This window comes from Telmatherina bonti (assembly GCF_933228915.1).
Source record: "Telmatherina bonti genome assembly, chromosome: 2".
NCBI lineage: Eukaryota > Metazoa > Chordata > Actinopteri > Atheriniformes > Telmatherinidae > Telmatherina > Telmatherina bonti.
The window spans coordinates 19,182,781-19,254,869 of NC_136620.1; the positions used below are offsets into that span (position 1 = coordinate 19,182,781).

Sequence of the window (72,089 nt, forward strand, 5' to 3'; positions counted from 1 at the left end):
GATGAGAGGGTTTAATGTGCTCCACTTGCATGGCTCAGTGTGTATCAATAGAAACATAATGGAGCTTACTGTCAGCTTCAGGCTGCGCCTGTAAGCTCATACAGCGCCATTACCCAGATAGCAGCCGGAAGACTGGCTCATTTGGTCACACTTGCCTGGTTTGGGAGGAGTGTAAGCCTCACTTCAGCCCTTGAGAAACAGAAGCTTAATGTGGTGATAAAAGTGTGACAGTTTCTCCACTGGGGGAGAAGAAATGATAAGAATTAGAAGTTTTCTGAGGCCACTCATCCAAAGCCAATTACAAGCTTCTTTCCTCAGTTTTCAACAATAAACATGAATGTAAACAGTGGACGAGGTGATGTGTGGCAAAAACCTGTGGAGTGCATCGTGAAATGGATGGAGTGTTCTTTTACACTGGGTATAGAGGTTCAGATGTTCTCAGATGCACTAACCAAACCACACCCAGTGGACACCTGCGACACAAAACACAGCGACGAGGACAAAGAGCCAAAGCAGCAACCCAAAGAGGCAGAGGCATCATGTTACAAATGTTTGAACCTTTGTCACAAGAATATAATATAACGTCTAAAGTATTCATGGTTATAGTTAAGAACCAATATGTAGAAAATGTTATCGGAGAAGAAGCCATTTTCTTTATTTAGCCTTTTGATACTCTGATATTTGTGTTTTATTATGACTCTGACTTCAGATAATGGTGCTACAGCCCAGAATTCATCCAACAGCAAACCTGAATGATGATATGCAGGAAAAGCAAAGTGATCTTGGCTTGCCACGAAGAACAGGTTCTTCACTTCTCAGAGTTTGGCATCTTCAGACTGTTGGCAGGGAGAGGACATTGTAGTGTACAGCGTGTGTGCGGATGACTCCAGTGTTTTCTCCAAAGACTGAACCAGGAGGAAACAGGATGAGCAAGCAGCCACTGCCCTCCAGTGGCTGCTTGCTCAGGCCTTGTTACATTCTTGTTTTTGTCTTTGACTCCTGGTGCTTCATCGACCAGAAGTTGAAATCAATAATATGTGAAACAATTTGATCACCGAGCAGCAATCTGTCGTGTTTCTCTGTTTCTGAATTCACTCTTACTTTTCCATCCTGAGATTTACAGGTAAAGATGACAGATAGACCTTCCACTCTCTTGTTTGTTCTTTTCTAATTGTCATGTTCATATTTTTTGCTCCTGTGCTTTGTATGTGAGTGTATGATGGCAAAATAAAGCTGTGTAAGTATGTATGCGCAAGATTTCTACAATCTAGAGAAAGTTAAAAAGAAAAGGTTTCACAGCAGGGTTCTATTTACAGATCAGTATGAATTAGCATGCTAACATCGTAGCTATGAAGTTCTTCCTGTTTCTGCTCTAAATCTGGCATAAATTGCATAAACATTTAAAGAGGTCACGTGAAAATTTTGGTTTAACTTCTTAAAAGAGATAAGGAAGGAGTACTTTTATCCCTTTGTTCTCTTGTAAGGTTGTTTTTTTTGTTTTTTGTTTTTTATTAACCATCTTGGTTTTTGTAATTTAGTACAATATTTTTTATTTTATTTCGGTTCGTATAATGCTTCTAGTCATTTTAATCCTTGTGGAATTCAGTGTGTGAGATTTATTTCTTACTACACACATGAAAAATGCTTTGAAGTCTTGGGAATCTTAAGACGTCCTCACTCCATAACGCAGAAGCAGTTTTCTCTGCCCCATACAGGTTGGTTCCTATCACATTACCTAATAAATGATGAATGATGTTCGGCTGCTGATAGCTTACACCAGTGAACTCTGCATGAAACTGAGAACTTCATTCAGGTTGCTGACCCATGTTCTCATTGCGAAACCCAGAGCCCTTGTCGCCTCTTCCAATACCATCACAATAATGATTCACTGAGACATTTTACTACGATCGCACTACTTTGGCTCTGAAATGTCGATCAGAGCCAAGTCCCACGTAGACCTGCAGACGGCTGGGAAGTCCTCGCTAGACGACAGCTTGTACAAATCCTTCTCCATGAGCAGCAGCAGCATTAACAGAGGTGGCCGGTTTGGGAACGGAGTGACAGAAGAGATCAAAGTTCTCTCCAGACCGTCCAGGAGGCCCGTGAGGGCGGTCAGGCCAGTCAGCGCCGTCAGCTCCAGTGGCTCTTTCCTCCAGATTAATCACCTGCAAGGAGAACTGGTTAGAAAGAGAAAGGTAAGCGCATGAAGAGTTTGAGCAAAAGAAGAACAGAAGGATATATTACCCGTTAAGATGCTTAAAAAACATTTCTTTAAAGGTGGAGTATGTAAGAGTTTCAATATTTTCAAAATAAATTAACTAATAAAATAACTACAATCATAATTAGAAAGTTTTTTGAACATGTAGGTTCCAGTCTGTCCATATTTGATGCGTTATTAAATTACAAGTTTAATTATGACAAAAAGCACTTTTTTTTTTTTTTTTTTACTGGTAGGGAAACATTTAAGAAGGGTCTTTGTCATTAATTAAACTTTTAATTTAATAACACATCAAATATGGACAGACTGGAACCTACATGTTTTTTTTTGTTTTTTTTTAAACTATCTAATTATGATTGTAGTTATTTTTTTGTTAATTTATTTTGAAAATATTGAAAATCGTACATACTCCACCTTTAAGGATTTACTGCTGACTTCTCACCGATGGAGTAACGTAACTTACAGGACAGACAGGAATCATCTTGCTTTACTGTTGTTGTCGTCAACACACCCTGACAGGAAATACCTCATAAACTAGCTGTTTCAATCTCCATCCAAATCCCCTCCATCACAGAAAATGCCAGTGATAAGACGGTTTTAAATGATTATGTGCAGATAAGCTGCTTGCAAGCACTTCCTGTCCAACAACACATCATTCAGTGTTGCAGTGTCAAAACAGGTGAACCCACTCTTCAGCAGAACACTTCCAAGGAGGCATGAAAAAAACCCAAAACTTTATCATCTTTATAAGATACCTGAATTCGATCCATCATCACAGCTTTCTGGATGTGCGTGAGAAAAAGAGATTGAGAGTGATGGTGAGAATTTGCTGCCAGGAGAGTGCAGCAGAAAGTTAAGTGCTGACCGATGAATATCTAAATCTACAAACAAGTGATAAGTCCTTCAGAGGACGGAGTTTATCATTTTAGCTGTCGAGAACTGAAGCTGTGCAGCTTTTGTCCTTCATGGCACATTACTGATAATGTACACTTTTCTCAGGAATGTGAGGATCTGAGGAAGGAAAACAAGTATTTATCAAACGAGATCCACATGGAGCGGATCATGATGCGCACAGAGAATGAGCTGACCATGAGGAACCTCAGGAACCTGAACCAGGAGCTGCAGGCTCAAGTCAAAGAGGTACACTCAAATACTGGACATAGTTCCTGACAGCCAATCATTCAAGAGATTAAAACAATCTTTAAGTTAAAAATGAGAATCTTGATTAAAAACAGAAAAAAAAAAAAAAGGTTTCTGCCTGGTTTCCAGGAACTGACCTTGAATCTGTACATGGTGGTTTTTGCAGTGTCCCTGAGTGTCTGTGATGAAATTGAGGAAGAGTCTTAGTTCTCCCAAATGCTGTGAGTCTCCTCATCTGCATGTCCACATGACTCCTTGGAGAGCAAAGCAGGGTCACTGCTTTATATAGTTTGTCACTGCATGATGGACGGCCATCTTAGCCAGGAATAAAACTTTAAAATGCAACTTTTTCAAATCATTTCCACGCTCCAGATATTTTCCACATACTCACCACAGAACCAGGAAAAAAGTGTCTCTTACTGTCTATCAAATGTGTTTCTTTGTAAGTAAAGTTTGGAAATAAAAAAATATTTGTTCTGTGATGTAATTAATCATCAAACCAAAACAGTGCCGTTGTATGTTTCGGTTCTCGCCATGCTGACCTTAGAGGGATTTTCCAGTAATGAATTTTATCCGTCTTGCTGCTCCTTTTTCTTTTAGTATTCCACTTCTTGGTTGATTTCCACCATCTCTGACACACGTGTGACTCCTTTATTCAGTCAGTCTTTAATCAGTAAGGTCCACTTGAAATCACTGATCTCTTTTTCAAAGAAGTCTTGGCCAAGAAAAACCAGAAACACAATCTGCAATCAAGAGACAGTCACAGTCTGAAACATGTCTTTAACAAGGGGTTGAAGCTGGAGAGTCCAGGATGTCCTCTTTAGATTACAGCCGGGTCTGGTACAACGTTTGGAGATTGGAAACAGAATGTCCACCACAGAGGACAGAACTGATGGGCCGTGTTTAGAAACTTTAACCTTTTCTTGACAAGGTCTTTTTTTCTGCCTTTTGTCCAAAATGACAGAATAATAAGTTTATCTTGACAGCTACAAGGGCTTTATGTATTATATGGATCTCAAAAGACAGCTGTGACATGTGAGATTACTACACTGTCAGAAACCAGATATGTGTCACTGCATCAGAGGAAATTCACCTGGAGCACGGTAGAACATGGAAATGGATAGTAGCCAGTTTCATGTAGGTGTTAAAGTCTGATGAGGAACTGCAGTGGACGTTTAGGGCCTTGGCCTCTGACCTGCAGTCCTCAAAAATGGTACAAAATACTTTGTAAGGTTAATTACAGTAAATTCAATTTGGAGGATCTTATGTGGTTCCTTTCATTGTTCTGCTACATTTACAGTATTTATAAGAAGAAAAAAAAAAAAGACTTTTGGCAGTCATCGATGCAAAACCACTAACTCCAACCAAAAGTAAGAACGTAGTCATCGTCCATGTTTTATTCTCCTCGACAGTCATTTGGCAGATCCGTTTATCCAAAGCAACTGATGTAAGAGAAGTGATCACTTAACCATAGCATAACAAACCCTAACACACACATCTTGTGGGTGGGAGGAAGCCGGAGTGCCCGGAGATTCACACCAGCGACCTTCTAGCGGTGCTAACCACTACGCTGCCATAAAACTGAAGGTGCTCCATGTTTTGTCTTGGACCAACCTCTCTTCATGTCGGTATAAGGCAGACCCGCGTATTCTATCTCAATGTCCAGGGTCATGTTACATTTCGAGACAAAACCTCTAATGTTTCCTCTCCTCCACCAGCTGAAGCAGAAGCTGTATCAGAGCCAGCAGAGGGCGACATTGTGCTCACGAGCCGCAGACCAGGCTGAGGAGTCCAGAGGGGAGGCAGAGAAGAGCAGGGCCCTGGCTGAGGCCCGGGCCCTCGGCTGTCAGCGGGACAAGGAATCAGCTGAGGCTGACAGAGGACGCCTGAGTGAAGAACTGCAGCAGCTTAAAAAGGAGGTGAAGGATCTTAAAGCTGTCAGGTGATCTGATCTTTCAGCAGCAGAATGAGCACCTGTTAGGATGCTGTAATACACAACACAACCCATTTATTTTAAAAGGCACTGGCAGCAGTGTGTTTGTTACACTGTGCTTTAATCTGATGAATGTCTCCGTAGTAGCAACCAGTCCAGTCAGTACAGGCATTTGTCATAAAATCCCAACAAATCCCAGATAAAAAAAATAAAAAAAAAGCAGCAGATAGGAATCACTGGAGAAGCCTGAGCTGTGTCAGTCCTTACACAGAAACTGTTGGAGTGTGGCACAAAACACAGACATCTTCGTTTATAGTTGTTGTTTTTAGAACTTGTCTTGTCCTGCACCGTGACAAACAGAATGATGCTGACGGGATCTTACTGGACAGGATGGAAATGAAGCCCTGTGGATTTAAAGCCTCCCTTTACGCTTGAGTATTGTTCTGGATTTTAGACTTTTACTAAATTCCATGTGTTTGCTGGACCTGATGGAAAGACGAAGGAGACAACTGAACAAAACAGTCCATTACATGAGCCACATTCGACCGTTTTATAAGAACTATTTATGTCTTTTAAACCTTTGTTTAACCAGATTAAAATCACATTGATCTCATTTGCAAAGCTGACCTGACCAAGAGGAAAGCTGTGTGCATGTTTGCTAAAGTAAAAATAAATAATTGCCTACAGCTTCCCTTCGTTTCAATCCTCCACCCTGAGCTGCACAACGGGACAGGCGACCACCAAGAGAACCAGACTCAGAAGGGGTGGCCAGTTTGACGAGGTGCTCAGTGCATCATGGGACGTCCCCCTGGTTGCCTGAACCTATCCCAGCATGTCACCCAAACCCGCCCTAACTAAACTTTAGGAAAAACCTCAGCCGAATCTTAAAAGTAGAGAGGATGTTTGCATCCCCAGCCCATATCTTCGCCACATCTCATCTGACCTTTTCCTTCCCTTTCTGCAGCACACTGATCTGCTGCTCTCATTGGCACAAACAGAGAAGAACTACTTTGAGACCAAGCTGAAGCTAGACCGGGTGTCGGGCGAAAGACAAGCCCTGCTGCAGGAGAGCAAGAGCCTGGAGGGATACAGAGACGAGCTGCAACTCAAACTGAGACAAACCGCACAAGAAAATGTCAAACTTAAAGAGAGGTGGCTCGCTTTTACTGACTGGTCCCTAAGCTTGGTTTTTTTTTTTTTTTCTGTTTTTAATTTCAAGCTTCCACTAAGTATCTGAAGTCTCTACTGTCTAAGTTTTCATTCAGAGTTTAGCATTCTAGTCTTAATTAGGAGTTACCAGGAGATACACAAGTGCTGGTTGTAATTATGGAGCAAACTAAAGTCCTGAGCTGAACACACATAAAGATGCTTCAGGATGGAAAAGGAGCCACTGAAAGATTTTCTCATAGAATTTATGATAAGTCAAAATTAGATCTCAGCCAGCTTTAAGCCAGCTTGGAAAGTTGATAAGAGGCTATTTTTAATGCTGTATTTAAAAGCATAAACACACACACACACAAAAAAAGAATACTTGGCACCATTGTGCTTACTGGTTTTGATTTGGTGGCCCTGGAGGCTGTTGGAGTACAGTGAACTTATTATCATGTTGAAGAAAGAAGTTGGAGATAGTTTGAGCTTTGCAACATGGTGCATCATTCTTTTAACTCCAGAGATGATTGTGTGTGAAAATCCCAGCAGATCCGCAGTTTCTGAAATACACAGACTCGCTGCTCTGGTGACACGTTCAGTCACTTAAATCCTCTTTCTTAATCATTCTGATGCTCAGTTTGAACCCTCAGCAAGTCGTCTTCACCACGTCTGCATGATTAAACGCATTTAGTTGCTGCCAGGAGATTCACTGCTTATATCTGTGTGTTAAATGTCTGAAGCGGTGGGCTTAATAAAGTAAAAGTGGCCCGTCAGTGTATATTTTGGCTGTTGTCCTTCTGTGTTTTAACACATCATGTTGTCCTTTTAATTCTCAGGTGCGAGGAGATAAAGTGAGTCAGGGAATATATAAAGCATACAGTGGATCCTAAAAGACTTTTGTTTTTTGATCATCAAGAACCATTAAATCCCACTTTGTCAGCTTAATCTGGACATTAGCACAGATGTCCTCTGTGAAGTGTCCGCAAATTTGTGTGTTTTTTTTTTTTTTTTTTTTAAAGAATTATTGGAGTATTAACCTGATTCCAGATGTGCATAGTCAGCTCACACATATCCAAACGTATTGTACCTGAGTGGGCGACAGCTAAAAGATAGCCCTTTTAATAGCTTTTCTCCTACATGCTTTTCTTCTGCCTGAAGAAGACATGGCTACTTATTTTGCTGCGATGTGTCACGGTTTAACTCCAGCAGTCTGTTTGCAGTGAGCTGAACACGCGGCATAGAGCAATGGCATCAGAAGAGGAGAGCAAAAGGGCCAAACAGGCCCAGCAGGAGGCTGAGGATATGAGGCGTCTGGCAGAGAAGGAGAGGGATGGGAGGACGGCTGAGTGCCTCAGCTGGAGGGAGAAGCACCAGGAGCTGGCAGACATTGTCAGAGCTCAGGAGGAGCTGAAGGCTCAGAGGCAGAGCAAAGCAGTAAGGAAGTCTTCCATCTCAGCCACAGCTTTTTATTTCACAAAAGAAAACACTTACTAGCGTTATGTAAAAGACAGAAAGAAAATTGAATGTGTGTGTGTGTGTGTGTGTGTGTGTGTGTGTGTGTGTGTGTGTGTGTGTGTGCGTGTGTGCGTTTTCTACCTTGTTTAGCATAGACTCAAAAAGAGTTGCGGACAATAATCAGACAAAATAAAACATAAAAAGTTGGGATGTTGCTTGTAAAAGAAATTTAAACCCCACTAAGACCACACACAGAAAAAACATAGACATGTAAAAAATTTTACACAGAATTATAATATGCATAATTATTATATGTTACAAGGAAAGGATCAAATAATTAAAGCTTTCAAATTATAAAAAAAAAAACAAAACACCAACTTTGCAGTTAATTAGGTTGTTTTGCAACTTAAAGATGTAAATACACGGAGGAGTGAAACTGCAAACAATGTTGTAATTATAGAATTTACATTACATAGATTCCAGCACAATGCAATTATGTTCATAACCAAAACCCACCCGACTGGTTTTTAGCCAAAGCTTTCTGTATTTCACAAAGGCGATGTTGGACCACGTTCTGCATGTATGACAGCATAATGGATTCACAACAAAACTCTCCATGGACAGATGGCTTCCTTGTCATCTTGCTGATTACCTAAAAACATTTGGTACAAAATACAAGACACATGACATATCCTAGAAGGAAGGAATTTTCAATGCTGAAAATGGTAATATTTCATTTTTTGGTTTCCTCAGTTCTAACATAAGCTGCTGAAAGACACATCACACTGAAACATACAACTAAATAAAAAAATAACTGAATCTACGCAGATAAAATCCAGGATAACATTTTTCAAAACCTTCATATGGTCCATCATCTGCAGTACATATATCAAGAGTGTTCTGCGTGGAGGGAACACAGCCAGTACCTGTGTGGTAAAACTGCTATTAAAAAAAATTATAGCTGTCATGGCAAATGCTGCATCACACCAGATACACTTCCAGAAATCCTGGTGTGTGAATAAAATTCTCTGCAAAATCCACAAATGCAGGTTAAGCTTGCAAAGATGAAGCCACATGTAAGCAAGATCCAGAAACAGCCACCTTCTGTGACCTAAAAGCTCTTTAAAACAGTTTGATGCAAAGTGGTCAGATTAAATAAAATTAGTTGTTTGTTTTTTTTACCCACAGTTACCTCCAGAATGCAGAAGGCAGGGAGCTTTAGGATTGTTCTCAGTACTCAGTTTAAAATCCTGCATCTCTGATTACACGAGTGTTAATGAAACTGGAGGTTTGCACATCTGGAAAGGCACCATCCATCCTGGATGGTTTATGCAGGTTGTACTGCAGCATTTAAACCCCTTTAGACATGTCTCTCCAAAAGAAGGTCTTGCATATTTCAGCAAGACAATGCTAAACCATATAATGCATCCATGACAGTGTAGAAGAGTCCAGATATGCAGTCCAAATATTTCACAAAATGAAATTATTTCATGCACCTTAAATGGACAACAGGATAACACTTCTCTCCCAGAAGGTCTAATCTGATCTCCTGTCAGATGCTGAAGGACTGAAGGACAGAAGATGCTACATATTTGTCCTGAACCAAACTTTTTTAGGCATGTTGCTGAAAATTCCAGAAGAACTTGATAGTCAAACATCTTATTTTCAATACTTCATGTTTTTTATGTTCTACTTTGACTGTATCTTGGTTTATAATATTTGTACTTTGTTTTATATTTTACATAATGAACCAACTTTCCTGGAGCTCAGGTTGTAGTTTCAAATGTAGAAACTACAACTAAAACCAATTAAAACATGGTAAGAGTCCATTTTTTATGAGGTCTTTACTTGGCCCTTAAACAAAATATAACAAAAAACATTAGAAATTTTTGGGAGACATTAACCATTTATTACCATGTCAAGATTATTATAGTGATATAATTGTTATAGAAGACAAGTATCAGATTGTGTTCAATGGGATTTTGTACCAGAAAGTGATGCAAAATGTTTTAGAAACTATGTCTTCGAAACTTTGTGTGTCAAATATTATACGTTTGGCTTTATAGGGATAATTAGCATATTGTGTCGTATTTTACCATGTCCCAACTTTATTCAAAACATGAATTTACAGAACTGTATTTATGCCTGAAAAGTGTCATTTTCTGCTTGTGCTGAAAAGATCACACCTTCCTTTCTAATACAGTGTCAAGCCAACATCAAGAGCTACTTTCTGTGCATGACTGAAAGCGATCAGAGGGTTAAAATCCTTAAAAACCCAGATGGAAACCTGAGAAGTTTTACGGTGAGACTATACTTAATCACTTCCTGAAGCAGTTCTCGAGTCATGAATATGCAAATGAGAGTTCAATGTTTACTCTATGGCAGATCTTTTGTGTGGAGAAAGCAGCTATTAACACAGTAACACGGTGACATCACTTCCTGTCTCATGTTGTGTTAAAGGAAGGAGACCCTGTGTACATCTCCACTGCAGAGTCCAGCCCTTCAGAGCCTGAGAGGAGTTCATCTCGGTAAACAGATAACGGATCCCCTTTTCCTCAAAGCTTCCCCTCATCCCATCTGTAGTGAAAAGCTTTGAAATCAAATCCTGAAAATGTCTGTGAATGTCCTCACTCATCCATCCTGCGTTTATCTTCACTTCAAGTTTCTTCACTTCTGACGGAAATAGTGAAGCCTCTGGTGTTTTAGAGTCTGCAGCTACCATTGAGTCGTGAATACCAGGAATATGACGGACACAGGGAGAAAGGATGAGATGAAAAGGGAGAGGGAAGGCGCCGCTATCCCTTATATTGTTGGAACGTTTCAGAAACTCAGGATGATTTTTAACAAGCAGAATCCTTGACACAGAAGCCAAATGTTTTGAGTGAAAAATTGAAAGATGAGGTAAAGAAACCTCAACTTTACAGAGGAGACATCACCTCTCCTCCCCCCCATACAAGAGCATCCTCTCTTCTTAATAGAGCCTCAAATGAAACTATGGACAAAGTTGTAATGTCTAAACCCTTGGTGGTTTTACAGGCTACTTAAGTGAAATCTTCCACAATCTCCATGAGAGCTGAAGAAACTCTGTATAAGTGCATCTTTGAGGAGCTAAACCCAGTTGACTTAGCTCAGCCTAAGTTGGAACTCTGAACATGTTATATAATTTGACTTTTTGCTTTCATTTTGCTAGATATTTACAAAAAGATTGCAGTTTTAGGTACTGCAGCTTATGCAGTTTGCCTAAAGGAATACACAGTGCTCTGTTCAGTGACAGAGCTGCAGCAGTCTTCCTCCAGATCTGAAACATGGAGCCTCCTTTACACTGCCAGCACCATGAACTGATGCTTCTGGCTGCCAAGGAAAGAGGTGTTTGTTCGTCTGCCCAATGGACAACATGTGTTTGTGGACTCAGTGTGGGGGTGCCATCACAGGCTGTCAGTAACCCCCGCTGACAAAGACCCCCCCCCAGTATGGGAAAGAATAGAAATTTATGAATGATACGTAGAGTGACAAGAAAGAGCTGAGGTGGTGTGAATGACGGATGAAGAGGGTAGATGGAGAATGAAAAGATGGATGAAGGAGAGATGGTGTGATGAGTGGATATGTGAATAAAGGAGGGTGATGGGGGGAGGGGGGGGGGGGGGTGACAGAGAATAAAAGAAAGAACAAACAGAGCAGAGGATTAAAGGGTGGATGAGGCAGGAAAAGATGGATGGGTAAGAAAAGACAGGGAAATGGATGGATGGATTTGGTTCTTATCCCCTTTATTTTCCGGATATTTTAGACTTGGATTATACTTTAAAACAAGTTCCATCCAAACTATTTTTCTATGACTCACTTTACTGAAATAACTTGTTTTTATTTACTTACATGTCTAGCTGTCCACATATATTGCAGATTCCATATTTGTCCCATTTTTACTAGAAAGAGTAACTGGGAAAAATAACAGTGAAGTGGGAACCCTAAACTCAGGTCCTCGAGGGACATCATCCAGCAGATTTTTGTTGTTTCCCTGCTCCAACAGTCCTGATTCTGATCAAATTCATCCTACAGCTTCTTCACAATGACCTATTAATTCCAATCAGGTGTGTAGAAGCAAAATGTATAATAGAATAAAATATCTAGAATAAGTTTGGCCACTGACAGTTGTGTACATTCACAACTGGGCTTGGCGTTTGAAGTCACTGCTGTTCCCGTCTTTACCACTAGATGTCAGTAACTCTTACACTCTACCTTTAAGACTGAAGGCGGTTCTGGCAGATTTTGTAGCCGGTGGTCACCAAGCAGCACCACCAGAACATTTTAAACAGTGTGTGTATTTGAGAGAAAAAGACAGAGGAAGACGGGGATGTTCAGAACACAGAAGCAGACTTCTCCAAAGAATTTTCTGGCTTGTAGGAAAAATATCACTAACATATTTAATATCCTACTAAGTGAATTTCTCCTTTCAGGAACATGTTCAGGATCTCTGCCCCTCACACTGGGAGGGACATGGGGCCAAGTCATTTTGATGAACTGCCTGCCTTTGGAGGGGAGCGACCTGACTCTGCCCCCCCACGCAGAAGCAGGAAGGTGGTGGAATACTTCTGGATCCCCACAGACCAGGGGTGATGATCCATGTAATCCATAAAGCTCGCAGTGGCTGAGCAGAGGCACTTCCAGATCATCTCGGATGTCCCATGTTGTCCAAACCTCTCATGCAGAGAAAAGTGTAAATAAAAGTCAGATGGTACTGGTGCTCATGTACTGGACTTTATTGACATTAAAGCAACAGAGGTGCACAATAATAATGAATACCTTACAGCAAGTTCCAAATCCTTTGCCCTATACATACACATGGCTTGTGAGCATAATTCTTGGGTAAAATGTTGTTTTCTTACAATATAGGAAAGAATGAGCTACAAACTGTCTGACATTGACCAATTTCAGAAATTCCTTTTTTCTTTTTTTTTTTTTTAAACGATCAAGCCCCAAAATTAAAAACAGGTCACTTTATCACGGTTGTGCCAAACTCCAGGTGTGTGTGTGTGTGTGTGTGTGTGTGGGGGGGGGGGGGGGGGGGGGGGGGGTTGATAAGAAGATACCAAGAAGCTGAAGCTGAATTAATAAAAGCTTCTCTTCCACTATTAAATAATTACTACCTGTAAACAAGTGAAGCCTCCTTGGAAATGCTTCCAGAAACTGTGCAATTATGCCAGGTCCAAATCCAAATACCTACAACACTTGTTTGGGCTCGAGATTCTTCGTTTTCATTATCATCCCAGCACAAACACCAAAAAAAAAAAAGCCCATCTAACTAAGAGGTAGAAACACAGGCAACTTCGATACATTACGGCGGCACACCAATGATTACACTTCGTTTTAACGTATTGTAACATCTGGAGGATGAGTATTGCAACCACTCATGTAGATGACTTACAGGAAAGAAAACTTCCTGGTGAGGGGAAAAGTTGCTCACTTATTTTAAGCCTAAAAGGGGAGGGGGAAAAAAAAAGTGATGAAATATTTAGCCAGTTTATACTTCATTACCACTTCTGTGGGCGACCTAAAACAAATCACGTCACCGGGTCGGGATTTTCTCTGTCAATCGCCCTGCTGTTGCTTAATCTGGCATCTGGGTGTGATGACATGATGGACCGTTACAGCAGGTTACTGAGCACATTGACAAGTCCTCTGGTGAACGGTTTTATCTTTTAACTACCATTAGTGACTATAATCCATTTTATGTTGACCTTCCTGGGAAAATCAACAGATGTTTAAATAAAGCTGTTTACTAAGAAAATGAGGTTGAAATCAGTTAAAACTGAACCGTGAAAAAAAAAAAAAAAAAAAACATGCATCAGAATCGAGGGTAACAAACTTAACAAAACCAAAACCAGAAGGAAATATGGTCGAGTCACTCTAGACTTAAATTCATGGAGTCGATAATAACAGATTATAATAAAAAAAACAAAAACAAAAAAAAAAAAAAACATGAGGAAACAGACTAAACTGCGTTTTTCAGAACATTATGGTGCAGCTGGTTGTGTACGATGCCCCCCTCCCCCAAACCCTCCCACACACACAGGTAACAAGCTTTCGGTTTAGATTTGCTAGACAAAGCAGCAGAGTGCCACGTGGTAGTGGTTAAATTAAGCACGGTGTTTAAGAAAAAGGAAAGGCGAGTCTAACAAGATGAGAAATTTGATCTATGCCGTGAAGCTTCGGCTTCTTTCTCAATCTGCTTCGTCCTCGGACTCCTCCTCCTCGGCCGTCTCCAGCCAGGTGAGCCACTGGTTGACCTGACAGGGCAGAAAAATCTGTCAGTCTGACACCAAATTAAATACTCTGGCTTCACTGAACGAATCCTACATCGCTGTACATAACTCCTGTACCTGGAATAAAGCTTTTCCTTTTCCAGGGAATTCTTGGGTAATGTCTTCTTTCCATGCAAGGAAGGCTTCTTCTTCAATGATCTCCATGTCGTAGAAATGGACAAAGTAGCGCAGCAGCATGCCTATTTAGAAAATAATTAATCAATCATTATTATTTTAGGTTTAATACAAAAATCAGCCTGTTGTTAAATAAGCAGAGCATTAACCTGAAGCTACTGTACCTTTAGGGAACCCGCTGGCATTGCAGTGTACCTGCAGCGCGTAGAGGGCGCTGACCTGCAGCTCGGTGTGATCGTGCAGGAACTTCTGCATGACGGGTTTGAAGGCCAGCAGCAGCTGCTTCTCCTGCTCTAGCTGCTCTTTGGAGGGGGCCGCCAGCTGATCGTCGCCCTCTGTCATGCACAGCTCCTGGGAGATGTACTGCAGGAAGCTGGGAGAAGACCACACAGCACTGGATGCTTAAAATGGAACTATTATGCACATTTCAGGCTCATTTATTTTTATTTCTGAGCCCAGAAGGGCTGGGATTGATCGAGTTATTGTCATAAATCGCTTTATTTACTTCAGACCGACCCTCTCCGTAGACTGTCAGATCAGCCTGTGGGCAAAACGAGTGGATTGAGACTCTTCCGCATTAAGCCCCGCCTCCCGCCACTGCACTACATCGGGAGCGCGCACCGCAACTGCTTTCGCCGTCATTGTAACATCTCATAAACAGAATGATTAGACTAATATGAACTCAATAAAAAAACAAAATACAATGTCAACACATAGCATACAGCCCTACATGTTGGAACCTGAATCAGACCCTGAAAACGAAGTGGAAAACAGCAACCCACAGCAACAAATGCAGCAGGATGTCTCTCTTTGGTAAACTCACCAGCCATCGTTGGAAATAACTTTATCCGACGTTTTCCACCCACCTGATGTATTTGTACATGCCCTTGTTAACCAGTAGAAGGTAACCAATCACTGAACCTTATCCCCCGGGACGTCACAAGGATTTCCAAGTAGAAAAACTCTCTAAAACGACGCATTTTTATCGCCATGGAAACCGAACGGAGAGAGTGCTGGAACTCAAACTCAAACTCAAACATGCGTTTAGGTGATAAAAAACAGTGCCGTTCACATGTCTGATGAGGATTCAACACTGTAACACTGTAGAAAGCTCAGAAAACTCAAAATAACATAATAGCACCCCTTTAAACACCAGCTCTTCTGACTCAATTGAAGTCACGTGATATTGTTCTCTTTATGTATGCAAGCAAATCTACCAAAAAACACCGCTATGTTTGTGATTAATTTAACGCTTACACACACTCAGAAACCACATTTGCACAGAATGTTTTAGAACTGGGATATAACTTGTGACTGCCACAAAAAAAAAACAAACAAAAAAAAAAAGAAAAAAAAAAGTGCCAATGGTTTTAACAGTTATTGTTTTGCACTCTAGCTTCCAGCTGAGTTTCACTGCAGTGACGAGACGGTCTTTCATACAACACCTTGTGTGTCTGGTTTGCAAGTGGAGAAACTAACATTAACTGTAAAGTGCACAGAAGCTGTTATGTTTCTGTTACATGCTCGTATGACTGCCTGAGGTTTGTTTAGATGGTGACGCATTCAAGTATCATTTAGCCGACTCTCCTTGGCGTACGCTACGTTCAGATTGGTTCCTGATGTGTGAAAAAAATCACTTGTGCTGTCCACATCTTACAAAGGAAGAAGTTACCTTTAAGAGGAAACAAAACAAATACTCACCTCGTCATGAGGATGTTGACAAAGCCCTTGTCAGTGTGAAGCTTGGGCGAAATATTGTCTTTAATCCACTTGTAGATGGACTGTGGAGATGGGTCTGCCTTTATCTGCTTCAGCAGCTCCTTCTCCAGCTTCAGCAGCGGGAACAGGAAGCTCAGACCTTTGCCCTCCAGAATCTCCAGCATGCGGTCCTTGTTTTGATCGATCTCTGTGATGATGACAAAGTGAGAGGAAGGTGGTCATACGGGTTGCGTATCTCTCCCTTATGGGCTTATCTGTTGCACACCCAGAAGCTGGAGATAAAAGCCAGTGGAGCTCATACCTGGCAGCATCTTCTGCATGTTGACCTTGCTCTGCGTGAAGAAGTCCGTGAGCCACTCGCGGTCCTTCAGCTTGGCAGTCTGCTGCAGGCAGAGCAGGAAGAGGGGGAAGTGGGTGCCGTTCTCCAGCGGGTGAGCCAGCTCTGCTACGCTCACCAGTTCTGCAATGATAGCCCGAGCTGCAAACTGGGCCAGGTAGGACTTCACCAGGGGAACGTCCAACTCGATTTTGGGGCACTGGTCCAGGACGCTCAGGAAAGCCTGAAGTTGAGGGAGGAATGGAAAAAAAAAAGAAAAAAAAAAAGAGGGAGGTCAACGCTGCTTAAATTCCCTGCCTTCATACCCAACATACTTTGGCTTTATCTTCATTTACCAGCATGAAGTTCTCTCCGGTGATGAGACCCTCAGTGCGGAGTGTGTGGATCAGAGTGCTGGCATGCTCCTTGTCCTCATCAGGGTGATCCAGAGAACACACGATGATCTTACTGAGCATCTCGGGCAGGAAATGCTTTGGTGCCTTCATCTCTCGCACGCCATTTACAGCCTCAGTCAGGTTCTTAGTGTTCAAGTACTCCGTCATAATGGCCTCCTGATGCAAGGAGACGAGAACACAGACATGAGCTGATGCTTGTTTCCCAAGCAGGACACATCTTGTTTGTACGCCTACTCTGCATGTACAAGCCAAGCAGGTTCATGTTTCAAGTCCCACTTGTCTTGTGTCAGACAGGATTCGACTCAGGGCATTAAAGCACTTAAGGTTCGACCAAACGCAGCTACAGATTATAAACAGCTCCATGCTGATATAAACATCCCTTAATTGATTTTTCCTACTGCTTTGCATACCGTGGTTTTCAGCAGTTCCTCCTTGGCAGGAGGCGGTTTCTTGCTTGTCTTCTGAGGTTTCTCTTGAATGGGAGGGGGGTTGGTCTTCAGGCCAAGCTGTGGAGGCTGAGGCCAAAGGTTACATTATGTCAATACGGTGCTTAAACAAATCCAATCTTTTCCCAAAACTTTAAACTATAACCAATTTGTATCTGTTCCCAGACTGACAACTGCCTTACCTGACCCAGAGGAGGGGTTTGAGTTCGTGGGGGCTGGGCACTGGGAGGCATCATGGTCGGTATCTGAGGCTGGAGCTTGGGCACCTGGTTCTTGTTGAGGAGGAATGACTGCGCTGGCCTGAGGCTGATCTGGGGACCACAAGGCAGCAAAGAGAGCAGCCTTAATATTATTTTCCACAGGACTGAAAACCTGCATTTTAAGTGATACGAAATGCCCTCATATCTCATAATCGCAGTCAGCGGACCTGCTGCCAGTTTGAGGAAAAGGAGAGGTGGAGGAGGAGACGGGAAAGACGGAGATTAAAGACAGAGCAAACAGAGAAGAAGAGACTGACAGCAGGTTGTGTTCCTCAGAATAACGCGTCTTTTTATAATCACTGGGCAAAAAAGCAGCTCCAGATGCAGCCATTACTGCTGCGGAGTCAGCGTCCGGCTGGGTGCATCATGGAGCCTCATGTAGAATGAAAGCAGAGCACAAATCTAACTTAACCAGACATCTAACCAACCGTGGCTAGTTTCCTTTACCTCATCTGCATTTAGCTGTCCTTTCTTGCTGAAACGTGGAGGCATGTCCTTAGATTGAACCTGCTGCTGGGCCATGTGGTTCTGGTTCTGGTTGAGGAAATGCTGGTTCTGAACCTGTTCATTAATGACATGGAGAAATTTGTATTTATTTTCTTTCAAGCTGTGGGTAAATCTGTCACACCAATATTCATGTCTACTTTCAGCAGGATTACCTGGTTGGACTTAACAAAAGACTTGGGCCCCATGTCAAACTGTGACTGTGGAGGAGGGGCGATGTGGCCACTGTGGCCATTGAAGAGTGGGTTGGTGCGATGGCGTCCCATAGTGGGCGAGTACCTGTCCTGAATAACCCCTGGGCCAGTTCCAATCCCACTGCCTGAGGAACAAAAGGTTCAGAATCAGCAAAGTACTCCAGAGTATGTAGCCACCAAAAGAAAGACCTTTGGGTTAAATAAAAAGAAATAACTGTTTTAACTTGGAAAAAACAAACAAACATGAAAACAAGGCATACCTGGCATCTGTCCAAACATGTCAGCCAATCCCCCGAGAGTCTCCCTGTCCAGTTTCATTCTGTTGGGCATGAAAGGGCTTTCCAGGAAGAAGTCCATCCTCATCCCCTGAGACATGTGCGCTGGGATGAAAACACCCAAATCCTAACAAACAACCAGAGTTTCAACAACCATGACATCCAATGACATACATTCAACATTTAAGCAACTTTATCCCTGATGGGAGATGTGGGTCTGTAGTCTCTCAGAGGAAAAATCAAACCAACAATAAAACTGCTCTCACTTTCACTGCATCCTGACGGATCTGATTAATCGTCTTTGGTCCGTTGTCAATGAAGGCCTTGCGGGGGATCCAGTTGTTTTCACGCAGTTCCACTGTATCTTGCAGCAGGAAGCGGATCCTGGCAGGCAACTCCTTGTTGTTCATTAAGGATCGCATACGGCCAAAGTACTGATCCATTAAAGACTGGTGCAAGGACAGAAAGAGTGAAACTGCACTTAGACAGTTTTAAAAGCAGGGCTAGGGACGACAGTTGTGAGCCAAGTGGGGCATTAGGTGAAGCCAGATGGTGAGCTAAGCCACAACTCAAAGTGACAAGATTGACCTGGACAAGAGCTCAAAGACAGGGAGAATGGAGGTGGGGATTGTAGCAATCAAGTTCAAAATGCCCCCCCTCCCCAGATAATATACAGGAGATTTACGTTTCCAGTAACAGACTGACCCATTGATGTTATGCAGATATTTTATCTGCATTAAAACCACATACAGCTGCCAAAGATGCCCTTACCTTTGCTTTCTCATGGTCGAGTCTCGGCCCCACTGTTCTCATTATCTGACAGAGGCATTCCAGATCCTCCCCCATATCCTTGAGCTGGACTCTCTTCTTCTTTTCCAGAAGCTTCACAAAAAGTCATTACAGGAGATGTGCATTAGTTTGGTTCAATGAAGCTGTGCAGTCTTCAAGTGCACAAGACAAATGGTGGACGTACTGTTTTGATGCACTTATGAAGGATAGATTCATGGATGAGGTCAAGTTTGCCAAGTTCCCCGATGAATTTAATGTTGCCAAGCATCTTGATCTTGGCAATGGCACGTTGCTCCTCCTCCTCAGAAGTAAGAGGGTTATCATGTTTGTCATAGACTGAGTTGAGACAAGAAACATCTGGTTAGCAGTGGCTGGGAGGTGGAAACAAGAGGATTCCTCACGACAGAGACTTACTTTCAACATTTCTGGTGCGGTTTTCAAATTCATCTTGAAGCTTGGAAATCAGCAGTCTTCTGAAGGTCTACAATCACAAGGGGAAAAAAAAACTGTTGAACTGATAACATATAAAAGTACATTGATATTCCCCATTGCTCACTTACTGTGCTCTGCTTTTGGGATGTTTGGATCTCAGATGAAGGGCCATCAAAGTTTGGTGCGTCCTCTGCCAAGCGCAGACATAGCTGAGCATAGAGCGAGCTATACTTCGGCTCTTCTAGGGCTTTGTCTACAATCTGAGCACCGAGCCAGGGGGGGGGGGGGGGGGGGGGACAAACCAGAGCAGGATCACAGAGTCGTTAAAGTGGGTATGAGTCACTGAGAGCAGCCTGCCAAGAATGGATGAATACACTTCCATTTAGCAGAGCAATGGAGGATAAAAGTGTTCGCTTACCAGCAAGATGATTCCTTTAAGGACGAGTTTTGAATCTACGCCCACATTCAGGAGCTCAAGGCATAGCTTGTCAAACTTCTCAGGCGTGAGTTTGTTGAGTATGCTAGTGAAGAAAGCAAAGGCAGGATATGAGTGAAATTGGGAAAGAAAAGTAAATGGCAGAAACATCTACACACACACACACACAAAATAAATAAATAAATAAAATATACACACATTTATGCACCTAAAGCTATCCCAATTCAGTTTCTGCTCACTTCAAGTGTGCAGACCACATAGGACACTCTGCAGGCTACTTAGTAATTTTTTTAAATATTTCTTTTCATTTATTGGTGCATCTAAATAAAAACGTGGAAGAGACATCCCAGACAAGCTTTCCTCGAACTGAGAATACATCCTGTCAAGCTCACATTTATGCCTGAGAAAAAAGTGCTGTTGAGACCCGAAGTACAATTAAATTCACTTGTTGTCACCACAAGCCACTGCTGCTGCCGTCCGGCTTTTCTGTCCATGATGGCGGATCCAACGGAACTTCATTTGATTATTAAAAACCTCATTTACCTCAAAGTAATGACTAAAGTTTGGTGATAAAAATGGATGTTGCGCTCTTACTGCTTTCAGGATGCTTGCAGAATGATAAAGCTAGCTAAAAATTCCTCAGAGTTAACTTTATATTTACTTAAAATGTTTTTTTTACAGATATATTTATATTTGTGTGTATTTGCACATTTACTTCTCAGCAGTTAACTGCTACTCTTTCCCTGCTGTCCTGTGCAAAATGAATTCTGGGAGGAAAAAAAAAAAGTGGCCACGAAGGACACCGTTTGTAGCCTTTGTTACAAGCTAAACTGGTGCTAAACGAAGTGCAGATTTGTGGGTTGGATAGGGAGGAGCCTTTGAATTGGGACAGTACTTGGAATGCCACTATGACGTATGTCGCCAACGAATTCCCACTTCGAAGTGTGTAGCCCCTGAACTGGGACACAACATGTGTTTACAGAATTGCTCTCTGCAAAAGCTGCTTACTCTTTCCTGTGATAAGCTACATTCAGAGCAAACTGTCATGTCTTGAACTTTATCTTCTCACAAATATCACCTGATTCAGAAGAAAACAGGATTTAAGTGCCTTTAGCAAAGCGCATGTCATCTTAGTGACGGCCGTTCAGTGAACACATGAGCAGCAGAAACACACTGAACTTTGTAACCCTTCAGCCTGGTTTTAAGCAGCTTCAGCATGAAAACATTGAAATGTTCGAAAGAGTCCTGTTGTCTTTGACGGAGATTGTTGTTTGATATGAAAACTGCTCAAACATTGACCGGGGGATGACTTACCCCCTCACTTTCCTGAAGATTGCATCGTGTCGCTCTTTTTCGTTGCTGGAGTTGACATCTCGTCTAGTGCTTCGTGAAGGAACCCATCTCTGAACGCTTTGCCCTGGGGTTTTCCCCAGGAACTCGCTGCAGACAGAGATGGAGACACAATCTGAGAAGACTGGAGCTGCTACAGACGAGTACGCCAAAGCTCCTGCAAATAGCCACTGTTCAAGAACAAAACCTCAACACAGACGTTCTGCTCACGTCTAACATTTACATCAAGGGGGGGGGGGGGGGGGGGGTTGGTAAATAAAACTAACCTGTTGCCGACAGTCTTGGGATAGTGCTGAGGTGCACCCCTACCACCTCCTCCCCCCGAAGAAGCACTACAGAGACAAACATGAGCAGGACTGTCAGTTTCATACAGCAGCCTGTTAGTAACCCGTAGGAAGCATCGATGCTTCTGCTTGTCAGTGCACTTACACGGGCTGAGGCAATAATATAGCATTAATACAAGTTTTTAGATCATAAATAGTCTACAGTTAGAAACTAGGGGTGGGAAGTCGAAACAAAAAAATTGAATATCGGGATTTTTTGCTTCACAATTTTAAAATCGATTTCTTTGTTACATTTTTTTTCTTTTTTTCAAATAAATACAAATAATCTATTACAAAATTTGTCATTTTTATGGTTTTAATTGATCTTTTTTAACTTGTCTTCTTGGGTATTATAGCAGGTGAATAATGATGTGGCTACTGCGTTGGTTTTTCCGAATTGAATTATGAAAAATGAGGAGCAAAAAATAGTTTTGTACATTTTTGTTTTGTTTTCAGTCTACAAAAATCAGCAAAACTGAAGAATCATGAGAATCGCAATTTCAACTGAATCGGCACCCAAAAAGAAATCAGAATCAATTATATATAAAAAAAAAGCATATTTTCACAGCCCTAATAGAAAGCTGAAGAGAAAATGATCTAAACATTGCACATATATGGCAGCGCGCAGTAAGGCTCAAACAAAGGAGGATTTTTTAAGAAAAAAGCCAAAGCAATGAATTAAAAAAATAAAAAAACAAGCTAAACTTCATCTGTGTTCTTCTGAATGAATACTACTTGTGTTTTCAAGGGAATTTCAAGTAAATGTCACAAACATTCATTCAAGATCGAGACATACAAGTTGAAAAATGATTCTTCTGTTTATAAAGCTAATACAGTGCATGTGAGGAGGATGTGTGAGAAATAAAGCAGCATTCAGCAAACTGAGGAACAAAACGGAGACAGTTCTCCATGAAGCCTGCATCTGAACAAATCTTGTTTGCAGAGATAAAACAATGACTTTGCTGGTTGTGCCGTTCCACAAAGTTCATATGTTATCCTGCCTGCGGATCTACACTGAGCTCTTTGGGAAACGCTGGTAATATGACTCCAGCTTTTTGTTTGCTTTGGTTTCAGTTGACAATATACACCTTAAACCAAAACCACTGAATCTGCTGACCGTATGTCCTTCACACATCCACAAGTTGAATGAAAACATTTCTGCATTTCAGGAGTGTTTTACATTTTCCTGGTTTTACAACAAAAAAGCAGTAAACTCTGCTTTTAACCACTTTCCTGTTCTAACAGGTCAAAGGCTCGGGAGGAACGACAAGAGCATGTGCAGTGCTGTTGATCTGATTTTAGTCTAGTGTTAAGTGTATCCGTGTTGGACTGATTCAGCCTCTACCTGCATTTTCTGGGTGTTTGGTCAGGCGTTGAGGTGCTTGATTTCATAAAAATGTTAACACGTATTCTAAAAGCCTAGTTTTGGTTTGACACAGTCAGTCTGGCTTCTTTTTGTGTCATCTTAAGTCCAAACTTACTGGAGCAGACTTCTAACAAATGTCACAACCATAGATTTATATATGTTGGGTTTCTTTTGTAAATCATGTGCTTACTTTAACACACTTTTAATGGAATATTTTAGAAAGATTTACAAATGGATGCAAAAACCAGCCCAATGTAAAATTGTTTAATTCAGGAATCTAGTGAATCAGAATACAATAAAAGAACAGTCATTTCTAATGTTCGATTAAATCTTTAAGGAATTCACAGTTCAGATTTTAATGGCAGGGGTTGTTTTTTTTTTGTTGTTTGTTTTTTACAGACTCACAAACACAGCATGAGTTCTGACTGCTAATGGCACACATGAACTTCAACAAGCAATGCAACCAATTCATTTTTTTTTTTTCACTTCCACTGTATACTGCTGTATGTTTAGGAATTTAAAAATTGCCCTATTTAAAATTAAAATGCTTTTTGGTTTTTAACAAATGGCTTTGAATACACTACGCTTATAGGGATAGGAACTGGGGGTGACAAACTCCAGGAGGGATGGCACATGCTTTACCAGGCCCTTTTGCAGGGTTGCATGTTTTCAAACCTCTTCAACCCACTGCTTCTCTTGGTAACATTTTTCTTTTAAATCAGCCAGAAGGTTGACATTTCTATATATTCGTTACTACAAGCTACATCAGGGTGAAAATGTTTTTTAAATTACATGAAATGTCAAACTTATGTAATTTTATTCTCTGCTTTTTAATATCCTAAACTTGGGGTAGGCAAGTTTGGTTCGACAAAGCTGCAGTCCTGCAGGTTTTCTTTGTTTCCCCATTTTAACACACCTGCAGCTCTCTCGGACTGAACTCGCCTACCCCCGTTCTAAACGTTTTAGTTTAGCATCAGTTTTACTGGTGGGATAGATTATTGATTTTCAAGCTGCTTCTTGAGTGGACCATTTCAAAATCAAACATGTTTGCTTCCTGTCATACTTAGGCATCCAGATCAGAGGCTCACAGCAGTTTTACAATGTTCTCCCATTTGAATATCTTGTAGATGTTACATGACTTTTTGACCTTAGAACTATGTGTCCTGGAGTTGTTTGATGGCACAGTGATAACTATCATGCATGTTTCTGGAGCTGTTGCGACCTAGCAGCATGTCAAGGCTGAGAAACTGCAGTACACAACTTTCTAATCTGAGATGCATGTAAAGTTGCAGCCGAGTTTTGCATCACATGCTAGCAAATGAATATAAACACACCGGCTGTTTTGAACATGCTCCATGACTGGTTTAGCAAAGAAATGCAAGAAAACATATTCATAGGATCAAAGTAAAAGAAAGCCTCACGACAGTCAAGATAAGCCTGTCTTTTGCTAGCTGGAGATGGAAGATGGATGCCGAATTAGCCAACGATAGGGAGCGGGTTGCTGGGAAAATCGCAAAAGTTCTGTTTTTTTAACATGCTGCATATGCAAAGGAAGCATACAGCTGGAGCATTTCCTTAACCAAACAACAAGAAATGCTCCTGTTTTATATGATTATCCAAAGCATTTGCTTGGGCATAGTTAAGATTGTAGGTTTCCTGATCACCATAAATGTGTAAAATGATTCAAAATTGGATTAAATTAAAAAAAAAAAACCTTTTGGCCATAGACTGTTGTGCAGATTGAACACAGACTGATTAAAATAGATGACAAGTAGAATCTAAACTCAATTTTCTTCCCCTTCAATACTCACAATTCTTGTCCCCCTCTGCAAGACCCTAAAATCCAAAAAGGTGCTAAGGTGACGAGCAGGATAAAAAATGTCTTTCAAAGACTGCTCTGCTGCCGCCGCCATTTAATCATTACTGATGAGCACGCTACCATCAGCTCATTCTGATCAAATTAAACTGATTATCTTATATGTTTACAATATTATTTTAATATTTCCACCAGCATGACGTGTGTGTTATGTAGCCTAATACCTGCATCATAAAACTGCTGCCAAAAAGCATCTTCGTGTACTTCTGCTTTCAACATACAGCAGCTCATTTTAGACATTTGTGGACATTTTATGTATACAATGTACAGGACATAGACCCCTCCAAAGCCCCCCCTCCCTTTTTTTTTAACAAAAGAGAAGGGTCTGACTGCCATTTTGAGCGTACCCATATCCTGCATAGTTGTAAAGGCCGGAAGTTCCAGCCCAAAATGATGGCAGAGGACCAACCAACCCTGAAATAAATAAAAGTGATTTCCATGTTAGTACTTCCTCTCAAACTTCTGGTTTATTACCTGAAACGAGAAGCACCCCCTTCTGCAATCACACTCTCCACTTTGGCGGCTTGACAATGAAGAATACTCAAAAGAATAAGAATAATAGGAGGGGATGGGGAAAACGGTGCTGTGGAGAAGGGAGGGAAAAAAAGGAATGCAATTAGTATATCCGTGGGGGTTGGGAAAAAACAAGACATAGGCTGCTGGATAAGCTACGATGTTATCAAAGAAGGGCACCGAATTATATAAATGTTAGACATGGATAAAGTCTTTTTTTTCCCGATTTTTGCCAAATATCCCTGATCAACTATTTATTTAGCAGTCATGTTTTTGTCACACGTCTAACAACTCGTGAAAAAAAAATCCCACATCAAACCGACCTCATATTTAAATACGCTGCTAGCACGTTAGCTCGGCTATCAAATGCTGCTAGTTGAGTACCGATTGTCCCAGTTTGCACAATGACGTGATGTCAATGACATGATATCTGCGAGTGTTTTCTCTTCTGCTACAACAAAGCAAAGATGTGTCAGCTAACTAATGAGTTGGCTCGTCTCGCTGCTAAACGTCGAAATTAGCTACGTCACTAGTTCAGACAAATGTTTTCCATTTGTCTGAACACAAAAACACCAAATGGATTGCAATGGTTGTGACATTAGTACAAAAACCTTGCAATCACTGCATTAATGCTGAGATGCTTTACAGTGATTTGGTACCATGGATCGAAAACATGGCTATTCTGGTAAGCTGACGGTAACGTGACTGTGCTGCAGTGGCATGGGGCAGGGCAGCATGGTTGGCCGCTAACCTTCCAGTCGACGGTCCTTACAGCCATCCTTTCGCTAGGATCTGAATAAACCTATGTGTCCAAGGCCAGATTTGAAGAAACTCTGGGCAAAATTCGTACGACGGAATATTTTTCTGTTTAGTCGTGAAATAAGGATACCAGTACAATGCACACACACGGGCGCATCTATTTATTTGCAAATAATCTAAATATAAAAAATACAGTAGCTAGGCGACGACGCCATTTTCTGCAAGAATATAAATCAAATGAAGCATCAGTAAGCTAGGCTATCTGCCGGCTCCAGAGCTAATAGGCTATAGTTAGCTTAAGCAATCTGATGTTAGGCTTGCTAGCAGAAGCCATTTTGGGTGAACCGGTGTGGTTTTGTAAGGGAGAAAAATCTGCCTTACCTTTACTAAAGCAACTTCAGTTTTGTTTTGTTGTGTGTCAACCAAAGAAGAAATATGGCTGTAGTAAAGAGGAGGGAAGAATTGCAACGGGTATTACAAAAGATAAAAAGCAAAAAGATGTCCGCACAATTACACACATCAACCATGTACTTGCAGCCTGGTTTGTTTGCATTCACTGGCTAGTGAAAAGACCCAAAGCTCGCAGCCTTATGGGGGCAGAGAAGTCACCGAATTGTATTGGTCAGTCACTTTGTTGCCATGTCAAATACAGCCAATCACAGTAAGGGAATGATTTAGAGACGGTTTTTTTTCCAGCACAATTTATCCAATCGCGTGGATCTTCACAAAAAGAATCCGCCTCTTTGGTTGATAGACACTCAAATTAACGTATAGCAAGCAAGTAAAAGTTTACGCCTTAAATTTAAGATGCACAATGTTATGTTTCCTTTTAAAAAACTGAAAAATTTAAGAAAAAAACTTTCTATCTATCTATCTATCTATCTATCTATCTATCTATCTATCTATCTATCTATCTATCTACATTGTACGAACATCATTGCAACTACTGTCTATTTTCTATTACATAACGGTTGCAAACTGTGTTTATTCTTACCTCATCCACAATTTGAAGCAGTGTAGACATAGGCCAAGGACAAAATGCTGCAAAGTCTTGTTCTTATGAAAGGGCCACGGGTCATAACTACCTCCCATCCTTGCAGCCAGGAAAATAATTGGGGACCTTCATCACCCCTGACACCACCAAACTCCCCCTGGTGTCTCCAGGTAATCAATTGTCCACCTCTTCACCTTTTGCAGAATTTTAACCTGGAAAACATCCATCTAATAGAGGACAAGAACCAAGAAGGGGAAAAGAAAGGTTTATATGGAATCACTTCAATGCAATAGTTTTTATTTAACTCATACAATTAAATAAATGAACACTTTATCAGGCAAGGTAGGTGTCATGTTTAGTCAATTCATTGGACGTAGAAAATGCCTCCAGATGAAATCACAGAAACCCATGAATTTCTCCCAACCAGTAACCAAAAATAAAGCTTTATGAACTGTCCCAGATATCCATAAAATTGTCTTTCAATATAAAAATGAAAAGATACCGTTAGTGCTGACCAACTTGTGCTATTTTAAAAAAAAAAAAAAAAAAACCCACAACAATATTATAAACTCTTGTAAAATCCTCCAATAATACCTCGCTTGAATGGGGTTGAATTGGTAATTTTTTTTTTTATTCAGTTATGGTTTCAAAGGATTCAAACTGCACACTGATAACTAAAAATTGTTAGCCTAAAGCAAGATTGCCAAGTCATATTTTGTCCAAATTGTGATGTCTGCCTAACTCTGCCCTCCCAACATGGCTGAATCGTGTGCATCATTAATTATGAAAACCTTAAAATATGACTTGGACAACTATGTTATTGTCTATGTATTTGACATGAAGATGCAACTGACATTAATGAGAAATTAAAAAAAAAAAAAAAAAAAAAAGATATCCTATACAATGATAGCTTTTCACCTTTTTTTTCTTTAAATTCTCTCTGTTTAACATTCATTAGTTTAAAATGATTCATCAACTCTTGTGCCTTCCTCAGATTTTACTGTGAATGTTTGTGCATGTGTGTCTGCAAATGCATCAAATAACTGATGATTATTTCATTGAAAAAGGAGTTATATTAATAAATTATTTCACACACACTCAAAACAATGAAGAGTAAATCTCAGGGCCCGTTTATCATACAACATAACTGTCAAAAACAACAAAATTTCCTGTATGTATCGACAATAACATTTCTAGTAAATATAGCAAATACAACTTTTTCCATTTCAAATAAATTACTGACATTAAATAATGTCAGGTTTCAAACTGTAATGACACTGAAATAATGTGTTTTGGAAATGTCAAAGGTCTTCAAATTATTAAGTGATGGCTAGTCTTGAACTGGTCTGAAGTTGTTAAAGTGATTTATGAAAATTAGGAGAAAAATACTGCGGTATATCGATTTTAGCACATATTTTGGCCAAGAAAAGTCTTTCGGGAGTATCTGATATTACAGTATCTGACATTGAAAATACAAAGGCAATCAAATCAGTTTGGCTTGTTATTTGTGACACATCAAAGATTAATCATCACCAAAACTCCATCTTCCTACAATTATGGAGAATAAGTCTGTGCTTGTGTCTTTTAATGTTTTGTTATAAATTATGCAACAATTTAAAAAAAAAATCAAATTGGCATTTAAAGAATTAAAACACTAAAGTGAATAAATATTTGGTGGTTTTTTAGCAGGTCGAAATCTAAGTGATTTGGCAAGGCAAGGCAAGTTTATTTGTACAGCATCTCTTACATACAAGACAATTTAAAGTGCTCTACATAAAACATTGAAAGCATTACAGATGGTTAAAAGAAGCATAGAAGACAATTAAAAATAGCAAACATCATAATAAAATCATAAATTAAAATAAAATAATTAAAAGCAACATAAAAAAAAAAAAATAAACAAAAGAAGTAAAATGTGTTTCTGTCCCGACTTTATTCCTAACTCAACAGGTCACAGATCTGCTGCTTTCTACGAAAACTTAGAAAGAAAGTAACATTGAAAGCTCCGCTCTCTCTTTACCCCGTCCAGCAGCTTGTGGAAGAAACTCACAGAGAAGTTCAGATGGAGACATGTTTATGCCAGTCAATCAGAAACAATCACTTTAAGATTGCACATGGTTACATTGGTCAAATTATTCAAAGCTCTCTGGATTAAATCAAGAATTTATTCTCAAGGACTGGAATCAGTCAGGTCTGAGATGTTACCAGGAAGCCTTTTTTCTTAGCTTGGACTGTACACAGTCTTCATGGAAAGTATTATGACTCCCAGGAAAGAGGAGGTCCAGTTCAGGATGCTAAAGCAGCCTGGACAGCATCAGCAGTGTCAAATGGGTTATTTTGCAATATGTTCAATGTTTATATATCTAATTTATTTGACTTATTTGTGCAGTATTAAAAACATTTAGTGTAAAAAAACAACAAAGAAGAAAATAGAGTAGAAGAAAACTCCTAAAGGGTTATAAGATATGCCACCTAAACATTCAAAAGAGCAAAAAATACAAAGATTTAACATTGCTTGGGAAATAAAAATAACTGAAATACAGTATAATACCAAACAGATATAGAAAACAACTCCAACATAATATAAGCCATCAAGGCTTTTTTAATGCTGCGTGCAAGTGTGTGTTTCTGTGTGTGTGTGTGTGTGTGTGTGTGTGTGTGTGTGTGTGTGTGTGAGAACACATATACTGACCACTTTATCAGGTGAGTTCAAACATCAAGATGGGAAATAGATGGGATTTAGGTGACTTTAAATGCAGTATAATATAAGTTTGTGCCGGTGACACTGATTTGAGTATTTCAGAAACTGATCTACACACATTTTCACACAGCAACCATCTCTACAGTTTACAAGGAAATGTATGAAAAACAGAAAATATCCAGTGAGATGTTGCAACTAAGATGTCTTGTTGATGTCAGAGGAGAATGAGCAGACTGAAGATGTAATGAAAGCAAATGCATCTCTGAACATACATGTTGTCCAACCTTGAATCGGCTACATGGGCAGAAGACCACACCAGGTTGCACTCCTGTGAGCTAAAAGCAGGAAACTGTGGCCATGATTCACACAGACTCAGTAAAACTGGACAATAGACGATGGAAAAGTCATGTTTTCTGCTTCTGGCAGCAGTGGGTTGTGTGCCTGTTGTGGGCGTGCCTTCTTCGCAGGGGGGGATGTCTGTTCCAGGAGCTCGCTGTCACAACTGTGGAGGATTTCCTTGTTACCTGCACATCTTTTAAGCTCATGCTGGATCACACACCTCTGCCGGATCGTCATTTGTGATTGTGTGTAAAGTGGTTTTGCTCCTGAAATTCTCCAGTCGATTCTTCCCTGTTGTTTTTGTGCAAAACTAACCTTGTTAAAACTCTTCGGAAGTTGCCTGTCTGACAGTCCGCCTGCAAAACTGTCCGGACACTAGAACAACGCATTTATATTGTCAATAAATATTTTGATCTTGCAACTTTCATCTGCTATTGGGTCCTCTCAGCTTCATCCATGACAGGAAAGATATCATTTTTGGTCTGATAAGTCTCCATTTCAGCTCCACATTCAGATCGTTTGATGGAAAAAGCATTAAAGCATGGATCCATCCTGCCTTGTCTCAATGATTCAGTCATGCTCGTGGTGTCGTAGTCTGGGGCATATTTTCTTGCCACAGTTTGGGCATCTAGTTCTAACCGAACATGTTTTAAGGACCACCACCAACCTAAGTATTGTTGCTGACCATGTGCACCCCATAATGACCAAAGTGTAGCATCTTCTGATGGCTACGTCCAGCAGGATAATGCACCATGCCACAAAGCTCCTGCCATTTCCACAAAGTTTTTCCAACCTGACAGTCACTTCACTGTACACCGACAGCCTCCACAGTCACCAGACCTCAATCCAACAGAGCAGCTTTTGGATGTGGTGCAACAGGAGATTCATGGATGTGCAGCCAAAATATCTGCAGCAACTCTGTGGTCCATTCAAGTCAAAATGGAACTAAATCTCTGTTGATGAATCTGTGCCACCAAGAGTTAAAGCACTTCTGAGGAAAAATGGGGGGGCAACCTCGTAAAGTGTAACTCATTTCATGGCTGGGGAGTGAATATGCATGTATTTTGTATTTTCTGCCACCCTCCCTGCTCACATTCCAGACTCCTGTTTCATGTCACCCATAGACCACTGGGAGAGTGCTCCCCATATGAAAGTCAAATCTACCTTAAATCAGACCCCACCTTACAGCAGAAGTCTGATCTTTCAGAGAGGAATTTGCAATTTGGAGTAAGAGAACATTAGACCCAGAGCAGACTTTCTTGATCACCAGAGTCCAGTGTCAGTCCAATCAGAAACATCTGTGGCACATAGCTGCACAACAGATGCAATAAATCAGTAGTATTATATCAAAAACAGATATAACTGTATAGCAGATGAAGTGGTTTTGTCAGTGTGATGTTGACTGAAACATCCTGCACTAAAACATTACTAAAGTAATTAAATCACAGCTTAAAAAATGCTTGAGGGAATGAAAAAAAGCATCTAAACGGAGTACATTTACTTTCATATAAGAAACACTGGTTGTATCATGTGTGAGACCGGCATGATCAGTGCACCCAGCTGTCCACTAGATGGCAGTAAAAGCCCACCATTTTGAGATAAAAGGCATGGGAAAAAAAGACTCTCTTCAGCTGCTCTGGTATTCCATTGCTCCAAAAAGATGAACTCTCAGTTCAGATCTCTTCTAAACTCCGTTTTCTGCCTTTATAACCACCGACTTCAATCTTTGCAGAGAAAAGACAAACAGTCAACTCTTGACAACACTATCATGTTGTTCTCTACTTTCTTCAGTCTCTCTCTTTGTTATTATGGCTTCCTATGGGAAAACTTTCATCATTCAGGTGTGGAAGAACCCTTCTCTCCATTGAAGATCTCTGAACCAATTTCTCTTTACTACATAACAGCCCACAGGACCTCATTTAGAGCACCAGCCGACCTCGGGCGAAGCTGCATCCCCTGCTTGTGTGGGACAGTATTTACACATTTCATTGGCTCAGAACAACATGTCCATGCTGAAATTGTTGAAGAGGTTTTGTAAATCTTTAAGGCCACAGACATGCACTTATGAAGATATGTGATGGTACAGATAATACTGGGAAGCCATATATCATAAAACACGGACCCCCATACTGTCGTTTTGGAAAAAGAATGGTAATATCAGCATCCAGTCTCTCATGCTTCATTCTATTTTTAAACAATCTGCTGCCATTATATGAAGATTTTGCAGTCATAAAAAAGAGCTCGCTATGTGAAGAAAGGATATGTTAAGAGCAAAAGCAAAAAAAAAAAAAAAAAAAATCAAATCAATAAATAAATAAAAAAAGAAGGAAAAAAAGTTGTCCTCAGTCTGAATGTCAAAGAAAATCTTTCTACTATAAACATCAAAATTAGCTTTTATTTGTTTTATTTTAACAGGATTTTCTTTTCAAAAAGAGGATTTGAATGAATAGGTACCATCAAAGGTCTGTGATGAAGGCTGGTTCTTAAAAAAAAAAAAAGAAAAAAAAGAAAAAAGGAAAAACAACAAACGTGACCTTTTCCAAAGATGCACTTATCACTCAGTGACAGCCAACACATGTCACTTTTTATTTTTCTTGCTTATGTTAACTTGAGAGAACAGGTCTATTTCTGTAGTAAAGTCAAAGAACAAATAAAGATAAATAAAAGAGAGTTCACTTAAAACTTATTTCATGGTTACATAAAAGCTCAAACTAGTCAGGAATCTCTGGTGGTCTGGTTCAGTGGTCTGCTCTTGGTTAGAGTTTTTAGGATTTTATCTGAATGAATATTGTATTTATAATTTCCTTTGAAATCTGAGAAAGGACACGAAGGCTGGGCTTTATTATAGGCTCATGTATAGCTGGTGATAGAAGTGATGGTCAAACAAACTACAGTGATTAACGTTTATTGAGATGCAAGATCCAAGAAGGATTTCAGCTTTGAATTGAAGAAATAAACTTTTGTTTAGTTTGCTGATATCTCAAATGTATTGCGTCATAAGTCTGTGAATCCAGTTAACCTGCCATGCTGTTTCTCTTCCCTATTCCCTCCTATTGTCGTGATTTTTATTGTCTTTCACTGATGTGGGCATGGTGGTCTCTCCGCTGCTTCCTCAGGTAGGCTACAGCTGTTCTTCATCAGTTCATCAGCCCTGCAGCACACCTACCTCAGTCCTACCTTCACCACCATGTCATTCTGTTTCTCATCTGAGAGTGCGCTGTCTAACTAGATGTCTTTTTGTCCTGTAAAAATCCTGTTGAAGCTGTTCCTGCACTTCAGAATCCAGAGGTAACGGCGTTATAAAAGCTGCCTTGGGCTACTAACCATCTAGCCATACTCAAACTCACAACACGACATACCCAGAACCTTCTTCTGTGGACTTTTGAACCCTCAGTCTTGGAGTGCCATTCTCCCACCTGCCTGTGTTGTTCAGCTGCTGTCTTTATTAACAGCTTTATCTCAGTCTTGTTAATTATAATAATAATATTTACTTTTATAACCAAGGGGCAGAAATGATGAGATTGTGGAGTTGTCTCAGCTAATTTACCAGAAGAATTGCTTAAAAAAAATGTATGATTGGTATAAAGCTCACAAATGTCCCTGGTCAAAGGAGGTTCTGGAAATATTCTCCTCATGAATCATTCACAAGATAAAATAACTCGGCTCAGTCAGACTCTGTTTGACTCTTACAAAGAGAAATAAAATGGCCTTGTTAAATAGACCCAAATTAGGAAGTTTTATTCAATTTAAAAATGATTTTTCTGCAGAGCCCTATGGAGAAGATAATGTAAGAAGGAAACAGAGATGTCCCAGCTAAGAGCAGGTGTAGTGCCTCTGCAGGTGGAGGTGGGTGCTATAAAAGAGTCCCAGAAGAGCTCATATGTTTTGGGTGCAGTTTTTGTTCTTTATATCACAATGTCAGAACTGTGATGTTTGGAACAATTCAATGTAAGAAGACCCATTTGTTTTGGCTGTCTGATGGGGAGATGTTGAGCTGGTTATTTCAAAATCTAATGTATAATTTAACTTGAGTTTTGTAAAAAAGCATGGAAACGTAGACAAAGGACCTGAAAATAAAATGATCTTTCTTAGTGTAATTGCTGTTTAGATGAGTTTATATCTTATTTGTTGGTCATCATCTTGTGTTGAATGTCTGTCGTGTCATGTAAGCATCTGGGCTGGACGCACAAGTAGAACTAACATTTCTGACTGGTGTACAGTCCAGGACGTACCCTGCCTGTCACCTAGTAGCTGCTGGGACAGGCTCCAGTCCCCTTGCGATCTTGCATTTAAATGAGCAGGTATAGAAAATGGCTGGATGGATGTTCTGTCTGCTACGGGTCCAGATTCCTGCCTTGTGATCATTTGGTGAGATAAACTCATAAAGCTTGGAAACCTGTGACTTAGAATAAGCGTGGGTAAAAAGAGTTGCGATTAAGACCCTTCATGATAAATCCTGCATCATTTCAGCTATAAATCCACACTTTGGTGTCTTTCTTTACAGTGCAGTTGCCTGTTTTGATGTAAACATAAAGCTATGGCTCGCTCTCCCTAAAGTAACCAGACATAATGGAAACAGCATTTCCAAGCAATCAAGGACATGTTTTCCTCAAATGCTCTGGTTTAAACTCAAGTTGACCACCAGTTCATGTTAAAACCAACCAATGATGTGTGTGTGAGGTTACATGACTAAAAGCAGCAGTGCAGTTAACATTGCTCTAGCATGATTATTAGTGGGGGACTTTCAAGGTCATGTTTTGCATCTGCTGTTTATACCAACTTCACCTTTCATCTACTCCATGCGTTTTTGCAAGACCTTCAGAAAAATTCAAATGCAAATAAAACACTGCTGTCTTCCCCCCTTGAGATACAATTTTTCCTCAAAATTATTCATACCCTTCATTAAACAAAAGACACGATTTACAAGTCACTCAAACAACTGGAGACAGAAAAAAGTATGAATAATAAATCCAAATTTGTTGAATTGTAATTTAGTGAAATAAGATGTTGCCTTTTAATTAAATTGAAAAGAATAATAAAAAAATAAATAAAACTGTCCAGCACAAATTAGACTAAAATACCTGCCAACAGCTGCAGACATATGACAAGGAGTTACATGAATCGCCTCGAGGGATTGTTCAACAGAATAATATTTACGAGTAATGTAAGCCATATTATTTTATAATGTTTATTTGCTTGTTTTTTTAAATATTTAAATTAAACCACAACTCAAAGCAATGTCATCATTTTTATCATTTTTCTTATTCATTGCTTTTGTCTATTTCAACTCATTTCAGTGAAAGCTGCTTTTTGTCCTTCTTTAATGGACAAAATCAAGAATACATTTGAGAACGACTGTATATATGATTTTGTTTAACACTCATTTTTGCAGCCTCTTTGTATCCAAGAAAGCTTTTCCCAACAGACCGTGTTACTTTGGCTCTGCATGCTCATCCTGACCCGCATTGCTACGCAGGAGGTGCCCAGTGTTGACATAGTCCCTGCTGTTGGTCAGAGATGACGAGTAAAACAGAAAAATCTGACTGAAAATAAATATTTGTTTACATGTTTTGCAGTCAAGTTGTCTAATTTTCTATGTTTCATTGATTTTAGTTCACAGTTTCCTTCCAGCAGCTAAATGCAATGCAGTAACTGAAAATATTTGGATGAATTGCAGGTTTTTGTCCATACATTCTTTTTGCCTGTTTAGCCCAAAAGCAGGAACCCATTACAGTGGAGTAGTTGCAGGCACTAATTTACAGCAATAGCAAGAAGCAGCAATGTCCTACAAACAGCGAAAATGTGCTCTGACTGATGGGTATGACTCTTGTTTGTTGTTTACAGGCAAAACTCTGCTATCTCCCTCTGCCCACACAACTTCACACCACATATCTAAGGACTGTTGAAGGGTATTTTAGGAAGGCTGACTGAAGCAGAGAGAAGAGTTGGCAATGCATGAGGTGGCTCATCCAAAGCAAGTCCGAGAAAACATTAAATGATCCTGCTTGATGGTGCATAGAGTGGAAGATTTCATTGAGCATGTGTGTGTGTGATTGGTGCTCCTTGTTTGGTTAAACACTTCTGTCAAATCATGAAACAAGTCAACAACCTCTAGTTGTGTGTTATGGGTTACCTGAGAGATAAGATCCTTTCCTGTCAGGCTGCTGGTTATGCAAAATAATGTGTATAAGTTTTGAGTTGCCTCTTATCTCCTAATATTTTGCTTCTAAGAAGCCAAACTGTCCAGTAATCTTTTCAAGTTCAAGTCTTTTGTTTTTGTTCTAAAGACGCACAATTAGTTGTGATGTCTAATTAAATCTGATCCAACACATGTCAAAGACAACACAGTTTAACTGAGTCTAAATGGTATTTTTGTAAATCATAACAGATATAAAGGCTGAAAATTCAGCATATTTTAGCAGTATGGCCCGACAAAATCAGAATATTGGAAAAAGGAAAAAAAAAAAAAAAAAAAAAAAAGCCATGAATACATAAAGGACCAGAAAACATTTTTGAAAAATTGTCAATATTCAAATGTTGAATCTAGACCAGTCAAGCCAATACTAAGGTGTAAAAATGGACAGATTTCTGTAGTGCGGTTACAAAAGAAAGATCACTGACAGAATAGCAGAATGAATAAACTATTAAAATACAATAATAGATAAATTTCATAGATCTAGTTCACATTAGAGCCACAGTAAAGCTACAGTGATGAGTACCGCATTTGGTTTTCTTGAACCTACTTTAGTCAAAGAAAAATTAAACCTAACAACATATTTTAAAACACTTATATTAATTGTGGCAACAGTAGTTTTTTATAGGGTAAATAAGGCTGAAATAATTAAATTTTTTAAACTTTAAAAGAAATATCTGAACTTTCAGATGACAATTGTAATAAAAGTCACTGACTCAAATATATTCGTCATTTAAATAGAAATGTTTATTTACTTTTACTGAAGTTAAAAAGCTTAATGTGGTACTTTATGAGTTTACTTTTGTCTATTTATCTATAGTTTTTCTTAAGTATGATGTTTAAGTTCCTCCCCCACTGTCAATAACTTAAACAGTCCTGGTTTCCTACTGATTTAATACAAAAAAAAAAAAAAAAAAGTGGATCCAGACTTGCTATGAAATACAATTTTTGATCTTTTCCTTTTAACAAACAACAGCATGCAGTCTCAGCATGACCTTCCTGACATTATCATGTTAGCATGTTATTACGATCAAGCTATTAACATTTTCCTCAAAGCACCCTTGTGATTAAACGCAACCTTTAAAGCGCTCCCTGCAGTGCTATAGGCTCTTTTTTTCTTCCTTCCTTTCTCTCTTTCTTTGACTGTCTTGTTGACTGACATTTTAATTGTCTGACTTGGTATTCACATTAGCAATCTTTCCCTCACAAGTCATCTGATGCACATTTGAGGCCACCATCACCTCTATCTTCTCGCTTGTACCGTAATTTAAACTGAGAAGTGTCTGATGTATTGTACAAGACTTCCTCTTTTCAATCAGGGTCAGTAAATGTGGTTATGAGAATGGCCGCAACGTGAAAGCCTGAAAACAATTGACCATGTGCAACCTTTAAATTGTTCCCTCTTGGTCCCGGAGGATTTAAGTAAAAAGTCTCTCCCTCCCAGGCTGCCTGTAGAACCAGTGATAAACTGTGGTACATGTGACCCCTCTCCTCACATGGGAATCAATAACGCACTGTGATATCTCCTTTTTAATCTCCACACTCAATTACATTGTACCTGTCAGGCTAATATAAGGGAATGCATTTCGGTTCGAGTGGCCTTTGGCAAGTGGTATTACTCTTGGTGGGTTTTTGCCTGCCTGTATAAATTAGAGAACTGAAAGCAAAATGACTTCTAATCAAATTTGAGAGATACGGCTGAAATAATTAACTCTTCATATGAAAATCAATACGAGTCTGTGTTTGCAAAGCTCCAGTCAATTTTGGCTTCATCACGAGAGAGTGATATGTTGGAATGACTTTTCCACAAAGTGGAACAATTGTTCGCTAGTCAGCTACATGTCAGAGTCAAGACATGCTAAGACAGAAATGGAGCACATACCCGGGATGGAGGGCAGGAATAACGCCACCATATGTAACCCTTTCCATCACACATCTCTAACTAAGCTTTATGTGTAGCTCTAAAAATTCTTCCACTTTTTTACCCGAGACTTCTGGTTGAGAGGTTTGGCAAATTTCTTCACTTTCTTTTTCATCTACTTCTCCTCAACATTGTTTGAGACAAAGCCCTAACTTTAATTTCCACTCACTAAATCGACCAAGTGTAGTTTACTTGTACAATGTCTTCTATAAAACATGTAATCCGTCAACACAGAAGAAGCTAGCTTAACACTGGGAGCTATCACCATGCTGCTTGAACCACACTGTGTTGGTAACCTTGTTTTAACTCACTGGACAGTGAAGGACCATAGTCAGTGTGCCTTGTTTGGAGCTGGTTTCAGATGACTTAAGCCTTGGGTAAAGAAAGACGTTTAAATTCAGTTCAAAGATTCAAATCTTTGAATCCTCAGTTTCAATTCAAAGCATTTATTGTCATTTGCACATTAAGGAAACATGTTTCTCTGTTTAATTAAATTTTCACTTTGCCATCCACATTGAATGCCATAAATATTTAAAGTGTAAAGAATAAACTAATTTAAGAAGAAGAGCATGCAAAACAGTAAACATAAAATTTAAACTATAAGTAAAGTGATCTATGTGCATAAATGTTCAGTTTGCTAGCTACATAAACTGTTGTGCAACATTCAGCAGTGAAAAACTGTGCATGACTGTAAGATGCATTTGCAATACTAAATGCATAACACAATAAACAGTATTACAGGTAGTGCTGACAAGTAAACAGTCATTGTGTGCAAATATGCTATCTGTTTCAGACTCCTGTCCACTGTGAGCATTTAAGGAGTCTGAAACACTGGACAGAAGAAAAGAAAGTTCTGAGTCTGCTAGTCCTGCTCAAGGCAAAAGTTACTGACCAGCAGGGTCTTAGCAGACTCAAAACATCTGCATCCTGAGCCTACCATAATGAAACTGAAAACAGCTCTTCCACCAATATTCTTTTAGGATCTGCTGTGTGATGTGTTCAAGGAGATGCTTGGTTGTTCTCTGCTTGCATCAAGGATTTTATCTTAGGGAGGAACACTGATGATGGAAACTTGAATTTCAAGGCAAGTCCATCAGTGTCTTGGAGGACTACAGTCATGAAGTTGTCAACCAGCCCTGTAAAGTACACAAAGGTAATGGCTGAATTTTTATCTGAGAACTGAAACCTGCTCTGCTTCATTCAGTGAGGCTACGTCTGACTCTGCCCAACTGAGACAGAAAATGGATCAGATCTGTAGATAAAGCAAACTATTACATCAGCAGTCTTCCCTGGTCAACTGAACCTTCAGAAAGAATTATTGTGTTTAGTCACTATGCAGATGCCAGACATGAGACAACTCTGGCTACAGCCTCTATTCACTTTCTCTGGAGTGCCAATGTGACATTTGGTGCTTGTGATCTGTATTTGTTATAGTTATGTCCACCAGCCACATCTTAGAATAAATTACATTTGTTTTTTTTTTTTGTTTTGTTTTTTTTTGTTTTTTTTATTCCTGCAAGCAATCAGCCACTTGGATTTTAGTTTACTAATATGGCCGGCTGTCATGCTGGGTGTGAAGTAAATGTTTGTTGTTCAGATAATGTCCCTTCAGGGGATAGTGTTTCCATGCTTCATCTCAGGCCAAGGCCAAGGGACTTTTAATCCTCATTAGTCACAATATCTCTTTTGAGTCTCATGAACTGATGAGTTTGGTAGATTTTCTGTCTGGGAAAATGTTTAACACACTGGTTGTATTTGTAAATGTATATGGTCCTAAGTCAGACAATCTAGGGTTTTTCAAAAGGTTATTCTTACTATTGCTAGGCCTTGACGTGTATGTTTTAATACTTTGATGTGATTGTAACCAAGGGTGATTGGAAGTCGGTACTGTGTACCAAAAGATTCAGTGGCGGTATGCAATCACGACCACGCTCTGGGTCAAAAAAGATCAGCTACTTTGTTAAAAAATTCATTTGAACTGATTCTAATTTGTTTGTGGACAGTCAGTGCTGTTTTAGTCTTTGCTGGATAGAGCCTTGGCGGAGTATCTCCCTCTTTTCCTCAAGCTCTTGCCCCTCTTTTGGAGAGAACCCAGTTGTCTCCCAGCCCAGCCTTACAGATGTGTACCATACTTTTAATGTTTATGTTTGTTGCAGCATGCCCCAATTAAAACCAGTAGGAGAGTAAGCAGCTGTGTTTGCTATTTTTTTATGTATATAATTTCAACAACACAGAACAGCTTTGAAAAGAAATTGTTTTTGTGCTAATAACCCAGAATTTCACTGCTGCGCATGCATGTCTTCATCCGAAACAACCGTTGTTATGGGGTTCAGTGCTATTGATTTAAACCTTTATTGGGCAAATGACCATATTTGACCACTTCATTGGACATATGTAAAATGCCTCTGCATACTGGTGCTTGAAATCATAAAACCAGACTATTTTCTCCACACCAGTCATCGAAGATCAGGTTCCACCCCAGATGCTTCATTGAGATCGTCTTTGGTATAAAATCTGGAAAAAAAAAAAAAGTTACTATGGATCACTTGTCACTATATTGTCAAGATACGTTGGATGTGTGGAACCAAGTCCAGGCTCAAGTGGCAGACAGTATGCAGAGCAAAAAATGTTTAATAAAAACTCAACATAATGTGGCTTGGCAGGACAAAAAAAGAACATAAGAAATAAAAAAAAGCAACACTAGAGGAACACAAACATAACTAGAAGAATGAAATGGCAATGGAAAACAGAAAACAAGTGGTATATAAACACAAAACACAACAAGACACAGGTGGAATGGATAAGCTAAATGAAACCAAGTGAACTTACGAACAGGAAATGAAGCTAGACAGGAAACAAAAGGAAAACTACAAAATAAAACAGAAAATCAGAACTAAAGACACAAAAACTACAAACTATGACATATTTAAATTTTGATATTTTGGAACAAAAAGTATTGAGGTTTTTAATTCTTCCAATAATATAACACTCTGCGATGGTTGAAATGTTAAATTTCCAAGCATTTAAATGACTGCCCGATAAGGGGTTAATGCACTGGGATGTTTTCCACAACTGGGTCCACAGACATCAAGAGATGAGGGTTAGTTCCAGGATGACTTTTTGTTTGTGACATCATGATCTGTTCTTAGACGCTTGAATTCAAGATGTTTGTGAATGTTTCAATTAAAATAAATAAATATGGTGCCAAATGTTTTTAAATCTTGCCTACTCCACAGGCCTTCAGGAGTCCACTGTAAAATCCTGACATTTTTTTATTTTCCTGGGTTTTGAATTTGCTATTTTAAAATGCATGAAGTGCGAGAGTGAGAGTGAGAGAGAGCGAGAAAGACGAATGTTTTGGCAATAGTACCGGCAAGACTTTAAAACTACTTTCACCCCTGATTTTAACTGTTGGCTAAACCCTATCTATGGCCTCATTCATCACAGTTTTATTTTTTTAAAAACAAGGAAACATCATAGTGAATATAATTTTTTATCATTATTATTTGGCAGACTTTAAGGCTGTTTGAGAAAAAAATCATGTTTTACTTGATCAGTCAATAAAAACCTTGCTGATTGGTTGTAGTGCCATGTGACAGTGACAAAAAATTATCATCATGGATTTAATTATTATACCATTACTGCATCAATTAGCACTTCTGACTAAGCAGTCAGAAGCACTTGGTTTGCACAGAGAAACTTGCTAGGGATGCCCTTCAAACCCCATTCTTTTTTATCAGGCTGTTGAGCCATTTGTTGCAGCCTTCAGTAGCTTAACAAACACATTAAAGGAAGTCTTACTCCATGCTGATGACCTTTTGGACTTTGTTTCAAACCCTAACTTCAGCTCTGTTGCTCTTTATACAAAGTTGCAAGGTTATACATTGATCCAGAGCAAAAGCAATCTTTTCCCATCAATAGCAGAGCATGTGGATTGGACTATGCAAACAAATTCTGGTATCTGGGAATATCAGTCACAAGAAAACATAAGAGCTCATTGAAATCAAACATTATTACTTGATTAAACCAGAGCATTCCACGTCTGTAGAGCCAGCTTCTGCAGCCGGGGACTGGACTGCCAGGGTCCCAGCCTCTTGCTGCTGCCCAGCTCAGGAGTCAGGGTCAGGTCCTGCCTCAAGTGGAGGAGTTTAAATTTCTTGAGGTCTTGTTCACGAGTGAGGGAAGGATGGAGTGTGAGATCGACAGACGGATCTGTGCGGTGTCTGCAGTAATGCAGACTCTGTGCCGCTCTGTCGTGGTGAAGAAGGAGCTGAGCCAGAAGGCAAAGCTCTCGATTTACCAGTCGATCTACGTTCCTATGGTCATGAGCTGTTGGGCTGTGACCGAAAGAACGAGATCTCGTACACAGGCGGCTGAAATGAGTTTCCTCCGCAGGGTGGCCGGGCTCTCGCTTAGAGATAGGGTGAGGAGCTCGGTCATTCGGGAGCAGGGGTGAACTCACCATTAGGCAAAACTAGGCAGTTGTCTAGGGCCCCCAGTTCTTTAGGGCCCCATAAAACTTGTCATACACTTGTGATTATTTATTATTCTTATTACGAACAAAAATTATGTTTTTGATTAAAATGCATTTGCTATATGCCCTTCACGTATATAGGGCAGCACACTAATACCTAATGTAATCTGTGTGTGTGTGTGTGATGCGGTAAGTGAGTTGATCTGTAACTTAAAGAATGACTTGTCACAATAAATGATCAGTTCACACCATCAGGTGAAGCAACCCTTTCCATGCCTTGCCTATTTATATGCCCATTACTTTCTTTACCTAATTAAAAATTTTGTAGGGAAGGCATCCCCATCTTACTAAAAGACTAAGTCCACTGGTGGCTCTTTTCCTCCCAAATTTCTGTCCCTGTCACTGGGCTGTAAATGTGCATTGATTGGCATTCTGGTCTTTCTGTGGTGACCCATTTCACTGTCCTGATTGGGACCAATCATACTGGCTGACGCGTTGAGAACAAGCAGCAAGATGTCTCTAGTCAAGTCTGTGAGAACAAAATAATGTCATTTTGTTCTTGTGGCCTTAAGAAACAAGAAAAAAAGTTCTCGCTTCTCCTGAAATATGTAACAGGCTATCACACTGAACATCTTTTTAAACCATTTCTTAAAACTCTGTGCTTCAGCTCTGTTTAATGATGCAATTTCTAGAGCTGTCATTGCCCAGTGGCATCCTCAGGTTGAAAAACTACAGTATATAATTTTTTTCTTTCCAGGATGCTGCATGATATTGCAGCTAAGTTACTGGCGAGAGAGAACTCACAGTACAGGATGCAAGTTGGATGCTGAAATAGCTATTTATAGAATTAATCAGAAAATTGCAAAGCTTTTGTGGGGCTTCTTTAAAAGTTAGACTACAACCAAACCCTATGACCACTCTGCTTGGTGTCCCTGAGAAAGGGATGCCCCTACCTCCACTATGATGTAATTCTCTGTCTTTTGCTTCAGTCATGGCAAGATGCAAAATTTTGCTTAAATAGAGGGACACTGTCCCACTCACTCAAAAACAGGGGCCGGCAGACATTATGCACTGTTTAAAACATGAGGAGATCAGATATCCACCCTACAGAACAATAGGAAGTTGAAATGTGTGTGCCTCTATGTGTGCCTCTTTGTAAATGCATTCAAAAAGATACAGGTGAAGGGTTAGTATGGCATCTTCAGCATGTCTCAAGCATGAGACAGTAATAGCCTATGGACTTTTCATGTTCTTCCAATGTGTTTGTACATCCCCACAGATTGACAGCAGTGACAAGGAATGGAGAGGTTTATTTTTGTTTTTGCTGTCATTTTAATTTGTTATTGTCCTTATTGTTCTCATGGTCTGTGCCCTTGGATGTGTTTGTGCATGTGCATACATATGAGCCTTTTTTCATCGTATTTTAAAGAGAATCTAAATAAAAAGATTCTAATTTAAAAACTTTTTTCACTCCTACAAGACAGACTTGTTTGTTTGTATATCTCTCTGTCTTGGGAATGCAAGATTAAAATATTAGTGCTTCCTATTCAAACTTCTCTCTATTTCAAAACAAAATCCATATGAGCCCCATTAAGTAAAAATGTTCAAAGAAACCTGGTCCCATGGGTGGGTTCCTCACTTTGAGCATTCCAGTTTATTTCAGTTGGAGTGTGTCTTCCCCTTTGATACATCCAAATATTGCCCGTGGTATGAATTTTTACACAACACCCCCCCTCCACCCCAACCTTTCCTTTTTCTTTTTTTCCAGTGGTGTGTTTATATAAAGTAGAAAAAAATGTTAAGTATTCATGATGTATATGGTTGTGTATCAAAACAGTTCAAACAGTACAAATAGGCTGAAGTGGTTTGGTCCTTTGATGCAGGCTGTTCAACAAACAAAACTATGTTTTTGTCTCAGAAAAAAAATAACCACTGAAAAGGGTCAGGAAAAGCTCCTGGGTTAAGTTAACCCATATTGATGGTGTATTTTTAATTTCTGTTGAGGACCACAGTGCATGTAGCCACCATTAAAACACATAGCAATGTTTATAAGTGAGTTGCTTCTTTACTTTTTCTAAATTAAGCTGTAAACTAAATAATGGGGTCCATGTACAGTTGTGCGCAACCCTCTCATTAAAGAAAAGGCTAAGATTTCCCAATAGTCACTCAAATAACAAGAAATGGAAAAAAGTATTAATAAATAAAACTTTTCTCAATTATAATTCAGTAAAAAGAGACTATTTAAAAAAAATGTGGTTGAAAAGATATTTAAAAAAAACACAAAACTATAAAAAAAACAAAACAAAACACAAACTGCTCCAGACAATTCAGAGCACTTCGGTGATGCGCAGTGGGCCACAATACCTGCCAGCTGGTGCAGAAGTCTGATCGAGAGTTACAGAAAACATCTGATTTCTATGATTGCACCAAAGGGTTATTTTCAAGTCCCATCATGATGTTTTTGTGTTACCAGGAAATCAAACAAGTTGGCTTAATGTAGTGGCTGATGTGTGTGATCATGGGAAATAATCAACAGGAAGTATGAGGTCTTTCAAGCTGTATCAGTGAAGTGGTTACTGTCTACTCTTTATGAAACTCCATATAATGAAAACATAACATACTTCTTTAATTCCTTTATCACTACAAATCTGCACTCAAACACCTCCTTGATGATTTTACACCATGTCAACTGCTATGCCCCACATCATTTGTGCTGCTAAGTCCTTATGGGCAACCTATCATAAGAAAGACATCCGAAGCATCCATAAATAATTCTTGCTGTGAAAACTGAGGAGACTATGGAGTGAGAAAGTGCCATTGCGGCTAATTAAAGTACCACTGCTTGGACCGGTTGTCTCCCTCATTAAAAGCCCTCCCTGATTCCAGGAAACGCAGTGTTCCTTTACTGACTGGGCATCAAGACGAGTAGCAGTCAGAGGTTATGACTAAGAAACAGCGAGGCGAAGGATGACATCCAAACCCAAATTAAGTTAATTTGAGGTTCTGCGGCGAGCCTGTCAAGTCTTCACAACGTCAGCGCTCCAGCAGACATACGGCTAATAGGCAGGACAGCTCTGTGGGTGAAACACTGCAAGCTGCAGAGTTAGTGTCATCCTGTATTTGTGCTTCAGTCTTTTTCTTGCTCTATAATTTGTGGCATATCTGGGGAAAAAAAGAGGAGTTTGTGAGTGTGAGGTGCAATATGTTTGCATTTTTAGAGATTTCTGCAAAAGTTTTGCTTGACAAAAATAATGCAGCTGGACGTTGCATGGCATTTTCTCTGTGACCATATATTGTCATTAGGAAAGTAAATTCACTTGTTAAAATTTAGTTGGATGACCGCCACAGTACAGTAGCTAATGTGTAAGAGCCAGACACCAAAATTCCTTCTTTGATTTATATCCGAATTAGCCTTACAAAAAAAAAAAAAAAAAGAATTTAATGTCCATTTATTTCTTTTTCCTTTTTTCATGTTAATATTCCACTCATGAACTGTAATCTTAGTAATGTACATTAACAGTGAAGCAAAACTGACATTAACAATGACTCCATCTTGTGTCTAAGTCTGCCTCTCATTTTTGGTGTTTTCCTAAATGAATGAATCCCATGGCTACCTGTGATAAATATTTGTCAGGAATAAACTTTAAAGCATCTTAAACACAAGATAGATGAGTATAATAAATGAGTATACAGAGCATTTTTTCTGATATTATGAATGCAATTAAGCAATCCACAAAAAAACAAAACAAAAAAAAACTGGACAAATGTAATAGATTGTGAAAGTCACACAGAGTAGGAAGCAAAGTTTAAAATGTTAACTACCGTGATAGATATTGTTGATGGTATTATGTTAGATATCTGTCCTTCTAGAGTCAGTAAGACCAAAGTAATGAGATCTGAAAAAGAAGCTACGCTTGATTTCAAAGCTTTCACCTACAAACGCCGTTTCAAGTAGACCAAATACAGAAAGCAGGGTACAAAACAAAGTGCATTGTGAGTTCAGCAGATGGCATTGTGGGTAAACACAACTAAAACATGCATGCATGTTAGACAATCTGGACGGGAGAAATAGCCCACAGTCAGATGTGGAAGAATTCTGTAAAAGTTCCGATAGAAATCTGATTACCCCAACACAGCTAGGATTTAATGCAACTCCATATTTACCTGTTTTGTACTAGAAACCAAAGTTCTTCAGCATTCAGCTACAGATTAAGATTTTTGCTTTGTGATGTTCTCATTGTATCATTCTGTAATTCTTGATGCAGTGCTACCTGTGGTGAAAAGGTCTGATTTGTTGAATCATGCAGTGTGAACACAATGAAGGTCTGAGATAGTGTTATTGCTTTTTGTCAGTGATGACCAATTTATTTAGCTGACACACCTTTGTTTCATTACAATAATGAGATATCATTAAGCTAAACATGACTTTTTGATGGCTAAAACAGGTCCAGATGTTTGTGAGTTTTCATTGATGAGACAAAATTAAAAGAAAATGTTCAAGGGTTGTCTGTGCAACATTCTAAATGCATCCCATTTCTGCCTGTTGTGAGTGTAATTTGTCTGTCAGTCAGCACTGCTGCTCCATGTTATCCTTGTTTGACCATGCCCACCACCTACCATGCAGCGCACACACAGACATGCAGTTTATCCATTCATAGATGGGCCATTGCAGCAGCATCAACAAAACAACAAAATGATATAGCAAAAATTATATTCAGCAAAAGACAGGACAAGACGAGAGTGAAGAAGAAACAGTTTTCTTCTTCACTCGGGTCTTGTACTCCTGTCCACAGAAGAAATGATTCCGAGTCAAACATGGAGACGAAACTATCTCTGTGTTAATGACCGCGGTATGGACAACAGACAAGGCAGAGGACTCTTAACACCATCACTATGTATTTACCTACAATGCAATACTACGCCAAGTGCAGGAAGTGACTTTTTTTGTAGTCTGCTTTCTGTATTTGTTCCGTTTAAAGCAGAACAAGAGCGTTTGTAGGCAGATTGAGTCTGTTTCTTTGATCTGAATCAGAATTCATTTGGCGTATTCAGATTTCCCCAAATGAAGTGGACTTTCTGACCAAACAGACTAGGATTCGAATCAAAATACTGATGTGAATGTGCCTAAGACTAAAATTAAAATGGCTGCCAAAAGAAAACACTAGTTGGATCCTCCCAACTGAATCAAATCCCCAGTCTGACTGCATCTAGTAGACTATACTGGTGTGAATGAACCATAAAACATGCATGGAAGTGTGTCCTTAGGGCCAGGATTGAGAAAAAGTCATGTAGGGGATATTAAGAATCATTCATTCATTCATCTTCAGCAGCTTGTTCAGCATTCTTTCTCAGAAGATCATCAGCAGAAGAAGATCTCCTCCAGAGAACTCTGTTGATGAGTTTGTTCACTCGCTTTTGCTGCCCCAAAAGTTAGCAGCAAAGCCAACTGTACTCTCCCCAGACTTATAGAACAGGAAAAGTCAAAGTCGGTTCCTGAGGGCCACTCACAGTCCTGCAGGTTTTCAATGTATCTGTGCTCCAACACAGTGGACTCAAGTTCAATGGATCCAACAGCCTATAAAGTTATGCCCACTGACTCATTAATTTGATAGGTAGTTGTTTCTGCACCATCTCAGTAACCAGTTTTTTGTCCATCACTGATACACCACTGCTGACCACTTCAGACCTTTCAGACCCACAAACTGATCTTTCTGCTCCATAGTCATCAATCCAGGTGATTGTGGAGGAATACACCTGGATTGTATGGAGTTTCTCACATAACAGAAGAGCTACATTGTAAATGAAAAAAAAAAAAACCTACTTGATTTTTCCAGACGAGTAGACTCTCTGGAGCAGGTACATGATGAAAGAAAATACAAAAATGGAAAACAAATTCATCTCTTGGTGGAACCAGCTTACAAAATATACTGTGGGAAAACTAACTTAACATCCTTTGTCTTCTTCTTATTGACACAAGAAATCTAATCTTTTTAATCAGATATTTTGTTTGTGCTAGCAAGTGTGCACATGTCCTCAATGGCCATACACTCCACTGAAGTCTTTCACTTCAGGTTCAGGAAAGAGGTCAACTTCAGACAACTGATCATTAGGGATAGCAGTATTTCTTTTTACACAACAAGTGTGTAGGACACAGGCACACAGAAATACTTGACTAATTCCCTTTTTTAATTCTATAAGTTCCCCACATCAGTTTTGTCTCTTTCAGACACCAAATGCTCGTTTTATGGGTTTCGATTTTGAAGCATACCTTAGTCAGATTGCAATGATCTCTGTATGATTCAGGAGCCAGTTCTTTCCTGGCTATGCAGCATCTCCTGAAATCTGATATCTCTCACCATCTGTAAGAGCTGAGCCTCTGCTGTAAAAAGTGGACTTTTGAAATGCTCATGAATCAGGACCATAGACTGTATATAAAGAGATGGACGGAGCCTCCGTGACGTCACCCATAGGTTTCTGTAGAGCTGAATTGAAGCTCGGTGGGCGGTTCCTACCATCGCCATCTTGGCAGGGTCACGTGTGTCGTCTTACCTGGAATATACAAATATGGGCAAAGAGGTGAAGCTGAGAGGGGGGCTGTGAGCGTCATGATGGATGATTGACATCGAGCAAACTCCGAGCTTTCTGTAGCTAAGAGCTAACTGAGCTAACTTGGAGATAACGGGAGCTAACCAGCTAACGGAGATAAGCGGGCTAAAGCTAAGTCACATTGTTAACCGGCTAAAATCCATGGTTGTTCTCCGTTCTTCTGACTTGAAGCCGGAGATTGGTACCTGTCAATCAAAAGGACATGCCCCTAAATATGCCGACTCTGAGATTAAATTACCTTTAAACGAGCAAGTTAGAAAAAAAATTCCCTCCCCCCCACAGTTGTCATGAAGTTAAACCTGACCTATTAACCGAAAATGGATTTTTGAACCAGGCTGTTTTCATGTTTTTTTCTGCTGTGAAGTTGATCTTTTTAACATTGGAGTCTATGGGAATTTGCTCTGTTTTGCTGCCAGCCCCAAGCGGATGAGGGGGCAACTGCAGCCTTACGCACTTCCACATAGGCGTCACTTTCAACTGCTGGAGGTTGCAGCTTGATCAGAACATCCTACCATGTCATCAGTCAACTGCAGGTTTTCTCTGCGTGTTGCCTAAAGTGTCACACTGTGGAAATTTTTCCTGTTTTAGCCTTTTTAGCCTTTTCTTTCACTGAGGGCATGAAGATGGAGATGTGACTTCCACTGATGCCTCCTACAATTCCAGGAAATCTTTGTTCTCCCATAGGATTAAGTGCCTCTGTAAGGTTCTGCAATTGTTGGGACTCTGGCGGTGAGATTGAATGCTCATGAGGGAATCCAAAATTGTACGACAGACTTTGTGTCATATCCTCACAACTAGCTTTTGTCACATCCAAGAAAGAACTGAGCTGTGTGTAGTGTTATCTTTAAAACCCAGATACCTGCAAAGAATGGCCCGCTGTTTTTGTGGTGGTATAACTGGCTGACCAGCATGAGCTTGTAACTATGGGATGACCATGACCAAAGATTGCGTAACTCCTGACATGCAGATGGCAGGCAAATGTGCAATATGCTTAAATATGGAATTTAGCAACAACATAAAATATACTTGCAGAACCGTAGAAGTGTAATTTGTGGTTTTGTTCTTTGTCTGCAGCACTGTAAACTCTTCAGCTGCGAATGACAATTAACTTTGCTTGTTTGGGCAAATCCCTGCTTGCTTTTTTTTGGTAAAACTTCTCGCACCAGCAAACACCTTTCTCTGCATTTAAGTGGCTCCTCCTTCCAACTCCTCCTCTACCCCTCATCAACACGTCTCAGCAGACCATCGCCTGGTTGATGGTAAAGGAAGGAACTCTTTCATTCTGAGCAATAGACTTGAAGTTCACCAAATATCTGGTTTGATAAGTGAGTTGACTTTGTTATATCTCAACCAAAATGGCACAGGGGTTTGTGTAAAGTAAGCAGAACCACCCGGGCAGTGGGAGAGTGATTGGCTAATGGATTGTCTTTGTTTTCTTGTCTCCCTCCTTCCTAGGGACCAGGTGGACCAAACCACAGCAGGACTCAGTATTTCAAAACTTTAATTCCAGATAAAAATGATCTGGATTTCCAAATCCCTGGATTCAGATCCATGGATTTCAGACTCACTTTGGTGGACTGGATGAAAATGATCCTGATTTGCTTAGAAGGAGATTTACAAATCTGTCCCTTCCACTGGATTATATACAGGAAATAGGAAATGATGACAGAAAAGAACTTGTCTTACACACCTGTCTCATCAACATCATTATGTATAAATCAACACTGACGCCGTACCATTGGCGGCAAACAGTAAAATACATGCTTGAAGTCAAGTTTTAACTCAAAAGCGTGTTTAGCTACAAGAGAAGAAATATGTGTGTGAAAACTTTGACCATTTTCATAAAAAGTTAAGAATTAAATTGTGTTAATATACTAGATGCAAGTCAAGGCAGCTTTTTAATAAAAGGGTTTCTCTTTTGTAGCATATGCAATTTGTGAATAGATTCAATACTTGGGAAAGGGCAAAACGTTTATTCATAAATGCTTAGACGTTCCATCATTAATGATGTCAACAGTGTTGCCATAAAGCAATTATTAATATTATTGTTATTATTATTATTATTAATATTAGCCCAGCATTAAATCAAGGCACGAACAGAAATAATAATAACATCACGTATAAAATAAATCACATTTTTGGAATACACATTTTTGTGTGAAACAATACTCAAATTTAAAAAGGCTACAAACTGAACATATCATGTGCTATGTGCATATTTTGTTTATTCATTTTACAATTAAGGAGGCAATTATAAATAAAGTTTTTATTCATACAGTGAGATGGCTGGAACCTGCAATGTTGTGCATGGGTGCAATTTAAAAACTTTGTTTAAAAATTTCAAATATTTAACGCAAAAATGTGGTTTCAAGTTGCTTTTTTGTTGTGAATTTGGCACTGTCATATGATGGGTACAAAACATTTCATTTTTCAAAAATATTGTGTAAACATGATAATATTTACTCAATATGATCAGGTGTTGTTTTATTTAGAAGATAAAACGCTGCACGTCATTACAGTTTATAGACCACCAAAACCTTTGTGTTTTATCCAAGAATTCTCTGACTTTCCCTCAGATCCTGGAAGTACAAGATTTTTATGACTGGTGATTTTAACTTGCATACTGACAACAATAGTGATCCTTACAGTGGTGGACATCTTAAAGAGAATGCCACTTAAAGAGAATACATTTTAAACAACATGTAACACAAACTCTTTCATAATGATTAACTTTATTATTATTATTATTATTATTATTATTATTCATTCATTATCTTAACCGCTTAATCCAATGAAGGATCGCAGGGAAGCTGGACATATGCCCCACTGCAAACATTTCTATTCTGTCCCCATCCCTGCCCTAAACATGAGCACATGCTTGTGCACACTGCAGACTTGCACACATACACATGGACACAAGTACACATACCCACTTGAGAGAACTGCTATTATCATCATGTACGTTACAGGTGACTGACCGGCCACACACTCACAGCCTTTCAGCAGCACAGACAGCCGAGGCTCCATATCATCACCTAAACTTAAACAACACTTCAAAACAATTTGTCTAACAGAAACTTCCTTATTATTACAAGATTTGTACTTAACACTGTCACTCTGCGTTACCTTTACCCCTGAGCTATGAGCCTATCAGAGTCCAATCACCATTTACTCAGATATTTTCTGCATGGCGCCCATTGAAACACAGATTTGTTCCTTAGAACAAGAGTTTTTTTCCCCCTTTTTTTAGATTTAAAAAATAAATAAATGAATAAATAAAATAAAGATGTTTGCATGTGGAAAAAGCAACTCAGACATAAGGCATCCTGTGATGTTAGGAGATGTGTATATTTTACCCTTCCATAAACTTGACAGACAGCTGCTTTTTCACTTCCTTCATGGGCCCCTGACAGCGTTTGGCCCCGGTTCAGCTGCAGTGGTTGCACCCTCAATATTTACATCAATGGCGCATAGCAAAAATCCCTTCTGCTCAGACTATTGAAATAGAAATCTATCAGGAGATAAACCAAAGAGAACCAGAACCCAGATATCGTGACAGCTTTTTTTTTCTTTTTTTAAAATCACTGCTTTACTTGAAAACTTGTGTTTCTGGCTGCATGTTGAAGCATGGCATGCGTGATTGTTTATTCTGTGGTCTCACTCAGTTGTTTCGAGTTAAAGTTTGATCTTTCAACTGACTTAGTATCTTGCTGTGGCCTGGTCACCTCTGCAGCTACCTGCCAAACCACCCAAACCACACACAGGGGGACCAGGTTGACTGGTCCCCCTGGTACGCTGGTATACCGGTATGATGCAATATTTTTCCTTATTTTCAAATCTCTACTGCCTTGTACACTGACTGACTTTATAAATCTTGTCTTCCTTTTTCTGTGCAGAGGTTTCAGTAAAAGTGATTGCTGTTCAATATTTATTAGCTCCCTATAGAACCTGTTTTATCCAATAACTTGTTGTCCCTCACATCTTTGAAGCACAGCAGCATAGCAAACTCCCCAGATAGAGCTTATAACTCCAGACTAACAGAGACAAACTTTCACACATATTAAAAAACTCAAAATGACGTGTAATGTTTTTTTTTCTTTAATAGAGCCTGAAAATATGCTATTTTCCATCACCTCTCTGGATGGTGTCATTCAATCATAATAAGCAATTCAGAAAACTCTCGGAGCATGTAGAAAATATACCTGGGCTGCCCTTGAATGAAGTGAGCTACAGTATTTGTGATTCATAACAGTTGAGGGCAGTTCAAGGATGATCTCTGATTTTTTCATCAGCAGCAATAAATAAGTTGTTCTTGATAACCTTTTTTTTTTATTCACTGCCATGTTCTTCCTTTGCTGTATGTGTACTGCACAGAAATATTTTTCCCATCTGCTCCATGTTCAGTCCTCATGGACAAAGACTTACCCAAGTGGCTTGTATATGTGTGTGATTAATGAAGTGAGACGACGATAAGAAATCTCTCAGAAAGTATTCAAACCGAGGCAACATAAAAAGACTACTGTTTAATTTATGACTGTGCCTTTCTTCCTTTAATGATGTCCTCAGATGTTTGTTCGGGAGCAAAAGCACACATCTCGCCATGCAAATGAGAAATCAACACAAACAACTATGTTAGCCTCCTGGATCAACCACGTATCGCACTGAACCAGACGCTCAGATTATCCCAACGTCTGAACAAATATGCCCTCCTCTTCTTTATTCATTGCTTTTCTGTTTAGTTTGTTGCTTTGTTTGTGTGTGCAAAGAGTATTATTCTGTTCCAGCAGCTATCACAACCGTATTGTGAGATAGCGGCCAGCTCGCTGCTCAAACACAACTTGACCGCTGGGGAAGCTCTGAAAGGCACATTTTAATTCAAACAAAATGAGACTAATATGCAATTAATCCTCTAAAACAACAGGAAAAATTAAACTGTCTTATTTGACATGAAAATGTTTGATACAAGAGATTAGTTAAACTCGTTCAATGACACGTTCGCCTTGATGAATCGTTGGTCGATTGTGTTTGTGATTATCTTTGATTATGTGATACCTGATAGAAACTGTTGTTTGCTGCATTTGGTAATGGAAGCCCTGCAGAACTTTAGGCTGAGTTGTTACTTTTATTGAAACATATTTTCTTAGTATCTTGGATTTCATTTTAGCTGCTGCGAGTAAACATCTCCAGTTTAATATACCCTGTCAACACAGATGTCAGACTCTTCACCTGCAGACAGAATGGTAAATGAATGGCATTTTCTCGGTGGTTTTTATTGTTTGCCTGGGCAAGAAGTCTTTTATTTCTGTGCTTGCAAACCTGGCAGCACAATAGAAACCCACATAATGGATTCCAGAGGGATTCTGAGGAATGAAGTGTCTGCAGAGTGCTGGAGATCATCAGCAGTGAGGCCACCATAGGCTCGTTATATTTGTGCTGTACAAATAAGCTTTGAGTTGTTATAGTTTCATCATTATTATCTGCCACTCAAAAAACTACAAACAGCTCAGGCACACCTGGTTGCAGCACAAGAAACAACAAAAGAGAAAGAAAAACATCTGGTTTCCAAGTTGCAACATTGCAATATGTAAAACCATGAACACAGGTAAGCTTTCTGAAAATCTAACAATGGAGTTATTCTGTAGCTTCACAGATTAATTTATTTAATTTTTATTACAATGATCTAGAAATATTTAAAGACTTTGTAGGTGTTACGACCCAGACTTGGCTAGGGCAACTGAGCCGCACAAAAGAAAGACCTGTGGCCAGATGTACATATGGACCAACAGATTTATTGTCCAAAGGTGGTAGACAAAGTAAGAACAGGCCTGAAAAGCATTTTTCCAAACAAAAACACTGGTTTAACTATTCAACCAAAAAAAACTAACAGATATCACAGAATCATGACAATGAACAATACCACAGCAAATAAGGCAGCTCTGTCAAAGTCCTCCCAACAAACAACAGTTTAGAGTCACCATACACAAGCTGAGGGCAGACCACTACTAAGCCAGTGGTAGCCGTTGAATGAAGGACTCCTGGTGTCTTTTAAGTCCTGGTGATTAAGTCAGCTGAGTACGGAGTTCCAATTATCCAATGAGCAGGGTGGAGATGAGCAGGTGACCTGAAGGACCAATCCCAGCCAGGAGGCAGCAATCAGAGCTGTGTTTGAGCCAGAATCCCAGCTGAAGTGTCAGAAACAGTGGACTGAACAGCAACACAAGCAGCCGTAACACTCCCCCCCTGAAGTTACAGAACCTTGACAGGAGTTCTGTAAATAAACAAAACATAAGTCAAACAAAAAGTTACATTCTGGAAAGGGCATCGGCACAAATGTTTTCAGACCCTCTCTTGTGCCGGATGTCCAAGTGGTAGTCTTGGATCAGCAGAGCCCAGCGCATGAGACGATAATTTTTATTGTACATTCGGGAGAGGAAGACAAGAGGGTTATGGTCTGTAAAGACCACAATGGGGTATGCACCGGAACCAAGATATACTTCAAAGTATTGAAGAGCCATCAACAAAGCAAGTGTTTCTTGCTCAATAGTGGAGTACCTTCTCTGGTGCTCGTTAAACTTCCTGGAGAAGTAAGAGACAGGGTGGTCGATCCCCTGAGAATCCTCCTGCAGCAGAACAGCCCCAGCCCCTACGGCACTAGCATCAACCTCTAGTTTGAACGGCCGGGCTAAGTCAGGAGCCGCAAGAACAGGAGTGTGACACAGTAAGGATTTTGCTACTTCGAATGAAGTCTGGCACTCGTCAGTCCACTCGAACTTCTGTTTTGGACTGATGAGGTCAGTAAGTGGACGAACCACAGACGAGAAGTTTCAGCAAAATGTCCGGTAGTAACCAACCATTCCTAAAAAGCGACGCAGCTCACGGCGAGTGGTGGGTATAGGATACTTAAGGATGGCTGTAATTTTAGCATTGATAGGTCGTACTTGGCCTCTCCCTATTTGTCGGCCCAAATAGGTCACAGTGGCTCGGGCAAACTCACACTTAGCCAAGTTTAGAGTCAGGGAGGCTTGGGCTAAACGATTAAACACTTCGCTTAGGGCCTCTATATGTTCGGGCCAAGAGTCAGAGAATATGACGAGGTCATCCAGATACGCTGAGCACTTAGGAAGACCAGACAAAATTCTGTTTACAAGTCTTTGAAATGTAGCGGGAGCGTTGCACATACCGAAAGCCATAACTGTGTACTGTAGAAAATCATCAGGAGTGACAAATGCTGAAATGTCCGAAGCACGCTTAGTCAAGGGCACTTGCCAGTAACCCTTTAACAAATCCAGTTTACTCACGTAGCGAGCAGCTCCAATATTGTCAACACAGTCCTTGACTCTGGGAAGAGGAAAAGAATCAGTTATGGTAACCGAGTTAACTTTACGATAATCTGTGATGAACCTGGGGGACCCATCGGGTTTGGTTTCCACTAGGCAAGGTGAACTCCATGGGCTATGGCTTGGCCTTGCTAGCCCATGAGCTAACAAGTATTCGGCTTCTTGCTTCATGAGTTTTCGTTTCAGTGGAGAAGCCCGATATGGGTGTTGCTTTATTGGCTTTGATTCCTGTACGTCGATATCATGCATTAAGACGGAAGTCTGAGTCGGAACATCTCCGAACAGACACAAATGTGAATTAACTACTTTTAGAAGATCATCCTGCTGGGTGAGAGTCAAGTGCTCAAGGGCCTTAGGCAGAGAGGATAACATCTCCGAGTTGGAAAGACGGGCATTTAAATGGGTTTTTGGAACATCTAGGCCATCTTCCTTCTCTGTGGAAAGTTCAAATTCTGGAACAAGAGCAGCAGAAATGCGTACATCTGGTTCACCCTTGCGGGAGTGGTACAATTTGAGCATGTTTATGTGACAAATCCGAGACTTACGACGGCGATTTGGAGTTTTGATTAGATAGTTGTACTCACCAATACGATCTATTACGTCAAATGGTCCCTCATACTTCGTAGAAAGCGCGGACCCTACAGAGGGCAGAAGGATGAGGACCTGATCTCCAACTTTGATTTCTCTTTTCACAGCTGAACGATCATACACACGTTTCATTCTCACCTGGGTGGCATTTAGGAACTGTTTAGCAACAGAGTTAGCATGGGTCAAACGAGAATGGAAATTTCTCACATACTCACTGATGTCGCGGTTGGCTGAGTTGACAGGCAACAAGAATCTTTCCTTCAGAGCTCGGAGTGGGCCACGCGGTGTATGCCCAAAGACTAGTTCGGCCGGACTGTATCCAAGTGATTCCTGAGTTGCTTCACGAGCAGCAAACAGAACAAATGGGATTCCCTCATCCCACACTTTCTTAGACTCCAGACAATATTTTCGGAGCATCAACTTTAAAGTCTGATGCCATCTTTCTAAGGCACCCTGCGACTCTGGATGATATGCACTTGAGGTCACATGCTTGACGTTCAAGGTCCGAAATACCTGTTTAAACAGACGGGACTGGAAGTTAGTGCCCTGGTCTGTTTGTATGACCTTAGGCAACCCAAACGTAGAAAAAAACTGAGTCAAGGCTTTTATCACAGCCTTCGAGGTGATCTTTCGCAACGGGATGGCTTCAGGAAACCGGGTTGACGCACACATAATGGTCAGAATGAACTGGTTTCCATTCTTGGATCTGGGCAAAGGACCCACGCAGTCTATGAGGACTCTATCAAAGGGCTGCTCCACCACAGGAATAGGACTCAAGGGAGCCGGGGGTATAACTTGGTTAGGTTTACCCACAACCTGACATATGTGACAACTACGGCAAAAGTATGACACATCACGCTTCATGCCGGGCCAGAAGAAATGTCTCAAAAGAAGCTGATATGTTTTCGTAACTCCGAAATGTCCAGACCATTGGCTTTCATGGGTTAATGATATTACCCTCGTTCGATACTGTTGTGGAACCACTATTTGGTTGACAACACCCCAGTCGTCTGCCTTTGACTGAGGCGGTGACCATCGGCGCGTAAGTACACCATTTTCAACAACATAGTTGCATTGCGGATTTAAAGTTAGATCGGCATTTCTCACACTATCAAAATATGTTTTTAAGGTTGGGTCAGACTTTTGAGCATCAGATAGCTGCTCACGGGTTAAGGGAAGTGTCTCCGAGTCAACATCTGACATGACAGCATCTCTATCACTTGTGTCCCCTGGGGCACCTACAGTGACATCACTGATGATGTCAGTAGGGGGGGGTTTCCCCTGAGAACAAGTCCATGAGAGTTGTCTCAGCAAGATCAATATCGACGTCCTTACGGGCTTGTGAACGAGTTAATGCACAAGCTGGGTAAAGCTTAGTGTCTGTACACGAGTGGTCCGAGAGAGGGGCCACAGGAAAATCCAAAATCTCTAGATTAGGGACTATACGTCCTCCAGCCACATCATTTCCCAACAGCATTGTTATTCCTTTTATGGGCAAATCAGGACACACAGCTACAGGAAAAAACCCAGTTACCAATTCAGAGGAAATGTGTACTTGATGTACTGGTCTGGGCACATACCCCATTTCAACGCCTCTGATCACTACATTGTAACCACACGAAGAGGTCTTGGAAAATGGCAGCACATTGGCCAATATGAGAGTCTGGGAGCCCCCAGTGTCTCTCAAGATGCGGATTGGTACTTGATCCTCTGAATTTCCTGTTAAGGAAGCTGAGCCACTAAACACAAATGGCACAAAACATGAGTCAAGGGAATTATTCTTATTTAAGTCAACGTCTCTGCAGCGGGCCTGCGTCCGAACCAAGCCAACCCCTTTTGGTTGTTTTTGGTTTTTTTGTTTCAATGCCAAGCAGTCAGAGATGACATGGCCTGGTTTGTGGCAATAATAACATTCTCTAACTGGACCGGGAGTGGACCGATTAGGAGTGGACCGATTGAGGGTCTCTTCAACACCTTTCTGGTGGAAAGTACGGGTATGGGTTTTCTCCACCCTGACGGGCATTGACATCTTGTGCGTCAGTACATACTCATCCGCTAGTAGAGCGGCCGAAGAAAGTGTGGTCACTTTCTGTTCATTTAAATACAAGACAATACGTTCCGGAGTACAATTCTTGAACTCTTCAATCAGCATAAGTTCCCGTAACGCCTCGAACTCAGTAATCCTAGAAGCAGCACACCATTTATCAAATAGAACACTCTTCTCTCGAGCGAACTCGACATAAGTTTGCCCAACAGTTGGTTTCTGCTGGCGGAATTTCTGGCGATAAGCTTCAGGTACAAGTTCATAAGCTTGCAACACAGCGGACTTAACTTTCCCATAATCGAGGCTATCCTTTAAAGGAAGCGCGGCTACCACCTCCTGTGCTTTTCCAGTTAGCTTGCATTGCAATAACAAAGGCCAAACTTCAGGTGGCCAACTAAGCGCACCAGCAATGCGCTCAAAGGCAGCAAAATACGAGTCAACCTCAGAGTCACGAAAAGCAGGCACCAAGGAGATACACTTGCTCACATCAAATGCAGCAGAAACAGAAGGAGCCATCTGTGAAAGATTGACAGAAGGGGGCGGTGCCTGGGCTTGAGCCTCTAGCTCCAGCCTTCGCAGCCTGACAGCTTTGTCAGCTTCAATTTCCAGCCTTCGCAGTTCAAATTCCATCTGAGCTTGGCGGGCTTGGGCCTTTTCACGAGCCTCCAGCTCCAATCGAGCCAAGCGAACCTTCAATCGAGCCTCACCATGGGCTCCAGTACTGCTGTCAGAGAGGAGCGGATCATATCGGGGAAGAGTAACTGGCACACCCGCCTGTTCACCAACCCGCGATCCCACCTCGGCAGTAACTGCGCTGGGAGTCTGAGGGAGTGGTTCCTCCACCTCCTCCCGAGGGTGGGTTTCCTCCTCCCCAGTTGTTGGGTCACCCTTAGCCAGAGTGCCCTCGCACACAGCTGCGGTTTCTGCAGGCACCTTCAGCACCCCAAAAGCTTCCAACTGTCCCACCAAAAGAGCTTTAATCTGACTCTTAGTGGCCTGTTTCGGGACCAACAGATTGTAATGATCTGCAACCTGCACAAGATCAGCCTTACGGCAGCCATCAAGTCCAGCAAGGGAGGGGGCAGCAACAAAACGCTCCAAGTCAAAGGATGTAGCCATACTAAACCCCGATCACCAACCAATCTGAACAACAAATCAAAAAGTCACACACACAGATCTCACAATGGAAGAGGGATCAGAGAGAGATCCCGGACGAGCCCCCACTTTGTTACGACCCAGACTCGGCTAGGGCAACTGAGCCGCACAAAAGAAAGACCTGTGGCCAGATGTACATATGGACCAACAGATTTATTGTCCAAAGGTGGTAGACAAAGTAAGAACAGGCCTGAAAAGCATTTTTCCAAACAAAAACACTGGTTTAACTATTCAACCAAAAAAAACTAACAGATATCACAGAATCATGACAATGAACAATACCACAGCAAATAAGGCAGCTCTGTCAAAGTCCTCCCAACAAACAACAGTTTAGAGTCACCATACACAAGCTGAGGGCAGACCACTACTAAGCCAGTGGTAGCCGTTGAATGAAGGACTCCTGGTGTCTTTTAAGTCCTGGTGATTAGTGGAGTCAGCTGAGTACGGAGTTCCAATTATCCAATGAGCAGGGTGGAGATGAGCAGGTGACCTGAAGGACCAATCCCAGCCAGGAGGCAGCAATCAGAGCTGTGTTTGAGCCAGAATCCCAGCTGAAGTGTCAGAAACAGTGGACTGAACAGCAACACAAGCAGCCGTAACAGTAGGTGACAGCATTTTAAAAGATCTTTTTAATCGGTAGAGTGTTGGTGAAAGGTAAGGGTGCCATGATTGGGTATAAAATAGAGCGTCCACCATACAATTTCTTTTAAAGAAGAATGAGTTATAACTCACCAGTTTGTGCCAAACTTGATTGATTATTTTTTTAACTGCTAAATTGTACACAACTAATGTACAAATGTTTTTCAACATCTACAGTGTAATAGACTGAAAAGATTAATTGAATTTGAGGAAATTTAATTGTGTAAAGGAACAAAATCGTGTCTGTTTTGTGAAACTTTTGTTTAATTTCATTTCACTTTTTTCAGGTACAATATTTGAGAATTAGATCTCATTTGCAATCATGACCTGTCAAAGAGGCTCCAACAGAGATAAACATAAAACACAGAAGCACATATGTGTTTTATGTTGGTATGTATGTATTTGGTATGTACATTTAAACATACCAAACATGCAAAAAACACAGATTCTCTTAAAGAAAAAGCATGTGAAATCAATGGACATCAAAATTTAGCACTGCTGTAGAAAGCCAATGCCATCATAGTCACATGGGCTCTGGAATATACCTTAGAAAACAATTTTAACTCAACACAGGCCAAAACCTAATTCAGATATGTAACCTGAAACTATGTTCTGTGAAGAAACAACTAGATTACTGAGCAGCTGAATTTAGGACTAGATACAGCTTCTTCTTGCCAAATGCTAAGTAGAATGAATATTGTAAAAGAATGCTAATGTAACAAGATGGTTCTTATGTCTCTGTTAAATGCTTTGCTGCTATAACCTTCTTGCTGGTTGTGCATGCAACATGTGCACTGCCAGCAGTTTTTCTGTGGAGCAGGTAAAGACCAGACAGGCTTGGAAATTTTATTCATCAAGTTACCAGACTGCTACCACGGTTCTCACATCATCAGATTCTTAAACTGATGACACAAAATTCCTGCTTTTTATCGACAGCCTTTTCTGCTGCTTCCTGCTGGCATTTTTTTTTTTTTTTTTTTTTTTTTTTTTTTACAAATCTCTTTATTATTGCATGAAAGTGTACTTTTTGCAGTCAAATGTCACTCAATAATACAGAAGTATAGGACAATCTGGGAATGAGACTGGATTTGATCAGAAAAATCTTCCATGCATTAGAAACACTTGTTGGAAATGGTACATAGGAAAGCAGTAAAAGACATCATGATATGTTGGAGTGCTCGGCCTTGAGCTGTGGTGCATGGAGCGTTACTGAATTGCCAATCAGTGGTAGCAGCTATTTGCATTAATTACTCTTCATGATAGAAGATTTCTTGCCTAATGATGTGCTCTGGACTGCTATGTTTTCATTCCTCCTTTTGCAATTAATTATTTGCTGGTTGTTTTAGGGAGGATGGTGTTTGACTGTTGCTGTCTTGCTGTGTGGACACAAGGTCAATAGGCTCACAACCTATCTTTGCAAATCAAAAAAGCTGTCAAAACTGTTGCAGTTTCAGACATTTAGGAATAAATCATTTTAACATGATTTTCTGTTAATATGAGTTGCAAATTGTTTATGTTTATGTTTACAGTTTACACGGTTCTCCAACTTTTTGGTGAAATCAGGGTTGTACACTACTTACAAGTTCAAAATATCGGCTCAGACTTTCTCTAACTTTTGAACGCATATACATGTCTATTTAATGTTTAAATATTTACAGCACAACATTCTGTTCACTAACAAGATTATTAATGGGAAAAAAAAAAACAAAACGAAAGAAGAGTATTACCATTAATTAATATAAATGTTCTGGTTCAGTGACAGTTTGTATGTAATCAGTCCTTTTCATCATGCTGTTCATGTACTACTAACACATTACTAGTTGTTGAGACATTAACATTTCTATCATAGGCCTGATATGAAAGATAAACGGAGCTCCAGCGGTTAAAAGTGAAGCCTATGTGCAAGTGCATAAAACTGCAGTTCCCCTATCATCCACTAGGTGCTGGCTCCAAAACAGAGCAAATCCCCATGTTAAAAAGGCCAACTTCACAGCAGAAATAAACATGTTTACCGCCTGGTACAAAAATCCATTTTCGGTTTAATAGGTCAGATTTACCTGGGAACTGTGGGAGGAGTGTATTTTTTTCTAACTCGCCTGTTTAATTTAATCTCCAAATTCTGCATATTTAGGGGTGTGTCATTTTGATTGACATGTACCCGATCTCCCGCTTCAAGTAAGAAGAACGGAGAACAACTGTGTTTTTTATCTGGTTAACAATGTGACTTAGCATTAGCGCGCTTACCTCCGTTAGCTGGTTAGCTCCTGTTATCTCCTGTGATCTCCAGGTAATCTGGGTGAGCTCTTAGCAACAGAGAGCTCGGAGTTCGCTCAATGTCAATGTTCCACTCATAGCCCCCCTCTCAGCTGTACCTCTTTGCCCATATTTATATTTTCCAGGCGAGCCGACATGCATGCCCCTGCCAAGATGGTGATGGTTGGAACTGCCCACTCAGCTTCAATTCAGCTCTTCAGAAACCTATGGGTATCGTCATAGAGGCTTCGTCCATCTTTTTTTATACAGTCTATGATTTTTATAATTGCCATTGCTGTTTTGTTTCAATAAACTGATCAAGGTTACTGCCAAGGAATTACGATCACATGATTACACCTCCATGTCTCACATTAATAATTTAATAACAGTTTAGCATGAATTATTTTACTTTCTGTAAATTCCCCCTGAAGTTTGAACATCCCTTATTTTTTAGATAGTGCATGTACATCTTTCTAACGTTTAATCATTTAATCATTAAACTGTCATCAGCGTCTAACCACATAGGCACGTTCTAATACTTTCTCTGATTGATCATACTCTGACTTGTCAAATAAAAACATTTAAAAGTTTCATGTTTTTATACAAGTAGCAACATCTTTATAAAGTACACAAACTTAGAAATTGATATTAATAGGTATTAATGGAGATCTCCAATATCATCGGCATACAGATATCGACTGATATTGACATTAAAATGCAATTTCGGATATGACTGGTATCGATTTCTACTTGATTAATGATATAACTTTAACCCAACATGCACTTCTTAAATATAAAACTCTTCAGCTAAGTCTCTTCTAACTCAAAATGACAAATTATAAGAGATGCCATTTATAGTTTTCAAGATATTTATGTTTGTTTGGCACAACTCACTCCAAAAATATTGCTAACAGTTTATATCGTTTATGGGAAATTAAGAGTTAGACAAAATAAGTATATCAGATATCGGTTAAAAAAAAAAGCCAATATGGAAAATCCCTAGTAAATAATGGTATAAATTAATAATAACTTTGGACACAGTAGTTAATTTGACCTTTTTTCAAATACCTGAAGGGTCCTCAAGGTTCTCCTCTGCTGTCACAGTTTCTTCTCAGTGGTGTCAGATCTTATGGCACACCTGCATCCTGCTGTGCCGATGTAACACGACATCCCTGCAGCAGAATGTGCAGAGCACTGCAGACAGAAAGCGAGAGACCTCCGGCTTCAAGTAAGAGATCATAAAGCCGAGTTCCTGCTGAGTCTGAGTGTAAAAAATAAGGAGCAGCATGCAATGTGAAATGGCAGCACAGACCTGACAAAGGCTGACATCTCTGAAGGCAGACGAAGGCTATCTCAGTGTCAACAATACAGCGTGTTGTAATGTGAAACCACAAACATGCCATACTATTACTTTTACAGCACAGGCTTTCAAGATTTGATGTCAGGTCTATCTGATGTCTCATTTCAGAAACATGCTGTGAGGGCACAATGTGCATAGATAAACACAAAACCTCAAAAAAAAAAAAAAAAAAAAAAAAAAAAACCAAACTCCAACAAAGTCCTAAAAACATTCTTTTATACAATGTATAATAACATAAAAAGTGATGTTGTTGGTTTTTAAACAATGTTTAAGTCTTGCTGGGAACACCTAAGTCCATGTAAAAACAAGATTTTCTTTTTCTTTTCCTATTATCATTACTATTGTGATTGTGATTGTATCCTGCATCTGGTAGCATAGCTAAGCCCACTTAAAACAGACCAAAGTCCATGCATAACCGACACAGGAGACAAACCAAACTCTCTCTCCTGTGCATGTGTCTTCAGTCTTTATGCATAAATGGGCCTTTACTGTAAAAGAACACCTATATGCAGTGCCTTTGGTGTCTACCTAAACAAAGTGATGTTTCAGCACACAAAAACACAATATCTAACCATGACGACACATGTTATGATAGGTTTTAACTAAGGTGGATGTTAGTCTGGTTGGCATTCCCAGTCTAAAAAAGGAATCTTTTACATAGACCATTTTAAGTGTTTATTAGCAGTTCATTAAATCCTGCAAAAGCTAAACAGATCACTCAACGTTTTCTGTGGTGGAGTGAATTGGAGTTAGCTAACAACTATGCAGATGTTGAGTTGCATGTCTGCTTACACCATTTCTAAACATAAATACATTACTTACATACATTCATACAAACATACATAAATACATAAATACATACATACAATTTAAAGTTTTTGGCATCTCCACCCACTTCTCCTCTTTCTTAAATTAAAATACAGACTTTTTTATCTGTCCAAAAGAAAAAAGAACAAAACAGTAGACATCTGGAGGATCCCAACTCAGGAGTCTGCACTCATCCTCTAATTCCTCTGTGAGCTCAAATTAAATTCGTCTTGCTCTTTGATTACCTTTGACCCAACTGATTAATTTTCATCTTGACAACGAAAGAGACAAAGACATGACAGTTCATTACTTTTGTAGAAACAAATTACACCCATGTCCCTGAGATATTGTCGTTTGAAAGGAAACGTTTTCCTTACAAAACCTCTGTGGTTGTTTTACACCTTGATGTCACTTGTGGGTTGTTTAGGTCACATGACAGTGTGTGATGTCTGCTGTTGCTCTCATGGTTTGGAGTGTGAATTGCTGAGTAAATACAGGATGCCTGGACAATTCCCACCTTCTTTATTGTTCTCAAATGACACTGGACACTGGGCCACAGAAGGTCAACATGGCACTTTGGCAAAGTCAGGGAAAAAGTTTGGCTTTTATAAGCTATGCTTCTGCTGTGATATTTAAATATCTTGAAAGGCAATACACTTTTAAAGAAGTAATTTCCTTGTGAAGTGTTGTGGTTGATGAGTTAAATGAGTTATAAAATTACTATCTTTGAAGTGACACAGCATAAATGTACATTAAAATACAACTGCCTAATTTGGGATGCAGAAGTTCGCCCTTCTAGTTCACACCACTTCCTCGTTGTTGGCTTATTCCACAGGAGTCTATCTTTTCCTGCATTTTCAGACAGCCAGCTAGAGAGCACATAACTCTTTGGAATAACTTGTTACACATACCTTTTTCAGGTTGTTGAAATCTTTCTGAGTGTGATGCACAAGTCAAATCCGCAGAAGGAGAGGACCTCCAGCACCGGCAGCTGATTTTTTTTACTGAGAGCTGCAACAAAATGTAACATCATGCTCAGAACAATGTAAAATAACCTGCAGGCTGGGTCAGCTTACACACCTGCACATGCTGGATGCATTTTTACAATGAATGAGAACTTGTTAACTTTGACCTTTGACATAAACCTTATCTCATATCTTGCAAACAGCAGAGAAACTGCAGTGTGAAAACCATGCAGCAGCGTGAGCAGTGGATGTTTTGCAGGAGGCAAAGTTTCCAGAGGTGTTTTCATGCAGATGGTGCGTGACTTTCATAAAAGCCTTAACAAATGGAAGGAGTAAATGAAGTGGACAGTTCCTCCCAACTGGAACATCCAGGACGTTCTACAATCTGGGAGAAAATAGGATTACATTGAGTTTCACTGGTCTAAGGAAATAATGACACACGAAGAAGTATCCTGCAGCAACTAACTTTGTTTCCTAGTGCTACATAAAGAGCCTGATAGCCTTTACTTTTACTATTTGTACAATAATCTTCCCTTTGCCTCTGGACATGCAAATAGTATACATGTATTATTTGTTTAAATATTTCTTGGACAGTAGCTATGCATGGAAAATTAGTAAAAAAAAAAAAAAAAGAAGCTAATCCCTAATTCAACGAAGCCTTACAGATTTTCTGCACGGCTGCACATGCTGGATGCATTTTTACAATGAATGAGAACTTGTTAACTTTGACCTTTTACATACATGCTATGTATGTATGAATGATTTGTTGTACCTTTCATAAACCCCAATTGAGTCTACAGAAAGAGGTGTACCATCAGAATTTATATAAAATGTAAGATTTTTCTGCATCTCCAGATAAAAGCTGGGTAGCACATTAAACCAAGATCAGCACTTAGATGGGCTTCGGGTGGAATGTAAATGGTCTCTAATGATTAAAGAACATAGCTGTGTAGCTTGGCAGTTCAGGTAAAGTAAGAATGAATATTCTGCAGAGGAAGAACTATTTGTATAAACATGTATGAAGTATGTGACTGTAATTTTCTTTCCTCTTTTTTGTTTTTTGAACAAGTCATCATTTCAGTTAATTATGCCTGACTCTTTTATCAGGTCCAATTATTCAAATGTTTGTTGAGATAATTATTTAATCAGCCAATCACATGGCAGCAACTTCATACATTTAATGTGGACTTCGACTTAAGTCAGAAATCCATTTATATTAGCTGGCAAACAACACAGTTTAAAATGGGTCTGATTTTTAGAAAGACATGTTACAGTTGTTGCTCCTTTTGTAATGTTAGCACTTAAAAAAAAGAAATGAATCATTCTTTTTAAATTTAATTTACAAAGTAAAGCAAAGGAATTGTCCAGAGGAGAGGGATAGAGCATATGTCAGTTTGAGCAGATGTTAATAAATGGTGTTGAATGGTCAGTATGGATTTTAAATTATTTGGATATGATAATGCAGGGTTCTCAGCAGACCAGATGGCAGACGTCACATGGCAGATTACTCATTACAACAAGAAGCGACTTATGACTCGACTTGGAACAAACAACTTGTGAACATCACTGCAACATGGTATGTAGAATACCATCTCTGAACACACAACACATAGAACATATGGTCTCGCCAGCTGAAGACAGGGACAGGTTGCCCCATCTGTCAGCTAAGACCAGGAAACTCAGGTTACAACTCACACAGATTTACCAAAGCTGGTCAACAGAGGACAGAAAAAGCTTGGTCTCAATATTAGATTCATATTCAGGCAGCAATTTGTAAAAACAATATCAAAATATTCATCCTCCCTGGTATCAACAGTTTAGGGTGATAAAATTTTAACAGTATGGGGGAGGATTTCTTGGCCCAACTGAGCATATTTTAAACATCACAGTCTATTGTTGCTGACCATGTCCATCCCATTATGACCACAGTTTACCATCTACTGACGGCTACCTCCAGCAGCATCATGCCACAAAGCTTAAGTCATCTCCAACTGATTTCTTGAATGTGACAATGAACGGGAGATTCCTCTCAAGGTTGTGCAACTGATAAATCTGCAACAGCTGTGTGACGCTATCAGGTTAATATGGAGAAAAATCCCTAAGGAACATTGTCAACACCTTGTTGAATCTATGCCACCAAGAATTAAGACAGTTCCGAAGAAAAGCTTAGCTCCAACCTGTTAATGGTAAGATGGACTTAAGGGTCAGACAATGTATATGTACACTGCATCACAGTGTCTTTGGGGAAGATCCCTTCATGTCCCACGTGCCACTGGTGGGGTAATGGTGAAAAAAAGAACTGCATATAATTGGAAAGTGCTGTGTGAGTGAAAGCAATGTACCGTAAAGTGCGTTGAGTGGCCACAAAGGCTAGACAAGTGCTATAAATGCGGTCCATTTACCAAAGTAGCAGCTGAAAACTAAGAACATGGCAACTTTAATTATTAATTACATGGAAGATCTTCTGTGTATGTATCTATTGCAAGTCTTAGTATGTATGTATTAGCCATTCTCTTTTTAGAAGCTGGTCTGTGTTGTACTTTTGGCATGAGTTTAACAGAAGGACAACACAATACACAGCTTACCTTTGTCTTTGCAGAAAGATATTTTCTGACTGGAAAGTCTCACACTGAGGCCCTGTGTTATCATCAACACTGCAAAAACTGAAAATTGAGTACACATGCTTATTTTTTTAAAGGTAAGATAATTCTTAGTTTTTATGCCAGAGAATTCCTCTTGTTTTAAGAGTATTTCTACTTGTTTTCAGAAGTCTTGACAAGCCAAATTTTCGTGTTCTGTTGGCAGATAATTTATTTTATTTTAAGCAACATTTACACAATTTTTGTATATTGTTTTCTTGTTTTTTAAGGCTGAGTTTTTGGGGTGAACCGGGCAAAGAAACTAACAATCAGGGCAGAAAGAAACTTTAGATATTCATTATTACAATTATTATTTCATAAATTGCTGAATACTTTAACACAGGTACGATCAATAAAATCCAAGAGACAAATGTGCAAAGTAACTGACCAATAATGCTTCTCGACCAATAATGCTTCTCCATCCCTTTTTAACAGAAGACTGATTCCTTTGTATGATACATTTGTATTGTTGTACTTAAGGCAACCCAATGTGCCAGATTTTAGGACTATAAGAACTAAATACTTCAGCTGGATTTATACTGGTGCAGTGTCTTCTGGTTACAGTTGGGCCGCCATAGGTGATGCTGGGGAATTGTGTTCTCATATTCCAGTAAACCTGTATGGTTACAGCATCGTGGTGCAGTTTCTCTTAAGTGTCAGAGCGTGTCCGGAAAAGGTGCATGTCAAGCATCCATGGACCTACGTGGAGTGTATAAATACAACTTTATTCTTCTGATTTTGTGTTTTCAGCATGGAAAGCAAACCGGCTCCAGACGATCCTGGAGTTCTTGGTGGCTCATCAGCAGATCCAATAAATACATCTTATCTGAGCCATTCATTCTAGGATTTAGTACACACGCATAAAAATTTTAAGATACATTATTTGAGAACCAGGGGGATTTGTGTCTTTTTTCTGGCCTTTGTGAAGAAACTAGCAGCAGCATTCTGGATTTGCTGCAGGTATCACAGTTGTCATTAGCCAGACCTGTAAAAACTCCATTTTAGTTCTCAAGTCAAATGAAGACGATTATCTAGATCATTCTGGGCCATCAGTGCTCTATTCTAGATAATAGAAAATGTCAGAGAATGTGAGCTGCTTTAATTGGACTTCTGCTATACAAGAGATTGCCATCTGCATACTCCTAATTCGGGCTACTTTTGGCACTTATAACTATGTTACAGCATTGGCAAGCATTGAATGCTCCAGATGTCAGTTGACGGTTTAGGCATAGATTACAGCACACATTGTTTAGGCCAGATTTATCCAAATACAGGTTATAGCCATTTCCTTATTGTTCACGTGTATTGGTCATGTGGCTAGGTTTTGGCAGCCACACACACATGGAGTCAATGTTGTAAGTCAAGGTCAAATATGGACCAAACAAAACACTGGATGTGGGCCACACTTGGGCCAAAGTCTTTTTTTCTCTCTCTCTCTCTGGGAATATTTTAGATGTTTACCTGCTGCAACATATTGGATTCAACAAGACAATAGCTCTTGAAGACCGGAGTTAGTGCGTGTGCTGTACACTTAATTGTTTTCACAAACATATAAAAAGGAATCCAGAAATATGAAACTTTAAAGGCATGTGTGTGTGCTGCCCAATCCAGTTTCAACTCAGTATAAATGCAAGCTATTTGAGCTCCAGCTGCATGATCTCAGTGTGTCAATCCAGAGCTTCATTTTTGTATGATTTAGATCGGACGTACACAGTTACAGGCATTGTAAAAGTCAAGTTTCGCTAGGGGGCTGCCCGGTAACATAGTGGTTAGCACTGTGGCCTCACAGCAAGGAGTTTGCTGGTTTGGTGCTCAGTTGGGGCGAGGCTTGGACAGCAGCCCTTCTGTGTGGAGTTTGCATGTTCTTCCTGTTTATGTGTATGTTCTTTCCAGGTACTCCAGCTTCCTCCCACCATCCAAAGACATGCATGTTAGGTTAATTCAGTGTTTCTCAAATCCAGTCCTCAGGCCCCCCTGCCATGCTTGTTTTAGACATGATCCTCCTCCAAAGCACCTGAGTCAGATAATTGAACTTCCTCATCAAGCTCTTTGCAGCCTGTTAACGAGCCCTTTATTTCATTCAAGTGTGGTAAAGTAGGGTTGCCTATAAAACATGCAAGACAGGGGAGCCTGAGGACTGGAATTGAGGAAAACTTGGTTAATTGGTTTCTCTAAATTGCCCGTAGGTGTGAGTGGTTGTTTGTCTCTGTGTGGCCCTGCGATGGACTGGCAAGCTGTCCAGGGTGTACCCTGCCTTTTGCCCAAAGACTGCTTGGATAGGCTCCAGCTTTCTCATGATCCTTCATTGGACTAAGAGGTTTAAATAATGAATGAATGAAAGTTTTGATTGGATTTATACAATGATAACATATAATCTGGTGTCCTGGTATTAGGCTGAATATCACAAATACACAACACGACATCAGTCCAACGGTGTGTTCAGACCAAACGCGTTTTGAGCGTTGAAAATGCTCAAAATGCTGAATGCTTGACACTGGTCACTAACTGCCACTTTTGTGTCCGACGCCCAAAACGCTCCCAACGCTCCTGCCGCGTCTGCCGCTTGTCTGGAGCAAGTGGCAAACGCGGTGGAAAAGACAGGAGGGAGGCGGCGCTTTTCTTCCGGTCAGTTTGAATGATGGCGGATTCAGTAGAGACATGGCATGGTTTTATTTAATAAATAAAGCTAGAGGACTTTGTCGTAGGGCAGTGATAGTCAGTGTTAATGCAACAAGAGCCGCACTCAGCAGAGAGCCGCCGCCCCCAAACAAAGT

At 40.0% G+C, this 72,089-nt stretch overlaps 2 protein-coding genes across 2 annotated transcripts in view; both read right to left on the reverse strand.

Moving 5' to 3' along the window:
* lyve1b (lymphatic vessel endothelial hyaluronic receptor 1b) overlaps positions 1-1,826 on the reverse strand; it is a gene marked incomplete at both ends in the record, with an annotated part of 9,891 nt that extends 8,065 nt beyond the window's left edge. Inside the window, one exon of the mRNA XM_079256675.1 lies at positions 1,823-1,826. Coding sequence (XP_079112801.1) covers positions 1,823-1,826 — 4 coding nt within the window. The remainder of the gene's footprint in view (positions 1-1,822) is intronic.
* Positions 1,827-12,637: 10,811 nt separating this feature from the next.
* eif4g2b (eukaryotic translation initiation factor 4, gamma 2b) lies at positions 12,638-60,616 on the reverse strand (the record flags this gene model as incomplete). Its single annotated transcript, XM_079256688.1, has 30 exons — positions 12,638-14,176; positions 14,270-14,391; positions 14,491-14,699; positions 16,028-16,232; positions 16,347-16,605; positions 16,718-16,933; positions 17,188-17,292; positions 17,406-17,534; positions 17,931-18,044; positions 18,143-18,306; positions 18,442-18,583; positions 18,723-18,905; positions 19,228-19,338; positions 19,430-19,581; positions 19,660-19,726; positions 19,806-19,937; positions 20,096-20,198; positions 21,428-21,553; positions 21,730-21,795; positions 25,503-25,611; positions 50,388-50,449; positions 56,081-56,210; positions 56,406-56,643; positions 57,172-57,317; positions 57,450-57,503; positions 57,592-57,609; positions 57,669-57,791; positions 58,620-58,734; positions 59,009-59,192; positions 59,391-60,616. The coding sequence occupies 30 exons, from the start codon at positions 60,614-60,616 to the stop codon at positions 14,111-14,113; spliced, it is 5,076 nt and encodes a 1,691-aa protein (XP_079112814.1). The 3' UTR covers positions 12,638-14,110.
* Between the last annotated feature and the right edge of the window lie 11,473 nt (positions 60,617-72,089).